The following is a 55,592-nucleotide window of genomic DNA, read 5'->3' on the forward strand; positions in this document are numbered from 1 at the left end:
TAAGATTAAATTCTTATTTTTTTATGTTTGCTTTTGAGTTTCTCAGATTATAGGTAAAAAAAATTGACATTCAATAACAACTTATAGTTTTTCAGTTTCAACTTTTATTTTTTCAGTTTCAACTAAGATCTATAAGTTTACAAACATTTTGACCCCTTTTTGACTCCAAACCTCAAATCTTGCCTATTGGGCGCCAAATTGGTTAGGGCCGGCCCTGCTGGGGCCTTTCCTGGCCTCAATAAAAGAATCAGATTTTAAATCTGACTTGTGTGGCATAGTGGCTGTGCTTCTCTTTTTTAAGCATATTGAGGGCTTTTGGTTATCTGAAAAGGACATCACCTTGTGACGTTACCTGCGTAAATCCCCTTCATGGCTGACTCACACATGAGAAATAACACGCGCGCGCACATGCATAGTGAGCGTAGCTGCGTTGTGAGCGCGTGGAGGAGGAGGAGAAAGAGGAGGAGGAGGAGGAGGAGAAAGAAGAGGAGGAGGGAGCACAGCGGGGCGCGCTGAGCGGCAGACAGCATCAGTACAGCGCAGCAGAGCGCAGCGGAAGGACACACTGATCTCCAAGGAGAGAAGACATCAGCTCTACTTGCTGAACATTGGCAAAAACCGAAGAAAAGAAAAAAAGAGAGCGAGAAAGAAAAGGTTTTTCTGTCCCAGCTGAGAAGAAGTCTGCAAAATTGAGAATTTAGCAAATTTCCTGAAGTCGTTGCGTTTGTTTGGAAACTAGTCAAACAAAGCAGCCAGTTGGAGACGCTGATGCCCAAAGATGAGACCCGGAGGGAGTTTTTTCTGGTCCTCAGGTGGAGCAGAGTCCGGTAGGTTGCGCGTCTCTCGGTCACCTTCTGAAATAATGACTTATGAGAACGTGCGCGTCCCGCCGGCGCGCGTGTGACTGACTGACCGACAGTGTTTCCGAGAGAGAAAGAGGTTTGATCTAAGCAGCAGTCAGAATCAGCAGCAGACTCCTCTCCTCTCCTCTCATCTCCTCTCCTCTCCTCTCATCTCCTCTCCTCTCCTCAGACCCATGCAGGATGCCCGGGCAGCGCCGCCGGGGAGCGCTGGTCCAGCTCAGACCGAGTTCATGACGCTCCGGGCGGCCTCGTGATGCGTTTGTTGCCCGAGCCCAGCGCCCATTCCCTTTGGCTTCTCTTCCTTTTTATCTTCGTGATGGGGGTGGCCCCCTCTCCGGCACTCACCGCCGGCTGCCCAGACGGATGCGTGTGCGACGACCAGCTGGTGGTCCAGTGCGCGGGGCAGGATCTGACTCTGTTTCCCAGCGACCTGCCCCTGGCGACCCGGCAGCTCATTCTCTCCAACAACCGCATAGGGGACCTACCGGCCCTCCAGCTCAACTACCTGTCCGACCTGGTTTATCTAGATTGTAGCAACAACTCGCTGACAGAAATCTCCGAGTCCACTTTTGGGAACTTGCGGAAACTCGCGTACTTGGACTTGTCCTTTAACACCCTCCTGCAGATCGAAGACCGGACTTTCGGGCCTCTGGTGTCTCTGGTGATGCTCCGGATGACGGACAATCCGAGTCTGGGGGAGATCCACCCGGATGCTTTTTCGGAGAACTTTGCTCTGCAGGTCCTGGATGTGAGCAGGAACAACCTGACGGTGCTGAACATCAGCAACCTGATCGCCCTGCCTGCGCTGCGCTCCCTGGGCCTCAGTGGGAACCCGTGGAGGTGTGACTGTGACACGGAGGACCTCTGCCTCTGGGTGCAGATAGAGGGATTCAAGTTTCAAGGTGAGGCCGGTAGAAAAAAGCTGTCAGATCAGGTAGTTTGCAGTCATCATTTTAATTAACACCGCAGGATGAAAGATTTCCTGCACCTTTATTTGGTAAAAATTCTTCTTTTTTAAAAACCATGACATTTGTTATACTTGTAGGTTAAACGCAAATCTGAAAGACAAATGATCTCTGTGCTTTTCACACCTATTACTATCAGTTTCACTTAAATTATAAGTTAATTTAGTTCCTAATGCCGCCAGGAATCTGGGGCCCCATGAAAGACATTGATTTTGCTTTGTTATTTATTTAACTGCTGGATTTTCTTTTAATATTTTAAATATTGGGACATATCTTTTCTTCTTTTTTGGGCTCCACCTCCACCAGGGGCCCTTAGAATCTTCCTAACCTAGATTCTGCCATATGCCAGGGGGATACGGTGCCCGGCTTTACTCTCCAAGTGACCTCCAGTTGGTTTCTAAAGAGATTTACAGAAGAATTTAAGTCATTTTCTCTTTTTTTCAGATCTCAACCACAAACTTTAATGCATTTTACATTAGAAGCTTGTTAGAGACCTTTGTTATAAAAATGACACCATTAGTTTTCCAGGCCAAGGACCCCCAAACTGATGGCGAGATGGAGCAGGGAACCCCCTAATTATATATATTGTATGAAATAATGTTCTATCAAACTGGTCCTATAGTCACTATTACAGATGGAGTAATGCAAAGAAAGTAATCCCTCCCTGGGATTATTAAAGTATTTCTGATTCCTGGTTGATGGGACAGGTGTTGTGAATGAAACGGTGCCCAGCTTGAAAGAGCTCCTGTGTGTCTCTGAATGTGTGCATTGATGACTGAAAGACATCTGCCTCCATTTGTCTGTTTACTACAGTCTGTTGAATTAATGTTAATTTTATTAAAGACATTTCAATTAGTGGAAAAAATCTAATCAACCAAAATTTTGGTGACCCCATGGAGTATCTCCGTTGACCCCCTAGGTGTCGCGGACGCCCTGTTAAGGACCTCTGGTTTATGGAATGGAGCAGGGAGGTCAGAATGAAGGAAGTAGAGTTAGGTTCTTCTTCAATATGCATGTACATCCCATGAAAAAAGAAACACAAATTGGAGGGAAAAGCACAAACCCACCAAGAAGTGAGCATCCTCATAATCTGACAATCCAGTCAAGGATGCATGCCCTGTGTGAGCTGCAGCAAGCAGACCTTTATTGATCGGCTTCAGAAACAAAGAGCTATTGTTGAATTGCAGACATAAAAAACAGCTGAAAGTTATAGAGGCATATGTGGGACACAACAAGCGTGTGAAAAAGGCAGGCTGGGAAAAAATGTTTTTTACAGAATTTAAATAAATTTTACAATGAAACTGTAAACACTTATTTTATCACCACCTTAATAGATGATTATATCAGCAGCATAATGGAACAGTTTCTTTAACAGGAAAGGTGGTCAGAGTGGTTGGAGATATTTAATGTGGGGCATGGACGTAATTAAGAGGGGTGGACATGTCCCCTGCACTGTTTCAAACGAGAGTTTGAAACGTTTTATTGTCCAAAAACAGTGTTACGCTACACAGACATTCATCGAGCACTATGACCAAGTGGGAAACAGCTCAAGTTGAAGCCTGCTTCCCTGATTTTAGACCGCCCACAAGCTTTTCTTGTGTTATTGGCTGTTAAACACGCTGAAGTTCGTTGTATTAAAAAATACCTTTGTCCCCCCCCACTTCTGAAATCAAAATTTCATCCATGAATACAGGACATTTCTGGACCAGTGTGATTCCAGCAGAGCTACAATATGGTTAACATTAAAGCAGCTTCATTTCTCTGGAATTGTGTAGTCAAAGTAAATCCCTAACCTATACACTATGTAAAAGATTATGGTTGTTTATGGTTATGGTTAAGTGGCAACATACAGAACATTTTAAAGGAAAGGTGCGCTCATATTCAGAACTCAAACTTCTGAACTTTAGATATGAAATTATTCCATACTGTTCAATAATTAATGGCTTTTTAATTCAGAGTAATTTTCATGAATGTGCTTTACTGGAGGCATCCATGTTTGTCAAAGAACACTACTGCCACCTACTGGTTTGTGTCGTCACTAGGCTTGTCCCGATCCGATCCACGTATCGGATCGGGACGCCGATATTGGCAAAAAAATGCGTATCGGCAAAGCATGTAAAATGCCGATCCAGACTGCCGATCCAGTTTTAAAAAAAAAATCTGGTCCGTATTTTCCAGTTTCGCCGATTGAAACGATCCATTCCACTATTTTGCGCCAGTGTTCCCCTGTTTTGCATTTTTATTAAAACTTACAGTAATACTTGCACCTTTAACTGTTTACGGTTTTACTGTTCACTGTGCAATTTCAGATTGCTATTCATAATTTTGTCCAGTTTGTGTTTATCTCTTAATAAACAGGTAAGTTTGTTGTTACCAATCATTGTGTTTTATTCAATCTCACCTAATTTAGCTGGCTAGATGTTATCAAGAGTACTAAAACCCTTTTCAACATGAGTCTTACAACTAAGGCTAAATACTTTAACTTAAACTTAAACTCGGATAGGCTGGTATCGGCCAGTATCGGTATCGGATCGGAAGTCCAAAAACAATATCGGTATCGGATAGGAAGTGCAAAAACCTGGATCGGGACATCTCTAGGCGTCACGGTGCGGTATCGGCTGTTGATCAAGTCCCAGTGCTGTATCTGGTGTTTGTCACAACGCGCTATTATCCAAGTCATCTTGAAAACATTCTTCTTCCAAATGTTGGCTACATATTACGGGTTTTTTCTCTGGCCAGAAGTTCGATGGCAAATCCTCCCTCTTCAAGTTGGCGATCCAACGACCAACCCGTCCGTGAATCAGAAAGGTTGAGTAACTCATTAAAACATCCAGCTGCCATGCATGTGGGCATTGTCAGTTTCACTATAGCTCTGGTGAATTTCAATGGTGAAGTCCTCTGGAAATCTTCAATAATTGTTGTTGATTGCAGATGTGTCTAGTAGTTCCCATTGATTAAGCTTGTAAAGCGGGGAGAATGGCGCTAGGCTTACCGCACCGTGACGTCACTGCTGGAAGATGGCAGGAGGGAGGGGTTACTATATTTGGGCAAAAATGGCCGCTCCCACACTCCCAGTGATCACGACAAAAATTATTATTTTTAAATTTTTTTACTGATTAACACTACATTCCTTAAATCAGAGTGAACGTATTGGCTGTAGGTATAAATAATGATCCATTGATAATTCCTGCTGACCAGACTTTTCCTTTAATGAGCGCGGATGTTGTTTTTCTTTTTTTTAAAGTTCATTAGATGCAGTTTTTTTGGAAAACACCCCAAAAACTCATTGACCTCCGAATCGGATCAGTCCAAAGATTTTCTTAAAGCGAATCCTTCAACATGCACCCCTCAAACTGTCCTTGACTTCTCCATAAGGGTTTAGTGGCTTTTTGCCAACATGTCCTTAGACTTAGAGCATTAAAATATAAAGAGGGTCTTATCAGGGTAACACCCAGAAATCAGTTAAAACATGACGTTTCCGTCCCGGTGAGGACAAGAGCTATCTCTGTAAATGTTAATAGAGCTTACCTCTACAGCAGGTGAACTGAGGCCAGCGCTTCTACAATATGTGTGTTGCTTATTATAGTTGAAGCGTTCCTCCCATGAAAGCTACCTCCCCGTTTATAGAAAGCCTGAGGGCAGTGACAGCGTTTAAGGGATGACTGTGTACCTTTAGGACCAGTTTTTTTTTTTTTTTTACTGCTAGAATCACAAAGGTTCATCTGTGTCTGTTTGTGAAAACAGAAAATGACCCAGGGGATGATAATAATGATGCTCAGAAAAGCTGGACATGCGTGCACCTGTGTGTGCACGTATCAGTCTGTGGGCTGAGGGAACCTGGGCCGAGACGAGGAGCTGCAGAGGAATCCCTCCTCCGAGTCCCTAAAGTTGTTATCCGCCTCCAGCTGAGCTAGACTCAGAAAAGTGTTGCCCGTAAACACAGAGCACACACTGTCAGGTACTTACTGCTGCAGTCTGCTGTGTGATTTCCCAGACAATCACCTAAACAGATTACTGCAACAAAAAGAACTCAATAACTTAACTGAATTGGACTGAACGCAATGGAAAAAAGAAGAAAGAAAAGTACAATGTTGCTGATGTAGTTTTCTTTCAGAGTAAATAATTTCAATTCAATTCAGTTTATTTCTATAGCGCCAATTCACAACACATGTCATCTCAAGGCACTTTACAATTCAACCAGATCATACAGTCAGATTGATTTAAAGTTTTCTACCTAAGGAAAACCAGTTGATTGCATCGACTCTTTGACTCTTCAGCAATCCCTCACACTAAGCATGCAGTGGAGAGGAAAAACTCCCTTTTAACAGACAGAAACCTCCAGCAGCACAGCTGATATTTCTCTCCAGGATGGAGTCTCAGCCAAACAGGAACAGACCAGATGAAACTACTATGATGAGAAAAAGCAGAGAGAGCAGAACGTTAGAGATTGAACTAACAGATTCTGCAGAGTGGGAGAATAGATATAGAATGAAGCAGAATGAGAAAAAAGGGGTCCCTATGTCCTCCAGCAGTCTAAGCCTATAGCAGCATAACAATAGAGATAGCTCAGGATAACCTGAGAAACTCTTAAGTATAAGCTTTATCAAAGCGTATAGTTCGAGTGGCTCAGGTAAATATAGCATCAGGGGTTTACATACATGACCATGACTTAAAAATGAGGAAAAACTGTTTGACTTTATGCAATGGACGTCACTGTGGATATTTACCCACAATAATAGCTTCTAAATTACACACATATACTGTATATATATAGGCTCCAGGACATACAAAGACTACATGTCAGCTTCGATACTTTTTGGAGCCACCAATAAGCTCCTGGTACATTTCTGGCTGAAAATATGTTCACTCTTATCATATTGGCCAGGTACAATTAAACAGTTTTTTTATGATATTAGGTTTTAATACAATTAATTGGACACATTAACATGCTTTGTTTTACTAAGAACAGTTTTTTTTTTTTACGTTTAACAACACTTTTTTAACAAAATCAAACAATATAATCATTTATCTATGTAAAACAAGTGTCAGCTAAAAATTACTTAAATAAGGAGCTTGTTATATTGTATTACTTCATGATCGGAAACAATAAAAACATTTTTTTTTCTAAAACCCAACAAATGCATATAATCCCCTATGTTCTGTGTGGCTCGCTCGGTGGAAGTGAATCTGAAGCCTTATCTGGCTTTAACGTCGCACTTCCACAGAGCCACGGCATCGAGGAGAGGTCCTTTCTGCAGTTTGTCTCTGTGAGTTGATTTGAATCACTGATTTAAAAATGTAAAAGTCGGGCCTTTGGCTTATTTCTATTGTTTGGGCAACTCCTTCTATAAATAGATAATTTGTAAAAAAAAAAAAAAAAAAATGTCCCAGTGACTAAAAACAATTTTTAAAATGCTAAAAACAGTATTTAGTCTTGTGTGTTCCACAAAAACGTGGAATACATTTTCAGAAAGATGGCAGAAAGGACACTAATTTAAAAGTGTCATGACTCAGAACAAAGGACCCAGTATTCAAGGCAAGACACACAGTGAGATAATTCAAAAAGTGTTCATCAAAACGATGGCTCGGAGTAGCAGTGGCTAGGGCCTCTATCACAGGAATCTGTAAAAGGAAAGAAAGGTTAGTGACCACAATAATCTAGGATGATAATGAACACGTGAGTCACTAACCTGGTTTAACAGTTCGCCCTGTATCCTGAGAACGAGGTAGGATCCAGCTGGTGAGATGCCAACAATGTGGGGGTGTCCAGAATGAAGGCTCAGAGGTTCAGGAGTCCAAAGATAGTTCAGGCAAGTGGTTCAGACGCGATGAGGCAGGCGCAGTGGTACAGAGGCAGGATCAGGTAATCAGAAAGATAGATACGCTTAATACCCTCTCACCAGTGAGATCAGACGGGAACAGGCAGGACCAGTGGTTGAAATGCAGAACAGTTCAGGATCAGGAAATCAGAAAGACTAAGGTACGATAATAACCCTCTCACTACTGACACGCGAGAACTAGAATAACCTCGCTTTGATGACTAGATGTAAGCACCTTGAATAGAGGCAGGAACATGTGGATCAGATGAGCAATGATTGGAAACCAGGCAGATATGAACAGGTGAATGGAGTTAGTGGATAGAGGGAATGGAGTGATTATGTCAGCCATCAGTGCCAATATCATGACAAGAACACCTTGATTGATTCCAGATAAATTGCGTTTGTGGTGATGGCACCATGTGAAATTGATTGTCTGATTGTTAAGATTAGTAGAAAATATCCAAGAATAACCAAAACCCAAGCTGATCATAAATTGGCACGAACTGAAATACTAGTCTCTCTGTCCACAATGAAACCACTTTAACGTAACATTAACTAATGTCCAGGAGGAGAGAGTTTCCAAAAGGAGCATATTCAAGTTTCCTCTGGTGGACGCCCTAAATGCCTTTTAGATAAGATGTTTTATGTCTGATGGAAAATTGGTTTTACCACAATGATTAAAAAGTCAGACATAGGGAGTCCTGTATATACCAGCTGTTCAGCATGGTAGTGGCAGCAGCATGCAGTAGAGCTGTTTTTACTCCTGCGGCCCTGAACAAAGTAGAAATTAACGACTTAATCCAACTTTTTTTATTATGTACCCTTATGTCCACAGATTGACAGTTGAAATTTGGACAATGATTTGGGTCAATGATTTTAAAATCTGATCAGAATTAGTTCTGGAATGTGTGAAATTTGCTAAAAGACAAGTTGATGGCAGAAACTCAATCGATATCCAGCTTGCCTTATTTTCAATGTATAATGGTTTTAAAAAACAATGTGGTTTATAATACAAATTGCTGTAAAACATTTTTCTGAATATTAAAGTGGTTGTGTATCTGTTTTTTAGCCTATATTTCTAAAATTTTCTCATGGTAATTTAGAGACTATTCCCTGTAAATCTAAATTCCCATGTCCTCTTGTTTTTAAATTTAGTTAAAGATGTGTTTTTCAGTTCACCCTGAAAAAAAGCTCAAACGCAACAATTTAAACGGATCACTAATGGCTGAAATGAATGTTACATCCATGATCAGTATGCATATATAAATATAGTTTTATAAGGATGAAATCATGCATTGCATTGCACACATAAGGGGTTTAAAACAAAGTGTAATATAGTGAGAAGGGTCAAATGAGCAACTCGGTGTGCGTTAGACAAGTCAGTGTTTCCCTGACCGTAAAATCCTTGTGGTCTGACTGCAGGGCTGTGAGTCTAACCTACAAAGATTCCAGCTGTCGCTTCCTCTCAGTGGGAATATGAATCAGGTGCAGCTGCAGATGTTTGTAAGTTCAGAATTCAAGTAGAGTCTATTTTTCTCTATTATTAATGGAGCTTGTTTAGTCACTTTCTGTTTTCATTTTAAGGCAGTGGTGGGAATCAGGAGGAGGTCAATGTGTCACTCTGAACACCAGCAAACCAAATTAAGGGCAGTGAATTGTGCATTTGGAGCATTAAACAAAGAATTAGCTTTAGAAGCTTTAAGAAATGTTGCTGCACACTTCCCTAATTCTACAGCTGATGCAGTATTAGTGTCTTCTTTTTATAAAAATATATGTAATGTTTATTTACAGCTCTAAGAAGACAGAGTTTACCACTTTATCTGACTGAAATCAAATGAACAGTTATTATCCGAGTTATGCAAATGCTTCATTACTCTGTAGGAATTGGTTTTAAGTCACTTTTGTATTACGGAACAAAGACGCTTTACGCGACCAATCCCGGTACCTAAGTTGTTCCGAATGAGTCATTCTGAGGTCAGAGATCCGGTGAGGCGCCGAAGGAGAATCCAAGATGAAGTCAGGTCACAGTTCCAGGAACACTATATAGCGGGGCTGACAGAATTGGGCAGGAAGACTCAGTGGTCGGGAAACGGTTCTGGTTGGTACATAAGCAGGCAGAGATCTGGCAGGAGTCAGAAGACAGGTCAGGCAAACAGATCAGACGGGAACAGGCAGGCTCAGAGGTGGAGAGGCAGAACAGGTCAGGATCAGGTAATCTGAATACAAGTACGCTATAATAATTTTTACCCACAGCTCGAATTATTTGGCACTGATGACTGGTCTGAAGGCTGGTAAAACAGAGACTAATACAGGTGGATCATATGAGAGGTAATGACAACTAAACAGGTATGTGAAATTAGTAATCAGACCAGGCATCAGTGCTGAGATCATAACAAAAAGTGATTTTAAAATGTGATTTTCTTCCTTAGAAAACGGATTAATTGCGGTCTTGAAGAGCTTTCTGTTCTGTTGCTACATATGTTTGTTATACATTTACATCATTTAAATTATTAATCAAAATCAAAAGCTATGATGTTGTTCAGTTAGTGATTTTTAAGAAGCACCAAGTAAGTGGAATATCTTGCAGTTTGCCAAAAATGCAAAACGAAAGGAGAAACACTCTGATGATTTGTCACTAAGCAGGATGAGAAGAACAACCAGTGAGATGCAGACTCTTTTTGTCAGGAAATATTAACCCTGTTGCCTGACAAACTATAAGACTGCAGCCACTTTGCTCCACTGCATGTTCTCTTTGGGAGCTTTGAATGAAGGGAAAAGCTTCCATCTACTGGGAGAGACTGCTTAGATTTAGTGAGACTTCAAATGACAACATGATTGCAATGTTTAGGATAAAACGATTGATTCAATAATTTCCCCATCAAGACTCACACCCTGAACCTAAATTGAATTCAAAGTCTCTAATCCAGGTTTGGTCTGCTTCTGTGAGGGAAGGATTATTTTAGGACAAATATTGAAATGCTATGAATCAAACAGTTAAAAAAGTCATTTTTTATGTTTATCTGTGGGAAAAGAGGAAGAATGGCAGGAAGATGAAATGGATAGCTCTGCAGTGTCTAGTATTGTATTTTACTTTTGCCTTTTTTACAATAAAACCACAAACTTTGATGTGTTGAAGCAAAAGCTTAGGAGACATCCCATCATAAAGTAAGACCTTATTGTGAAGAGTGCAAGTGCTCATAAAATCCTCTATAAACAAAAATCTAAATGTTTAGTGTGCTTATATTCAAACATTGTGTAGACTATAGGGCCATCTATAGCTGCAGCTGCAACGGTGTTGGTTTATGCATGTGGAAGATTTAAAATGAAGAGATTAAATTATATTCTGCTTTTCCTTTTCCAAATAGCCTAGGCTCAGTCGAGTTGGATTGAGAGAACATTTGTTTGTTTTTTTGTTGTTGTTTTTTTATAAAATTTTCCAGATGGATATACAAAAATTAACATAAAAGATCAAATCCCCACCCTACCCTTACCCTCACGAAACAGCACATCACAGAACACTTGCACAGTCAAGACAACAGCAGTCAACACATGGACCTTATCTTCGTTATAGAGTCTCAGTCTTTCCAGATGCAGAGTATTTGCTAGTTTTCCCAACCACAAATCCAATGTGGGCACAGAGTGTCATACTCCCAGTCCTGGGTGCAGGCTGGGGTTTTGCTTTTCCTTTTTTCTCTCTCTGCAGGGCTGGATGGGCAGGTGCTCCTCATCAGCTGATTTCCACCCTTTTTAAGGAGCTGGAACCAGGAGGAGGGCGTCAGTTCGTTAATGCTTCAGCGTTGGTACAACTGATCCTGAACCAAGCCTAGAACCTAAGCCTTGCCTGAATCTAACCCTGTCCTCTCTGCTCCCTCCTCCTAGAACCCAGGATCCCAAGCCCTGAAACCACTCAGTCAGCCTCTAGGAACCTGTGAGGCTTCTGGTCGCAGAACCTTAAGACGCCCTCCTGCCTGAGCGCACCTGCATGTCCACCCTCAGACACCACCATCCGATCTCGCCAACCGGACCTGCACCAATAGGCTGGATCACTGGACACCATCCTCCCAAACAGACGCCAAGCCTTCCTCTCTGTGAGTCTCATACATCCCTCACTCTTCCACCAGCACCGACCGGTTGCTCACCTGTAACCTAACCTCTTCCAGCCGTATCCTGACAACCCTGCCTGCCGGACTCCTCTCTGTACTACCACAAACCTTCAATAAAACCTTTAACAGATCATTGCCTCCGTGATTGCTCCTATTCAGAGTCTGAAAACCTAAACATGACAGAACGAACTGACCAAGCTGACTCTGGAGAGCAATTACGCAGTGCTATTTCCCACCAGGGTTTACTGCTAGGCCAGCATGAAGCCCTGATTCAGACCATGATACAACAGCAGACACAGGTTATGCAGACTATGAGCTCCCTAACCCGGGAACTGCAGGATGTGAAGACCTTGCTGAATGTTAACCCACCTACCTCTGTTCCTCCGCCTGCAGCCAGTGCTCCCGTTGTCCCCGCAGCGTCATCTGCGCCCGACGTGGGGATTTCCACTCCGGCCCCCGAACCTTTCACAGGAGATCTGAGTAAGTCCAGGGGATTCCTTTTACAATGCTCTCTAGTTTTCAGTTGTTCTCCTCGGTCTTTTCCTGACGACTCCCACAAGATCTCCTATTTAATTGGTCTTTTCCGAGACAGAGCCTTAAGATGGGCTGAGTCTTTTATTGATGAGGAAACAATCTATGATTACAGCTATGCCGATTTTCTGGACCGCTTCAAAAGAACGTTCGCCTCCTCCATGGGGGAGGAGGAGGCGGCTAAGAAATTATGGTCGCTCAAACAGGGAAGTCGATCGGTCGCCGACTTTACAGTCGACTTCCGCACTTTGGCAGCTCAAGCTGGCTGGGACTACCGCGCTTTAAAAGCCGTGTTCCTCAATGCTCTGTCAGAAAAATTAAAGGACGAGCTAGCAAGCCGTGACAAACCCGACAGTCTTGAGGATTTAATCGACCTCGCTATTCGGGTAGACGAGCGACTCAGGGAGAGGGTTCGTGAGAGGCGGAGTCACGATCAGTCTCCGGCACAGCGTTCTTCCCCCTCAGCTCCTCCCGTGCCTTCCCAAGCCCGGCCCATCTTTAGCCAGCCCACCGAGGAGCCCATGCAGATAGGCAGAGCCCACCTGTCAGCTGAGGAGCGGGATAAGCGCATAAGGGGCCAACTTTGCCTTTACTGCGGCGGTACCGGTCATTTCCGTTTGTCTTGTCCCCTCCGCCCAAAAGACCAGGTCCGCCAGTAACTCTGGGGATACTGGCGGGTGCGTGAATTGAAGACCCCAGTCCTAGATTTCAGTTAAAGGCCGTTATTTACCTTAAGGACTCTCGCCACCATGTTTCAGCCTTAGTGGACTCGGGCTCTGAGCAGAATTTAATAGATCCCACTTTGGTTAATCGTTTTCAGATCCCGGTTCGCACGTTACCGTCTCCCATTTCTGTTGCAGCTTTAGATGGTAGTCCTTTAGCAACTATTACCCAACAGACACTTCCTTTTCAGTTTATAACTTCTGGTAATCACCATGAATCCATTTCCTTTTTTGTTTTTCCCACCAAACACTCACCTGTAGTCCTTGGCTACCCTTGGTTGTCAGCTCACAATCCCCATATTAATTGGAGAGAATCCAGAATAGAGACCTGGAGCTCCAGTTGTCTGGCTTCATGTCTTCAGTCAGCTCTTCCTCGTTCTTCGGCCGCCCCAGTCTGTCCTGAGGTCCCTCCTGATCTGTCCCTGGTACCCTCTGAGTACCACGACCTCAATCGGGTTTTTAGTAAAGATCTGGCTCTCTGTCTTCCACCCCACCGGCCTTACGACTGCTCCATAGATCTTCTACCAGGGGCTCCGCTGCCATCGGCCCGTCTTTACAAATTATCCCAGTCTGAACAGGGGGCCATGGAGAAATACATTAATGACTCTTTAAATGCAGGCATTATTCGCCCGTCATCCTCACCCCTCGGGGCAGGGTTTTTCTTTGTTGAGAAGAAGGATAAGACCTTACGCCCCTGCATCGATTACAGGGGGTTAAATCAGATTACTATTAAAAACAAGTACTCTCTTCCCCTCCTGGCATCAGCCTTCGATACGGTTCGGGGAGCCACGTTGTTCACTAAACTGGACCTCCGCAATGCTTATCACTTGGTCCGGATTCGAGAGGGATGAGTGGAAGACGGCGTTCAAGACCCCCATCGGCCACTTTGAATATTTGTTCATGCCATTTGGTCTGACCAACGCCCCTGCAGTTTTCCAGGCTCTCATAAACGACATTCTCAGAGACTTCATTAATCAATTTGTCTTTGTGTACATTGATGATATACTTATCTTTTCTAAGGATCCACTACAACACAAGCAGCATGTCCGTTTGGTCCTACAGCGCCTCCTGGAAAATCGACTCTTCGTAAAGGCAGAGAAATGTGAGTTCCACCAAGAATCCATCAGCTTCCTCGGTTTCATTTTTGAGGGTGGACAGGTGAAGACAGATCCCAGAAAGGTCAAGGCCGTTACTGATTGGCCCACTCCCACGTCCCGAAAGCAGCTTCAGCGCTTCCTCTGGTTTGCAAACTTCTATAGAGTGTTCATCAAGGACTACAGTGTCATTGTTTCCCCTCTTACAGCTCTCACTTCGACCAAAAGGACGTTCCTGTGGTCTTCAGAAGCAGATCAGGCCTTCAGACTCCTTAAGGAGAGATTCTCTCAGGCCCCCATCCTCACCTACCCTGATCCACTGGTCCAGTTCACTCTGGAGGTTGACGCCTCAGACACAGGAGTTGGAGCGGTTCTGTCCCAGATGTCAGCCTCCGACGGGAAACTCCATCCCTGCGCCTTCTTCTCTAGACGCTTCTCTTCTGCAGAACGAAACTATGATGTAGGAGATCGAGAGCTTCTGGCCGTCAAGCTGGCCTTGGAGGAATGGTGCCACTGGCTGGAGGGGACAGAGTTACCCATCATCATTTGGACCGACCACAAGAACCTCTCCTACATCCAGTCCGCCAAACGCCTGAACTCCCGCCAGAGTCGTTGGTCTCTGTCTTTCTCCCGTTTCAACTTCACCATCACTTATCGCCCTGGCTCTAAGAACACTAAGCCTGACGCCCTGTCCCGGCTATTCTCCTCCTCTGAAGACCCAGGAGATCCAGAAACCATTATCCCTGAGTCCTGCGTTGTTGGAGTTATCTCCTGGGAGCTAGAGAGACAGTTGCAGCAAGCACTGGTGGGCGAACCAGACCCCGGAGGCGGTCCCCCACGGAGACGCTATGTGCCCTCCACAGTCCGTTCCCAAGTTATCCGCTGGGGTCATTCTTCAAGGTTCTCTGGTCATCCTGGCTCTAGTCGCACAATCGCCCTTATCCGGCGGTATTACTGGTGGCCATCACTCAATAAAGATGTCTCTGAATTTGTTTCTGCCTGTCCTGTCTGTGCCAGAAATAAAGGCTCCAGCAAACCACCTACTGGTCTTCTCCAACCCTTACCCAGACCCAGCCGCCCCTGGTCTCACATTGCCTTAGATTTTATCACTGGTCTTCCTCCTTCCAACCACAAGACAGTTATCCTCTCCATCATTGACCGGTTCTCCAAGGCCTGCCACCTGGTGGCCCTGTCAGGACTCCCGTCTGCCCATCAGACAGCCCGGCTTCTAATCAGCCACGTCTTCAGGCTTCATGGACTCCCCACTGAGATTGTTTCTGACCGGGGTCCACAGTTCATCTCCAGAGTATGGCGTGACTTTTGTCAGAGTCTGGGAGCTGGGGTCTCGCTCTCATCAGGATTTCACCCACAGTCCAATGGGCAATGCGAGCAGCTCAACCAGGAAATCGAGAACACCCTCCGCTGTCTCTGTTCCCAGAACCCCAACACCTGGAGTCAGCATCTCGCTTGGGTTGAATACGCCCATAATACCTACGTATCCGCGGCCACTGGTTTTTCCCCATTCGAAGCTTCTGTGGGTTACCAGCCATCTCTCCTCCCCACATCCTTCCCTGACTCTGTCCTCCCTTCTGTCAGATCACACCTCTCCCGTTGCCGTAGAATCTGGGACCAGACCCGAGCAGCCCTGGAACGTGCCTCCATCCGTGACAAGGCGTTTGCAGATCGCAAACGCCTACCTGCACCCGCCTATTTGCCTGGACAGGAGGTTTGGCTCTCCTCTAAGGACTTCCCACTGAAGGCTGTTTCCAGAAAGATGGCTCCCCGTTTTCTCGGTCCATTTAAGATTGACCGGGTTATCAGCCCATCAGCTGTCCGTCTCAAACTCCCTCCACATCTTCGTGTACACCCCACCTTCCATGTTTCCCAGATCAAGCCTGTTTCCTCCAGCCGACTGTGCCCTCCTGCCGAGCCCCCTCCGCCCGCCCGGGTTGTGGATGGTCATCCGGCCTTCACAGTCCGCAAGATTGTTGCCTCTAGGCGCCGTGGTCGAGGCCACCAGTTCCTGGTGGATTGGGCGGGTTATGGCCCTGAGGAACGCTCCTGGGTTCCTCGCTCTTTTATTCTTGACCCTACTCTTATTTCTGAGTTCGAGTCCTCTTCGTCCGGACGGCCGCCAGGGGGCGTCCGTTAAAGGGGGGGTGCTGTCATACTCCCAGTCCTGGGTGCAGGCTGGGGTTTTGCTTTTCCTTTTTTCTCTCTCTGCAGGGCTGGATGGGCAGGTGCTCCTCATCAGCTGATTTCCACCCTTTTTAAGGAGCTGGAACCAGGAGGAGGGCGTCAGTTCGTTAATGCTTCAGCGTTGGTACAACTGATCCTGAACCAAGCCTAGAACCTAAGCCTTGCCTGAATCTAACCCTGTCCTCTCTGCTCCCTCCTCCTAGAACCCAGGATCCCAAGCCCTGAAACCACTCAGTCAGCCTCTAGGAACCTGTGAGGCTTCTGGTCGCAGAACCTTAAGACGCCCTCCTGCCTGAGCGCACCTGCATGTCCACCCTCAGACACCACCATCCGATCTCGCCAACCGGACCTGCACCAATAGGCTGGATCACTGGACACCATCCTCCCAAACAGACGCCAAGCCTTCCTCTCTGTGAGTCTCATACATCCCTCACTCTTCCACCAGCACCGACCGGTTGCTCACCTGTAACCTAACCTCTTCCAGCCGTATCCTGACAACCCTGCCTGCCGGACTCCTCTCTGTACTACCACAAACCTTCAATAAAACCTTTAACAGATCATTGCCTCTGTGATTGCTCCTATTCAGAGTCTGAAAACCTAAACATGACACAGAGTCCTTTTTCCAAAATCTCAAAATCAATCTTTTAGCAATCACCATACCAAACAAGACAGACATTTTCTCACTTTTAGTGGCTGGTTGCAAAGCACTGGAGATCCCGATGATGGCAATAAGAGGATCTGGATCCCATCTTTTTCCAAAAGCTGCTGGAAAAAAATTAAAAATTTTCTTCCAGAATGAGTGAAGCTGAACACATGACTAGAAGGAGTGTGTCAAGTTACCAATAGCAACCCGACAGTGATTACAAATTGGAGACACACTAGTAAAGAAAGTGCTCAGTTTCTCCCTCGAATAATGGAGCCTATGTATAGTTTTGAACTGTATGAGATTGTGTCTGACATTGACTGAACAATATTGAATACTTTTCAAACCCTACTCAGATAACTGTTGCCCCAACTCATCCTCCCATGCCTTTTTAATCCTGGTCGTGTCTACACATATATTGTTAAAGATCTTATAAAAGAGAGACACTGCCCCCCGACTGACAGGATCATGTTTTGTAAAAGTTCCAAAATCCGATAAATTTTTTTTCTAACATAGTCCCGTACCTGCAGATAACGGAAAAAACTCAGAACATTTGTTTTTTTCTTCTTTTTGAGGAGCTAATATTTGTCCTGTGCACAGATTCTCCCACCTGAGCTGTTGATCCCTGGAGATCCTCCAGAGTTACCATGTGCTGTTTTTCTTATTCAGCTAGAAATGGAAGTTAACCTTAACTTGCTTTTCAATTTGGGTGAACAGCCATGAATTGGTATATTTAGGGCTGCAACTAACGATTGTTTTGCAAATCGATTTATCTGTTGATTATTATTTTGTTTAATGTTTGCTTAGTGGCGCGGTGGGAAGCACTGCTGCTTTGCAGCAAGATGGTTCTGGGTTCAATTCTCGGCCCAGGGTCTTTCTGCATGTAGATTGCATGTTCTCCCTGTGCATGCAGGGGTTCTCTCTGGGTACTCTGGCTTCCTCCCACAGTCCACAAACACGACTGTTAGGTTAACTGGCTTCTCTAAATTCTCCTTAGAGTGAGTGTGTGCATGGTTGGATGTCTTTGTTTGTGTTGCCCTCTATAGACTGGCCACCTGTCCAGTGTGAACCCCGCCTCTCACCCGTAGACAGCTGGAGATAGGCACCAGCACGTAACGGAAAATGGATGGATGGATAATTAGATAGCAAAAGGTTCCTTAGAGAAGACTTTTTGCTAAATTAAACCAGCTTGACAGATGAAAAAGATTTTTTTCTTTAATCCAAAATGTTTTTTTTTACAACTTTGGTATAACTGCTGCTCTAAATGGGTCACTCTGTGAGCTAAAGGCATATTTTAAGGTCTCTATACTCTAGTTAACCATTAATCAATTATTAAATTAGTTGATGATTATTTTAATAATCGATTAAACCTGATTAATTGTTTCAGCCCTAGAATTTTTTGCAGTAAAGTGTTTCTCTTTCAGATCGGTGATTAAACAGCCCTCTTTAGGATCTCCATGCTATAAAACTTACATTAAAGATCTTAAAACTTTCTCCCAGCCCTTTCTGCTATGTCTGTTGTAGAAGGTGTATGTTCACTAATTTTCTTTAACAAAACTCCAAGGCCTTGACAAAACAGCTGGGATTTGTTCAGAGATTAAAGGAATAGTACACCCAAAACATGATTAGCCTTCATTTTCTACTCACCCCCATGCTGAACAACACTCTGGAGTACTTTTTTGATATCTCAAATGCATCTGGAGATCTGGGAGGCTGCTTGCTGTCTGCTGACATTCAAATAATGGAGGTCTATTGTGCCCGAGACAGAAAGGTCCATAAAAGTCCACAAAAACGTGTCAATATTCCTCCATACTGCTCGTCCAATGTATTCCAAGTGTCCTGAGTGGGTAGCATCCAGAATTTACTCGAAACGAAGTCATTTAGAATGTTTTTAGAGCATAAACAGTAGTGTATAGGATTTCCTGAAAGCGCGCACATGCGCGTTCACGAGCCTACGGAAGCCGGCAGACCAAACCAGCGCATTCAGCTCGGCAAAGCACTCATGCTCTTCCTCAACACTGAAGTCCTCAGACATTTTTCTTTCGTTGTTTCTTTCTTTGCACAGATAAACAGCACATTTCTTCTTCTACGCTTGCATTATCAGCAGAGCAGACGCTGAATGCGCACTTTCATCTGGTTTGGTCTGCCGGCTTCCGTAGCGTCCTGAACGCGCTGGCGCGCGCTTTCAGGAAATACTATATACATATATACTATATATACTATATATACATATATACTATATACACTACTGTTTATACTCTAAAAACATTCTAAATGACTTCGTTTCGAGTAAATTCTGGATGCTACCCACTCAGGACACTTGGAATACATTGGACGAGCAGTATGGAGGAATATTGACACGTTTTTGTGGACTTTTATGGACCTTTCTGCCTCGGGCACCGTAGACCTCCATTATTTGAATGTCAGCAGACAGCAAGAAGCCTCCCAGATCTCCAGATGCATTTGAGATATCAAAAAAGTACTCCAGAGTGTTGTTCAGCATGGGGGTGAGTAGAAAAGGAAGGCTAATCATGTTTTGGGTGTACTATTCCTTTAAGTTACATTCAGGTACTTTATTTATTATTTATGTCCCCTGGAGACCTATAGGTGCAATACATTTTATTGTAAGGTGTTAAAATTAAAAGGGTTCAATATTTTTAATTTGCCCTTTTAATTTGAATTTTTAAAATGAGAATAAGGAAAACCATGTTTAATTTTCTACTTTCTTTATGTCTATAAGTAAAAAATCCCAGTAAAAAACACATGAGAAAATCATCTATAAACATGAATCTATTGCTTATTGATCTGTTTTGGCCGTTGCATTTAAACTATGGTTGAAGACATTTAATCAAGGCAAGTGTTATTTAAAGGCAGGAAGTGCATTTGTCCGAGCCTGTCCCTCACTCACATCCCCTGCAATCATTTCCTGGCGTTTTCTTGTAATAATGTAACGTCGTCTTACTGAATGACTCACTGAGCTTACAGTAGGCTGCTGAAGAGCCTCCTCTTAATGCACAGAACGTAGGGAGCACGTCTGGCACGGGTCTGGCAGCGCTTTCTGAGGTGACGGCTCCAGAGTGGAGGGAAAGCATTTCTGGCTGCCCCTAAGTGTCCTGGACAGCTCATAAGCGAGAGGCAAAGAGCCAAAGCTAGAGGGACACACATGGGCCAGGAGTTAAATATGCATTTTAGAAAAAGAGCTGCATTTAATGACCGGCAAAAAGAGGGAAATATGTGACGTTTACAAAATGTCGCAGATTAAAAATAATGATATGAGTTTGGGACTAAAATAGGGCAGCAAACGAAGAAAAGTGTTAAAAGTGGGCCTTCAAAGGCAGCCAAGGAAAACAAAAATGGACCAGTAAGAAGTTAGTAATCATCTGTGCCCTAGATCTGTCACTCAGACCCATTAAAACATTCATTATGACAAGCAGGCATCGATTCACTTTTAATACGGGTAGATGATCTATTATTTATCTTCTGGAACTGTTCCTCCGATCCATCTGGTGTGGAGAACCGTATCAAATTCAGCTGCTGTGCCCGACTGGTGGAGCCTGCATATATTTTTATGTGCCGATGCATTTCATGGCATGAACTTGAAACCAGGACTGATGCAATGCTTGTGTGGGCGTGCTTGTGATGCGATCACCTGAGATGCTGAGGAGTGTCAGCTTGGGAGGCTGGGATTGAATGCACTACGTGACTGCGTGTATGGGAATGTGGGTGACAAAATGAGATGGGACTGGAAATAAGAGTGGAGAGTGTGAAGAGCAGGAGGGGATGAGTTACAGTAAGGCAAGAATAAAGGCAAACCTGCTACAGATGGGAGATGAAATGGTGAAAAAAAGTCAGAATGACAGGAGAGATCGGTGTGTTTCTACTTAAGCTGCTCTTCTTCTGTCTCTGCATCTGGTCCTTTAATCAGAAAAACAAGGGATCATACAGAGGAATAAAAAAAGAGGAATATGAACGGGTCTGTGATTTTTTGACCTTCGGGATGTGACAAAGACTTAAAGGAATAGTACACCCAAAACATGATTAGCCTTCATTTTCTACTCACCCCCATGCTGAACAACACTCTGGAGTACTTTTTTGATATCTCAAATGCATCTGGAGATCTGGGAGGCTTCTTGCTGTCTGCTGACATTCAAATAATGGAGGTCTATGGCGCCCGAGACAGAAAGGTCCATAAAAGTCCACAAAAAACGTGTCAATATTCCTCCATACTGCTCGTCCAATGTATTCCAAGTGTCCTGAATGGGTAGCATCCAGAATTTACTCGAAACGAAGTCATTTAGAATGTTTTTAGAGCATAAACAGTCAGGAAATGCTTTTTCTTTCCATCACACTGCAAAAAATATAAATCTCAATAAGTTATTTTTTCTTAAAATAAGTGTGTTTTTCCTTGATTTGAGGAGGTAAGTAAGACACTTTGCCAATGGAACAAGACAATTTCCTTTTAAAATAAGAAAAAACTATTTTATCGTCTTATTTCAAGTAAATATTATCTAACTATCTTATTTTAAGAGTGAAAATACTCATTCCATTGGCAAATCATCTTATTTACCTGCTCAAATTAAGGCTAAATATACTTAATTTAAGCCATTTTTTACTTATTTCTGGATTGTTTTTGCAGTGCATAAACAAAAAAGAAGAAAAATCTAAACCTATTGCCATGTACAGTAGCCGCCATTCAAAATGGCCCTTCCCATATGGCAGCCCGCTTCCCTCCAAACACTGGAATAATCCCCTTTTTTACTCTAACTCCACCCTTTCACAAAAATTACAGGGTCTGACCAGGAGATGACGCTTCTCTTTAGATATTAATGTCCATAAATCATGACAGAAAGAATATTTTATTAGATTTTAGTGAAGGGGGACCAGCCAAGGGCCCATTAAGGAAAGTGGGGAAATTTTGAATGGCTGCTACTGTAGATGGGGTCTTGAGGTTTTTACAAAGACAGGTGACCCCAAAGATTTTGCTTTATTTCTGCAGCTTTTATCATCCAGTTCTTACCATCTTGCACACGATGAGTGGAGTTAAGATAAATATTATATTTATCCCCGTTCAGGCTCATGCCACATTTATACTGCTAGGACACAGAAATTCATCTGTAACAATTTGTAGTGGAAAATTATCAGTTTGAAGGATGACATGAAGCTGAAAAAATATATTTAAAAAAAATATTATTTAGATAAATTTTCTGTCTGTCTGACTTTTGTTATCAAATAATTGTTCTTTGATTCTGAGACAAAACCACAAAACAAACCAAATATGATTTATTCATATGTTTTATTACTGTTAAAAGTATTTACCAGCATGAGTGTATTAGTAGTTATAAAATATCCAAAGGTTACTTCAGTTTAAAATCTGGTTTTAGAGCAAATAAACGCCAGCTTAACAGATTTCATATTGTGTCTTTCTTATTTAATTTTTTTTAACTCTCCAATGTTAATGGGTCTGAACACTAAACCAGGATGCCATACAGTAGCATCTTTAAAAAGTCTAATTTCATTTACTAAGTTATTAGTAACTACTGTTATTTTATTTACTAAGAGCTTTAGAGTAAATTAAGAAAAAAATCAATGAATAAAAAAGCTTAAAGAGTGTCTGTACAAAAGGTTCTGAAAGAGTCATTTTATGTAAGGATATGTTCACACAGCAGGTAAATATGGCCCTAATATTTTTGCCCATATGTAACTAATATCCAACTTTTTCCTCCGCATTTGAATAGCCCATTTTTTTCAACCCCCAAAAAGCACAGATTTCAGACACTTCAATATGTGGTAATAAATCTGATATCTCAAAGCATCTGCTGTCTGAATAGTCATTCCATATTTTATTCCACTTTTATGTTGTTGCTCTGTCTCCCATTACATATCCATAAAGACTTCTCTGTAGCAGCAGCTGCACCACGATATAAAATAATGATGATCTGATGAGTCCAGATTTACCTTGTTCCAGAGTTATGGGTGCATCAAGAACAGAGGCAATTATTGTATGTTCCCTTAGAAAAATCCAATGACTGACCAGGTTATTCCATCAACAGATTTTCTTTTATCCTATTGGCTTCAGCATATTCCGAGATGACAATGCCAGGATCCATTGAGCTCAAATTGTGAAAGAGAGGTTCAGGGATCATGAGACATTGTTTTCATAAATGGATTGGCCGCCACAGAGTCCGGATCCTAACCACACCGACAGTCTTTGTGATATGCTGGAAAACGCTTTACGAAGCAGTCCCTTGATCCATGCAAATCTGGTGTAAAATTAATGCTAAACTGTATGGAAATACATTTTGTGACACAGCAGAAAATTACTGAAACCAAGTCACAGCAAATGTGTGATTTAAACAAAGGCAGCTCAACAAAATGTGTTACCTTTTTCGGTTGCAGATATGTTTCCGTTGGCATACACTGTATCTCCCTAAGATAAAACTCTTTGAGAGATATTTAAATGGATTAAAATCATTATCAGTTGGAGCAATATGATGGCTTTAAGAAACAACTGGTTCCAGCATTACAAAGATACCTCCAATTATATATATTTGAAATGCTTGCTAAATGGCTTGACTACACAGCTAAAGTGTAGTCAAGCCATTTATCTTGGGTTTGGAAGTCATAATAATAGTAGAATAAAGATGTGGGAAAAACTGTGATTTGAAACAAAGCTTAAACCTTTAATTTACGAGTGAAATTGTCAAATTTATCTTGAGGGAATTCTTTCTTTGTCCTCCTTTTCCACCTCCACTTTTTTAACAGTTGTCTCTATGTCAGCAGGTTATGAGAGATGGCTGTATCTGCAGCAGGGTTCCCCTCTATATGAGGCCACAGCCATAGTGATTACCATATGCAGTGGTATAATTAATCTGCTTATAAATAACTGTACTCCTAGTTCACACAACAGGCTCCATGCCCTGCAGGTTAAAACCTCACGATTCTGACCGTGTCTGTTTGCAACCTACATTTTACTTTCCTTAAAGGGTGAACTTTACCTTGTGTGTTGCACACACTGTCATCTTTTAGGCAATATTAGATTTACCTACAACACCCTTTCATTTGGAGGGAGCGTAAGATGTGAAACAATCCTGTGTAGAAGAGAGACAGATGAATTGTTTTTATCAGCATTGTTGGTCGTTCAGCAGGAAGGTGTTGAGCCAATTTCTATTGTGAGCATTAGTGCAGAGCAAGATAACCAACAGTCCTGCATTCATACCCATTTGAAATAGTTTACATCAGGGGTCTTCAACGTTTTCCAGGCCAAGGACTCCCAAACTGATGGCGAGATGGAGCAGGGACCCCCTAATTATATATATATTAAATTAAAATGTGTTCTATCAAACTGGTCCTATAGTCTCTCTATTACAGATGCAGTAATGTAATGAACGTAATTTCGTAATTACGTAATTATTAAAGTATTTCTGTCATGATATTGTCAATAGCTTTGACCCACATGCAGATAAACCATTCCAGAGAGACAAGAGGGAAAGTTTAACAGGTTTTATTGAGAAGTTTTATGGAGATTCCAGTGTTGCTCTGAACACTGCTCAACTGAAAGGTGAGGGGAAGACACTGCGGTTAGTTCAGGTTCAGTGGGAAAATTGATTCTCGAACTTAAGGAGGGGAAAAGGTTGGCTGACTCACGTTTCCAGAGATTAGGTTGACTCTTAGACTCCAGTAGGAGAGGAATGTGTTCCGGTGTTTGTCTCATATGGTGGAGGATGGACAGGGTTACCCAGAATGCGGTTGCTTGTAGATGAACGGAGAAGCTGACTGCCACTCAGTTTTCCTGCGGTACTTGAACGGACTGTGGTGCAAATAAATCCCCTGCTCAGTGTGAAGCTCAAACGATTCCTCGTGGGGAAAGTGGATCCAAACCTTCGGTTGGTATCCCCAGCTCAGTTTAAAGCTCTGTAAATCCTTCCAGGGAGAGAAGGTCCGAAAATCCAGTTTGCAGGATGACTTCCTGCCGAGAGGCAAAAACGAAAAAACAACAATGTTAAGACTCAGGTTGACAAAAACTCAGCTTGACTAGAGTACCCAAAACTGGCAAACACTCTGGCGTCGAGGTAGTGGCAGTCAGCAGCTTAAGAGCACTCCGTTAACGAGGTAACCCCTTGCAGGTGTGCGAGGAGGAGAATCTGAACCAGGCGCCGCCTGGTGGAGGAAGGAAGACAAACACACAAAAACACAGACCACACAGACTGGAGTCCTAACAATTTCTGACTCTGATTCCTGGTTGATGGGACAGGTGTTGTGAATGAAACGGTGCCCGGCTTGAAGAGCTCCTGTGTGTCTCTGAATGTGAGCATTGATGACTGAAAGACATCTGCCTCCATTTGTCTGTTTACTACAGTCTGTTGAATTAATGTTAATGTGGATTTAAAGAAATTTCAATTAGTGGAAAAAATTGCAGGTGGGAATATAAATTTACAAATTCTAATCAACCAAAACTTTCGAGACCCCCATACAGTTCCTCCGTGGACCCCCTAGGGATTGCGGATCCCCTGTTGAAGACCTAGATCAACACAAAGTTAAAAACATCCACAGTTTATTTAATTTGCCAAGAAAACTAATAAGAAGTAATTAAGAAGCTAAAACTAAGAAGTTAGTAATTGTTAAATGGATTTTCCTGCAATTTTTGCACATCTAGAGACTGAAATTTGATTTCAGAACTTCTTTCCCAGATTGCTTAAGCTTAGCTAGACTGGATGGATATAATTTATTAATAAAAAAATCTCCCCATAGATTCTAACACAGCCCTGTTTGTATGTTTAAAGTCATTATCCTGCTGAAGTGTCTCAAGTCTCTTGCAGCCATTGCAGCAGGTATCTTCCAAACATGCCCTATATTTACTTCCTTCCATCCTCCAATCTATTTTGATCAGTGTTCCTCTGCTTGCTGAAGAGAATTGTGACCACAGCATAATGCTGCCATTACCTTGTATCACTGCAGGATAAAGCACAGTATCAGTTATCTGTTGATCTAACTTGAACAGGACAACAGTCTTTCCATCTGTTTCAGTTTTCCAGTTGATAGATTGCACAGTGCGCTGATTTGATCTTGAAAACATTTAGAAAACAATGTTTAAGGTTCCCCTCACTCACATAGTAGCTACTTTGTGTTGGTTAGTTAAATATAATCCTAGTAAAATACATTAAAGCTTTGGCCGCTGGCAATACAAAATGTAAAACTCATTTAGCTCCTAATGCAATTCAATTCAAAAACATTTTATTGATTCCAAAGGGAAATGAAATCTCATAAGCCTTGTATGTTGTTGTTTTTGTTCAATTTGCTGTAGGCAGGAAGGATGTCCTGTAGCTGCTTGTCTTGCACTAAAGAACTGCTGCATTCGTAGTCACTGTATATCATGTTTTATATTTCTTATTAGAAAGTAATTATTTAATGTATATCAGCTATTTTGAAGCTTAGTCTAACCTCTGTTAGTGGTTGCTTGTTCTGTGATTTTCTTGCTGTGTCTGTAACTAAGATGTGTATTTCCCTCTTATTGCTGTTGTTTAATTCCTGCAGTACTATTTTTATCCTAACAGCCCCTGGCACTCATGGTATCAGTGAGCTACGAGGCTTTATACGCTCTTAGAGGCCGGCCTCTCCACTATTTCTGCCGTGTGGACACAATTCATGTTGCACAGTGACATCAGGACAGCAAGGGTCTTATCAAAACACAAATCTCAACCTCGGTCTGCTCCCAATCTTACTCCGCTGACATTACAGCTTCCATGTTTCTTAACAAACTAAACCATCACACTTTATCTGCTGGACCAGATCCAAAAATTGTAGAAAAAATGTAAAATTTTCTCTCCAAAGCCTGTCCTCGGAATAACATGGTGCTTCCCAACCTAGTTTGGTGCTGCAGGGTTTTCTCAGGTGCAGGTTTCTGCAGTGTAGTAAGCATGTAGAGACAGTGGTTACTGTCCTAAGAGTGCTGAAATTAACCTGCAAGTTCTAGTTATTCCACAGCAACAAAGGGGAAACAATTTTACATCTTTATCTCCTTTTAAAGGAATAGTACACCCAAAACATGATTAGCCTTCATTTTCTACTCAGCCCCATGCTGAACAACACTCTGGAGTACTTTTTTGATATCTCAAATGCATCTGGAGATCTGGGAGGCTTCTTGCTGTCTGCTGACATTCAAATAATGGAGGTCTATGGCGCCCGAGGCAGAAAGGTCCATAAAAGTCCACAAAAAACGTGTCAATATTCCTCCATACTGCTCGTCCAATGTATTCCAAGTGTCCTGAGTGGGTAGCGTCCATAATTTACTCGAAACGAAGTCATTTAGAATGTTTTTAGAGCATAAACAGTAGTGTATAGGATATTGACACGTTTTTTGTGGACTTTTATGGACCTTTCTGCCTCACAGCAAGAAGCCTCCCAGATCTCCAGATGCATTTGAGATATCAAAAAAGTACTCCAGAGTGTTGTTCAGCATGGGGGTGAGTAGAAAATAAAGGATAATCATGTTTTGGGTGTACTATTCCTTTAAATATGTCTTTCTTGCACACATCCACTGGCCTGAAAACTTCCTGTGCTTTCCTCTTGGGCTATCAGTGTCTTTTCACAGCATTAATAAGTACAGCACTTGCAGAGAATTAAGGATATTTTAATAAGGTTTGACAACGAGTGTAACTCAGTAAATAAATAAATGGAAGAGTCCATTTTTACTGCAGTTAACAAGCCCAAGCGTCGAGCCACAGAAGGGTTTCAAAATATTCACAGATTGGACACTAGTGATGCACAAAGTGTATAACATGTGAAGTTAACAGGAAACATAAACAAGTAGAAAAACTTCGTTTTCTCAGATATAGTTCTATAGATTTATAGACCCTAACTATATCTGAGTGGAGTTCAACAATTTGTCTGAGTTATGACAGAACTTAACTTCTCAGCACCATAAGATCTAAAATCAGGTGATTGTACAGCTGAAAGGCCCAGATTATCATTTTTTTGTTTGTTTCTGGATACATCTTGATATGTATCTGAGCGAGGGTTAAAAAACAATTAATCTGACTAATCGTGATTAATCGTTAATTGAAATAATCGTCAACTAATTTAGGAATCGATTAATCTTTAACTGGAGTATAGAGACTCTAAAACATTTCTTTAGCTGACAGAGGAACCCACATTAAGCAGCAATTATAATATGTAATCATTTTGCATTTAAGATAAAAAAAAAACATTTTCGCCTTTCAATATGCTCTATCCAGAACTCCTCAATTTGAAATGTTTCAGTTTTACCAGGAATAATTTGGTACAAAGTCCTCTTTAAGGAACCTTTTGGTATCCAATTATTAATCAATTAATCGAAAAAAATATTTTCTCCCGCTTTGTCCTCGTCAGGGCTGCGGTGGGCAGTCTATGGGCGAGAGGAAAGGTACACCCTGAACAGGTCGCCAGTCTGTTGCATGGCAACACAGAGACACACAAAGACACACAACCATGAACACATACTCACACCTAAGGATAATTTAGACAAGCCAATTGAACATGCAAACTCCATGCAGAATAGGGGTGTGCAAAATAATCGTCATGATGATGCATCGTGATTCTAATTTTCGTGATCTACTGCATCGATTCTTGACGCCAAGTATCGATTATTAATTTAAAAAAATGAATAAATAAAATTGCATGAATGGTTGGTGAACATCAGCCAAAAACAAGTGTAATACAACTTCCAGTCCAGTAGATGTCGCTGCGGATGTGTTGACGCACGCTGCCTTGTGTCACAAGCATTTCCGGCCGTGAGATACTGCGCCGAGTCATTCAAAAACAAAACATAGAGGAGAAAATATTGCAATGCATCCCAATAATTCAAGTATCGTGATGCATCGTGATAGAATCGCATCGTGGCCTGTGAATCGTGATTCAAATCGAATCGTGACTTCTTTGGCAATACCCACCCCTAATGCAGAATGGAGGGATTCGAACCCAGGACCTTCTTGCTGCAAGGCAACAGCTCTACCCAATGCTCCACCATGCAGCCCAGGGATTAAACAATTAATCGGATTAATGGTGGTGAGTGAATTATTTGAATAACCGTCAACTAAGTTAGTAATTGATTAATAAATGGAGTACAGAGACTATAAAACAAACCTTTAGGCAACAGAGAAACCCATTTAGAGTCGTAATTATATCAAAATTGTAAAATAATATATAAATATTTTGCATTTAAGATAAAAATACATTTTTTGTCTGTCAATATACTCCGTCCAGAACTCCTCAAGTGGAAATGTTGTAGTTTCACCTGGTTTAATTTTATAAAGTCTTCTTTAAAGAATCTTTGCCTATTGATTATCCATCCATCCATCTTCTTCCTCTTACCCGGGGTCGGGTCGCGGGGGTAGCAGCTTCAGTAGGGAGGCCCAGACATCCCTCTCCCCAGCCACTTGGGGAATCCTAAGGTGCTCCCAGGCCAGCAGAGAAACATAGTCCCTCCAGCGTGTCCTGGGTCTCCCCCTGGGTCTCCTCCAGGTGGGAGATGCCTGGAACACCAGGGAGACGTCCAGGAGGCACCCTAATCAGATGCCCGAGCCACTTCAACTGCAGCTGGCTCTTAGGCTATTGATTATTAATCAATTAAATAATCAATAATTGCAGACCTAACCATGATTGATGTAACCCTTGGTCTTTCAGCATCAAGCACTATTGGCCAGGTGACCAAACCACTTCTGATCAGACAGTGGCTTGCGTTCAGCTATCACCTGCTTTGTCCCCTTTGGTCTCCTCTACAGATGGAGAGCCATCTAAAGGCTTTCTTGGCTGCATTGGCGGTGTTCTTTATGGCCCCGCTCCTTGCTCCTCCTGCTATGCCCAGCTCACTGAGGGCTATGTGGAGGGAATACCCCACCAAACCTCCTGCATGCATCTTGTCTTCAAGCGCTGCACTCAACAGCCTCTGACCAGCATGCTCCTCATTCTTTCACAACTTCTATAAGCTGGTCCTCCAAAGGCACATCCATCTCTGCGATGATAATATTCTTGGATTTCTCCGAGACTAGGAGAGTGTCCGACCTTAAAGCTGTACTGATGAAATGTTTGGGAAATTCAGCTGCTTCCCAGATCTGTTTTCCAGCCAGTCTTTAGACGTTGCCAGGATCCTTATAGATTCCTTGCCTCCAAGTCGCTGCTGCTTTTTAAACCCTAACCCTGCAACAGAGTTTAGCACCTAACAGTGGTGTCCAAAGTTCACACATTTGTTACTTAAGTAGAAGTATAGATACTGCAGTTTAACAACACTCTGGTAAAAGTTGAAGTAGTTGAAGTTCAACTTCTTCTACTTAAGAAGTGTGTCTTTTTACTCAAGTAAAAGTGAAAAAGTATGTGCTCCAAAAACTACTTAAAGTATAAAAGTATAAAGTAAATTTTTTGACTATTTCGAAAAATTCTTAGAGATAGGGCCAAGGATGAGGGAGGTCTTGTTGGTCTCTGTCTCCCGATACGCTCTCGCCTGTGTCCGACCTTTCAGACATTTCAACATCTTTTTCTGAATCCTACATTGTAGCATGGCATAACAATTCACGTTAGCAGTTTGAAGAACACCTGCTTGTTTCTGATGATTTCCTTTAGCTAACCAATGGGTGTTTGCATTATAGGACTCATCCATACACTAGTTTTCACTAGATGTGGATGGAGCCAATGATCTGCATTGGATGGAGCACATGACATGAAATAAATATTTATAAACATTAAACCAGGGGGAACCAATTAATAAACAGCGGGGTCCGAATAAAGAAAATCATCAACCAGTAAAGATCCGGAGACATTTTTAATTATAATCTGTTACTTTAAACAGAATTTAACACTGAAATAAAATGAGGTGTTTATGTCTCTTTCCTTGTAAGTATGAAATCTCCCATGCTCCTGAATGCACCATAGCTATCTGACCCTCCTGAATGCATCACACTGGTCTGTGAACGCTGTGCTGTGTAGATGCGCGTTTGATTTTCTGCTCAAGACAAAGCTTTGCAGTTTCCAAACCCCACGTCAGCATCACTGTTTATTGTTGTGTTTGAATAACAAGGCTTGGCTGATGTCATACACAGCTTGAACCAGGAAGCTCTGCACATCATTACCTCCTGAGCTCATGTCCCTTTGAATTCTTCTTTAAAAGATTTTCAAGGCCTTGAGCCTTTTGTGTTCCCATAGAGGACGAGGTAAATGAGGCTCCTGGGCAACTCCAACCATTTCTTAAGGAGCTACTGGACTTTGTTTCCAGGGACTCTGTGGTGGAAACGAGGACATCAAACACTATTAGTCGCCAGAGCATCCTTGGTAAAATTCTTGACAGCAAGGTTAGCAATACAGCTATAGAGTCCTTGAGGCTGCTGTGCTCCCCTAGCAGCTTTTTGAAAAAGCCAAATGTGTTTTCTTTAAAAGACGTTTGTTTCTTGGATCTCACTTTCTTGTGCTTCATTGCTATTCTGCTCTTTGCAAAGTCATCAGTCTTTTCTTCAAGACAGATATAAACTCTGCCAGAGGAGATGTTGCTCCCAATCGGAGCTCGTCTGCCTGGCGGTGTGTTACCTGTACAGGTCACCTGTGGAGCTGGTTGACAGTTTCCTTTTGTATCTCTGCTTCTTTTTCTATGTCTGCTTCTGTCTCCTTGAACCTCAGCAGATGGCCGCTCACACTGAGCCTGGTTCTGCTGGAGGTTTCTTCCTCTTGAAAGGGAGTTTTTCCTCTCCACTGTCGCTACAAGTATGCCTAGTGTGACAGTTTGCCTTGGAGTCAATAAGTCAATGTAATCAACTGGTTTTCCTTAGAAAGAAAACTTTCACTCAACGTGACTGTATGGTCATGACATGTGTTGTGAAAGGGCGCTATAGAAATAAAATGAATAGAATTGGCTTTGATGAGTTGGATCATCTGGATCCTTTGAATCTTTGTTGCCCTATGGTCCATGGTGTAGGTAGCTCAAACTGGTTTCTGCTCCTCTTCTGGGCTAGGTTAGGGATTGATGGTTATCCCTGACTGTATCATTCCATGTATGGCACTCTTGGCTTTGCTTCAAGCACCTTATTGACATCCTTGTCAAACAGCTTCTATGCGGTCATTTCACATGCCTATGTCCGCTTAATTTGGACTTTTGCCACGGACAGTTATGAGGAAACGGTCAGTGGCACATGGAGGCTCTCAGCACTATGGAGTGCCTTCTGGCTCAGTGCCTCCTGTGTCCCATTAGATGCAAACCTATTTGTGCTTGTTTTACAGGTTTTCTTTCACCTACACACTGCGGTCATTGCCGTTATTCCCTTGCCAGCAGTCGTTACCTACTTGTTTCTAAGCAGTGAACGCTCCAAACAGCAACATAAGCTCCGCAACACTGCTCCGTCTAAAGGTTGTTTTTGAACAAAGAAAAAAAACAGAAGCCAAAGGAATGAAAAAAGGTTTAATAGACTTCTAGAAAGAAATAAAAAACACTTCTACTGAGTAATGTCTGCTGCTCATTCAGGTTGTCACTTTTATAAAGTAATACAGATAGATATATCAGAGCTACTTGTTTTTTTTGTTGCTTTTTTTAAGGAAGTTTTTTACCTTAAGGATGGTTTTAAATAAAGCATTATTTTCTGTTCATTTGAACTATATGAGATTTTGAAACTTTACACGTCTTTGGGGAAAGGATTAATAATTTTGAGATAAAACACAAGACCCATTATAAAACCATCACAGGGGGAGGTGTATCCCCTCTGCTGTACACTCCACCTGTACCCTTTATGACAGAATTGAGTTATGTGTAACCATCCGCCAGGGTTCCCCTTAGCCAGCGACCTGCAGTGGATCAAGGCTCAGGTGAGAGGTGGAAAACAAAAGGAAACATTTGTGTGAATATTTATACGTTATCAAAAATGTGTAACGAATCCTTTGCTCAATGTTTTTCTACAATACTGCTAAAACTCTGCTAAAGTGTTCTTTCTCTGAGAACACAAATACAATTTCTGGAAATTGGCTTAGGAGATATGAAGCCTGAAATGGTTGACAGCCAAAATAAAACGCAACAGCTGGTACTAAACTAGGGCTGAAACATCCATCCATCCATCCATTCATCCATCCATCCATCCATTATCTATCTCTGGCAATCTATGGGTTAGAGGCGGGGTACAACTAGGACAGGTGGCCATTCTATCGCAGGGCAACATAGAGACACACCACCAACTCACAACAAATTAACCTAACAGTCATGTTTGTAGACTGTGGGAGGAAGCCAGAGTACCCAGAGAGAGCCCACGCACACTCAGGGAGAACATCCAAAATCATCAAAAATGCTCACATTCTGGAGTTCCTTTTATACCCACAGTAGTTTTCCTTCTCTGCCTGCTGACTCTACAAACTGCATTTGATCTAGATTTAAGTAGCTAGCTAAGAGCTAGATTATAATCAGCTGTTTAAATGGCAGCCTGTATGAACCACAAGTTTCTTGTTTCATCTTCACTGGCATTATCTTAAAAACTAAGGGAATTGACATCATATTTGGTATATTTCACTTTAAACATCTCTGTTGGATAATGTCTCCCCCCATGCATGAAGCTGGTGCTGAACTGGAGAGCTCCTTCAGTGGCAGACTGCTGCACCCTAAATGCACCAGGGAGCGTTATCACAGATCCTTCCTCCCAGCAGCTATAAGACTGTAGGACCACCACTGTTCCCAATAACCTGAGCAAGTTGTTACATTCATGTTGATTTTGTACAGTTTCTGTCTTAGTCAGTTAAATAACATGCTGCTGTCATTTTGCACATCTCTGATGTTGCTGCTATTTTCAAATATCCATTACTGTAAAAATGTCCATAGCTGCATATTGGTTATTTATTCTATAGTTAAAATACTTTACAGTAAAGTATTTGTCTTTTTTTTAACTCTTTACTATTATGTTATTCTTATACACTTTTCTAATGTCCTCATTTGTGCGACCATTTTTTTCTGTTATCTTTTTGCTGGTGTAAACACCAGAATTTCCCCCACTGTGGGACAGTAAGGAGATTTTCTATTCAGTTCTATTCTATTCTAATCTATTTCAAATGGTATTCTGTTTAAAAATACATATATCATTTGTTTAATTCAACCAGAGTAACTGAAGTCCAGATAAAAGTCTTTTAGACTACTGAATGTTTTTACTCCTAAAATGTTGGGTTTTAAAACAAGGGCCATAGGATTTAATCCACAAAGGGCAAAGAATAATGCTTATAAGCATTTATTAATGAAGACAAGATTCAGCAGAAAAAAATGAAGGATGTGTGAAGGGACAAACTGAAATGTCAAGGGCATTGTGCCAGAATGATGTCTGAGAGGTCTCCCCGTCTGAATGATGAGATGTGTGACAAAGAAACAGACGGTGAAAAATGCAGGGCGTTAGAGTGAATCATCCTGCCTGCCACCTTTTCTTGAGTTCTCCAGTAATACGCAAGTCATTTTCTCTTATCTTTGATTATAGCAATCAGTCCTGAATTTTCCATAAAACATAGCTATGAATGTTAAGTAGAGACACAACATATGCAGGATGACTTCTTTTGTGCTGGAGTTCTCAAACACCTCGGAAACTTAAATGCATTTTTATTTTACTTCATTCATTGAGACATTTTAAAGCCTGCAGTAATGTGCTCTAAGCCCGGACATACACTGCGATTTTTTCAATCCCTGCATGCAGCTACAGATACATAATTTTCCCCAGATTTTCCTGATCGGTTGTGGTTGTGAGAGGCTGATCGCCCCTCGTTACCTCTTGTGCACTACACAACGCACGATCAAACTAAGAGTCGGCCCGATCGAAAAATTTTCGCACGACTGGAAAGTCGGCCCGATCGAAAAGGGCAAAAAATGTTATAGTGTATGCCCAGCTTTATAGAGATTACATTCACTGAGACATGTATGCTGTGAAGATTCTCAGTCATCCAGTTTATAGTCATTCCAAAAAAGTAAAAAAAAAACAATCCACTGGACTTTGTTACCAAGTTTGAAGACGTTTTGCTTCCCATCCAGAAAGCTTTTTCAATTCAAAATGTCAGAAATACCGTTGAGTTCCAGGCTTTGTAGGGTGGACTAAAAACAAAGCCTTGCTTTGGCTTGGAAAGCATGCTAATTGAACCGTACGAACGGGTTGGCCCCTTTGGTGATGGGGGTCGTTTGAACTGAGACATCTTCTTCTATCTAAATATTATCTTCTTACAATACCACCACCCATTGTAATGCTACACAACACAAATAACAATGTACAAAATTACAGAACCAAGAAGCTACCAAATGAGTTAAAGTTGTTTAATGGAGAAAAATGTCACCCTACAAAAAGGTATGTTCAAAATGAAACCATGGTGTGTTTAAAGTGATGGTGCTATGAGTGACCTGTTTTGGTTGTGCTTCAATGGTTACCAGGTAATTCTAGGGCTCTGTTTTGACTTTGAGGATTATTTGGATGGTGCGACCCAGCATGGTCAGCATTTACACAGTATTTACTTTGTAATGAAACCTAATGACATGTTACCCCATGAGATGATGCACAGGTCCTACCTGTTTGAACAAACTTTATATACTTCTTCCAATGGATTGCACTTTACATAAGTTATATATTGCTTCCATAGAAACTATGATATTACTTGATTATTATAACAAAGAAATTTATCTGATAAATTATATTTTCATGTTACACAGAGATTGAGACAACTCGTGGTTAGCAGGACAGTCTTACAGTTTAGCAAAGTTTTATTCTAACAAGCCTCTTTCTCTGAAACTCTTTTTTCTTGTATAACAACTTGTGAGCAGTCAAGAAAAAGGTTTTTGTTCCAACATCTTTGTAAATTTCTTCAATTTCTGGTGTGACATTATTTTGTAGATTTCTCTCCGCTTTCTTTCTTTGTGCTTTTTAAAAGAGGAGCATCCTGCAGAGACATGCATCAAAAATGTGAACAAAACTTAAAATGTTTGTTGATGTTCGGAAACTAGATCAAAGGATAAAGAAAAAAATAGACCCAATATCCTGAGGGATCTCTTTGCTATTGTTGGTTTCTGCACATACAGGATTGTACATCGCAGTTCCAGGTAACCACTGATACTGTTTATGTGATAATGTTTAATCCTCACACCTAAGTTGGAGGAAAGCCTGGTTTTAAGACTGACAGAATCAGCCGACAGCTATAGGAAGCCATACACAAGGAGGTTCAGACAAATGAAAGCTGGGAGTCGTGAAGGTATTTCCATGCCCACTCTGATTTTTATGCTTTTATTTTAAAGGAAATAACTTTTATTTTCCTCTTTTAGAATTAATTTCAGAATATTTATCGTAATGGTGACTCCTAGTTACACTCAAAGGTATGACCCACACAATTAGTTTGTAAACCGTTCTTGGCTGTTTTCCAAAAAGTTTGAGATTTCTTAAATTCTACACTCCCTTGTTATCATCCATAAAATTGAAATGATCCAGATTATATTTATTTTAGTGCCGTCTCATATTTACTTAAGTGAACTTTTCCAGGATTTTTATAATGTCTTTCTTTGTGTCATGATGGGTATCAGGGAGGCCCAATATGCAGAACACTGACGACACGGATGGAAAGTTTAACAGAGTTTATTGGCAAATTCACACATATTATAAAGACTGATGCAATGGTTCTGGGCTGGGACCGGTTCACTGGCGTCTGTGAGAAAGACAGTTTGGTTAGCGAAGGCTTGGTTGAGACTTGACTGATTGTGTTCAGGTTTGTACCTTGATGAACGTAGAGGAGGCTTTGGGAGCGGAACTGTTGGGTCCGGAGAAAGCTTGGGTTGGCAGAGTCCTTAAGCTGTTTCAGCGTCTTACTTCTAAAGGCTGTTTTGACCTTGGCTTGTGTTTCCAGCTCGGTATCCAGAGCTGCTAGGAAATCCAGAGAGTGAGTCTTCAGGTTTGGCTCGGAGGGCTGGCTCGGCAGGTTAAGCTCTTCCAGAGCTTCACAGGAGAAAGAACAGGAAACCTGGAAGCAGAGACAAAAGGGTTAGAATCCAGGTTGGACTCAAAGGAGACTTGGTTCACTAGGGATCTATGGCTTAAGTGCTAACCAACTAATTAAGACACTGCGGCGTCGAGGCAAGGTCTGAAGGCAGCTTAAGTAGTCCAGGTCCTCCAGATGAGATCATCAGCTGCAGGTGTGCAGAGCAGCTCAGCAGGGAGGATCCAGGGCGGACTCTGCTGGAGAAAAGGTGTATTTCTCCAGCTCCCAACACTTTGCTCTCTTTCTTTTTCATCGCCTTTTTCAAGCAAAGGGAAAAAATAAATCAGCTCCCAATCGAGAGCTAATTTTAGTCATATATTTCATAACCAACACATCTATAATTAGAGCCTCGTAAATTACACAAAATTGGTGACATCAGGAGGAAAGAACCTCATTAGGGATTTAAGCATACAGTCCTATTAGTTGCAAACTTGTTAAATGTTGTAGAGTGGCCATAAAAAAGCCTCAATCTCAGACCAATAGATTTATAGACAGGCGTGAAAAGGTCTTACAAACCTGCACTCACCTCAGCATGCTCAATGCTTGAAGTGGATGCAAACATGGTAGTTCAACGTATTTTCCGACTAATCAACAATAACAGTGTAATTGGAGGGGGGGGGGATTTGAAAACCTACATTGATATAGGTTATTCAAGTTTTTTATTTTTATTTAATTTAGCTTATTATTTTATATATCAGCAATTCACAACACGTCATTTCAAGGCACGTTACCACTTTACAATTCAATTCAGTTTATTTATATAGCGCCAAATTCACAACACATGTCATCTCAAGGCATTTACAGTTCAACCAGATCATACAGTCAAATTGATACAAAGTTTTCTATCTAAGGAAAACCAGTTGATTGCATGGACTCATTGACTCTTCAGCAATCCCTCACACTAAGCATGCTTGTAGCGACAGTGGAGAGGAAAAACTCCCTTTGAACAGGAAGAAACTTCCAGCAGAACCAGGCTCAGTGTGAGCGGCCATCTGCTGAGGCCCACTGGGGTTCAAGGAGACGGAAGCAGAGACACAAAAAGCAGCTGTAAAAGGCGGCCCCATCCAGGAAACACACAGCCAGGCAGACGAGCTCCGAGCCAGCTCCCATGTCAGAGGATGAAGAGAGGACATCCACTCAGTCATGGTCAGAGAAACAGGACTACACTGGAAAACAGGCCGATCTCCAGCGTCTATAAACAAGGGTGTTGAAGGAAGCAGCACAGCTGATGGTTCTTTCCAGGATGGAGTCACAGCCAAACAGGAACAGACCAGATGAAGCTACTATGAGAAAAAGCAGAGAGAGCAGAACGTTAGAGATTGAACTAACAGATTCTGCAGAGTGGGAGAATAGAGATAGAATGAAGCAGAATGATGAAAAAGGGGTCCCTATGTCCTCCAGCAGTCTAAGCCTATAGCAGCATAACTATAGAGATAGCTCAGGATAACCTGAGCCACTCTAACTATAAGCTTTATCAAAAAGGAAAGTTTTAAGCCTAGCCTTAAAAGTAGACAGGGTGTCTGCCTCACGGACTAAAACTGGTAGTTGGTTCCACAGGAGAGGAGCCTGATAACTAAAACATCTGCTCTGTTAGGAATATAAGGAACAATCAGAGACAGTACAGTTAGATACACAGTAAACAGTCAAACTTAAAATAATTAAACTTGAGTTTTTCAAATTTAAATGAGATAAAATCGGGTAAAGAAAAAAGAAAAAGAGTTATTTCACCTTTCTGATTCCTGATCCTCCACGCACGGGTTGGTCGTTGGATCGCCAACTTGAAGAGAGAGGATTTTCTATTGAACTTCTGGCCAGAGAAAAAACCCGTAATATGTAGCCAACATTTGGAAGAAGAATGTTTTCAAGATGACTTGGATAATAGCGCGTTGTGACAAACACCAGATACAGCACTGGGACTTGATCAACAGCCGATACCGCACCGTGACGTTACAAACCAGTAGGTGGCAGTAGTGTTCAATTTTCAATTCAATTCAGTTTATTTATATAGCGCCAAATTCACAACACATGTCATCTCAAGGCACTTTACAGTTCAACCAGATCATACAGTCAAATTGATACAAAGTTTTCTATCTAAGGAAAACCAGTTGATTGCATTGACTCATTGACTCAAATACAATCCCCCACACTAAGCATGCTTGTAGCGACAGTGGAGAGGAAAAACTCCCTTTTAACAGGAAGAAACCTCCAGCAGAACCAGGCTCAGTGTGAGCGGCCATCTGCCGAGGCCGACTGGGGTTCAAGGAGACAGAAGCAGAGATACAAAAAGCAGCTGTAAAAGGCGGCCCCGTCCAGGAAACACACAGCCAGGCAGACGAGCTCCAAGGCAGCTCCCATGCCAGAGGACGAAGAGAGCACATCCACTCAGTCACGGTCAGAGAAACAGGACCACACTGGAAAACAGGCCGATCTCCAACATCTATTAACAAGGGTGTTGATAGAAGCAGCACAGCTGATGTTTTTTTCCAGGATGACGTCACAGCCAAACAGGAACAGACGAGGCAAAGCTACTCTGAGGAAAAGCAGAGAGAGCAGAAGGTTAGAGATTGAACTAACAGATTCTGCAGAATAGGAGAACAGAGAGAGAATGAAGCAGAATGATGAAATGGGGGTCCCTATGTCCTCCAAAAGTCTAAGCCTATAGCAGCATAACTATAGAGATAGCTCAGGATAACCTGAGCCACCCTAACTATAAGCTTTATCAAAAATGAAAGTTTTAAGCCTAGCCTTAAAAGTAGACAGGGTGTCTGCCTCACGGACTAAAACTGGTAGTTGGTTCCACAGGAGAGGAGCCTGATAACTAAAAGATCTGCCTCCCATTCTACTTTTAGAAATTCTAGGAACCACTAGTAAACCTGCAGATTGAGAGCGAAGTGCTCTGTTAGGAACATAAGGAACAATCAGATCTCTGATATAAGATGGAGCTTGGCCATTTAAGGCTTTATATGTGAGAAGGAGGATTTTAAATTCTATTCTTGATTTAACAGGAAGCCAATGAAGAGAAGCCAGGATAGGAGAGATATGATCTCTCTTTTTCATTTTCATTAGAACTCTGGCTGCAGCATTTTGGATCAGCTGAAGGCTTTTAACTACAGTTTGTGGACTTCCTGATAGTAAAGAATTACAATAGTCCAGCCTTGAAGTAACAAATGCATGGACTAGTTTCTCAGCATCACCCCTGGACAGGATATTTCTAATTTTTGCAATGTTCCTCAGATGAAAGAAGGAAATTCTAGAAACCTCTTTGATATGGGATTTAAATGGCAGGTCCTGATCAAAAATAACACCAAGATTTTTTATTTTATTATCTGAAATCAGTTTAATCCCATCCAAATGAAGTGACTGGCTAATCAGTTTCTTTTTCAGAGACTCTGGTCCAAAGACTATAACTTCTGTTTTGTCTGCATTCAGAAGCAGAAAATTAAGAGTCATCCAGGTTTTTATGTCTTCAAGACATGCCTGTAATCTATGTAATGGGTTAGCTTCATCTGGATTTATAGACAGATATAGCTGGGTATCATCAGCATAACAGTGGAAATTAATCCCATGCTGTCTAATAATTCTACCAATTGGGAGCATGTATAAAGTAAAGAGAATTGGTCCTAGCACTGATCCCTGTGGTACTCCACAGGTAACCTTTGAGCGTGTTGAAGATCTATCATTAACATGAACAAACTGAATTCGATCAGATAGATAAGATTTAAACCAGTCTAGTGCTGTTCCTTTAATTCCAACAAAATATTCAAGTCTTTCTAAAAGAATATTATGGTCAACTGTATCAAATGCAGCACTAAGATCCAACAGGACGAGCACAGATACAAGTCCATTATCTGAGGCCATGAGAATATCATTAGTGACTTTCACCAGAGCTGTTTCAGTGCTATGATGAGCTCTAAAGCCAGACTGAAACTCTTCAAAAAGTTCATTATGGTGGAAGTGATCGCAAACTTGTTTGGCAACTACTTTCTCAAGAATTTTGGATAAGAAAGGAAGATTGGATATAGGTCTATAATTGACCAAGTCGTCTGGGTCAAGAGACGGTTTCTTAAGCAGAGGTTTAATTACAGCAATCTTAAAAGCTTTAGGTACATATCCCTGTAACAGAGATAGATTAATCACATCTAAAATGGAGGAGGAGATCAAAGGGAATACCTCCTTAAATAACCTGGTTGGAATTGGATCTAACATACAAGTTGAAGGCTTAGATGAAGACAATAATTTTGCTAATTCAGAGAGTTCAACTGGATCAAAGCAGTCTAAACCCGGTTCAGATTCCATGACTACCTCAGCTACAATCGCGGATAGAGGAGTGCTTATGATCTTATTTTTAATAAGATCAATCTTATTTATAAAGAATCCCATAAAATCATTGCTGCTAAGAGCAGGTGGAATGGACGGTTCAACAGAGCTATGGCTCTGGGTGAGTTTGGCAACTGTATTAAAAAGAAATCTAGGATTATTCTTATTCTCCTCTATTAATGAGGAGAAGTATGCTGCTCTTGCTTTACAAAGGGTCCTCTTATACAGCAGTAAACCATTTTTCCAGACTAGGAAGGACTCTCGCAGGCCTGTGGAGTGATATTTTCTCTCCAGTTTCCTAGCATTTTGCTTCAAAGTACGCAGCTCTGCATTAAACCAAGGAGCAAGCTTTCTATTTTTAACGGTTTTCATTTTCAAAGGAGCTGCGTTGTCTAAGGCAATACGCAGAGAACTAGCAACCCCCTAAACAAAATCATCAACCTGTGAAGGGGAATAAGCTAAGCTTTTGCACTCTGCAGCACTGCTCAGTGACACAGAGCAGAGAGAAAGTGAAGCAGATTCTTTAAAATTTATAACTGCACTATCTGATAAAGATCTACTAAAATTGAACCTTCTTTTGGGGGAGGAGAACTCTGTTAAAGTAATCCTGAAGGTTATTAGAAAGTGGTCAGAGAGGACAGGGTTGTGAGGAAATACTGTTATTTCTTCACATTCTATGCCGTATGTCAGCACAAGATCCAAAGTATGAAGATGAGAATGCGTGGGACTATTCACATTTTGAACAAAGCCAATAGTGTCTAAGATAGCATTAAAGGCTGCTCTTAAGCTATCGCCTTCAATGTCAGCATGGATGTTAAAATCTCCCACTATGATGACCCTGTCAGTATTTAATACCAAATCAGAAAGGAACTCTGAAAACTCATCTAAAAATTCAGAGTAAGGACCTGGTGGACGATACAAAGTTACAAAAAGAAGAGGTTTTCTTGCCTTGAAATTTGGATCAGGGAAATTAAGGGTTAAATGTTCAAAAGAGTTGTAGGTATTAATTGTTTTGGGAGTAATCAGTAAGTCAGACTCGAAGATTGTTGCTACTCCTCCTCCTCGCCCAGAACTTCTGGGGATGTGAAAATTTAAATAGCTTGAAGGAGTTGCCTCATTTATGCTCACATAATCCTCTTGCTGCAGCCAGGTTTCTGTAAGGCAAAACAAGTCAATGTGATTGTCACAAATCAAGTCATTAACTAGTAGACTTTTAGAGGAAAGCGATCTTATGTTAAACAGACCGCATTTAATTGTTTTAACTTTTTCCCCAATTGGAGTTATTTTGATTTTAATTAGATTATCATGATTTACTCCTTTGGGAATCTTTGCTAATTTATTAGATTTTGGTCGTGGGCAAGACACTGTCTGGATGGAGTAAAGAGTGGGTAACAGTAGAGAAGCTGCAGAGATGTGTGTTAAACTACAACTCTGCTTCCTGGTCTGCACCCTGGGTGGTCAGGGTTTTGGAGGACTAATAAATGTGGCCAGATTCCTAGAAAGAAGAGCTGCACCATCCAAAGTGGGATGGATTCCGTCTCTCCGAATCAGACCAGGCTTTCCCCAAAAGGATTGCCAATTATTAATGTAGCCCACGTTGTTTTCAGGACACCACCTAGACAACCAGCGGTTGAATGACGACATGCGGCTAAACATGTCATCACTGGTCAGATCAGGGAGGGGACCAGAGAAAATTACGGAGTCCGACATTTTTTTGGCAAACTTACACACCGAAGCAACACTAATTTTAGTGACCTCCGATCGGCGTAACCGGGTGTCATTACCACCAGCGTGAATAACAATCTTACTGTATTTAACCTTATCCTTAGCCAGTAGTTTCAGGTAGGATTTGATGTCGCCCGTTCTGGCCCCCGGCAAACATTTGACTATGGTCCCTGGTGTCTCTAATGCCACGTTTCTGACTATGGAGCTGCCAATCACCAGAGTGGGCTTCTCAGTGGGTGTGTCACTGAGTGGGGAAAACCGGTTAGAAACGTGAACGGGTTGGTGGTGACCAGTGGGCAGAGATCCACGACTACGCTTTCTGCGTACAGTTACCCAATCGCCTGGCTGCTCAGGCACTTTTGGAGGACAGCTACGTGGGGGGCCTACTTCAACAGCCTGAAGCCTGGATTCTAACTCTGACACCCTCGCCTCCAAAGCTACAAAAATACTACACTTATTACACATCCCATTATCACTAAAGGAGGCAGAGGAATAACTGAACATCTGACACAGAGAGCAGGAGAGAGGAGAGGAAGAAGGAAGAGTTGGAAAAGAGTCAAGGGAGGGAGAGAGAGAAGCCATAGCAATGCTAAGCTAGCGCTAGCCTAGGCTAGCTACTTCTTGCTATCAGAAATAAAACCGTGTGAAGCTGACAAGTGCTCAGTAGAAAAGTGCAGCAGAAGGTGCTATGTTTTAAAGTAGTCAGTTAGAGTTACTTAGATACAGAGATATCACAGAGAAAATAACTTAACTTCAGATGGAGATCCTCTGAACAGCTGCACACTCAGTTGCACACTCAGTTAATCCAAACAGGAAGTGAACAGGTCCAGGTCCTTTGACAAACATGGATGCCTCCAGTAAAGCACATTCAGATGACAATTGCTCTTAATTAAAAACTCTTATCATTTATTGAAAAGTAATAATCTCATATTTAAAGTACTTTCAGAAGTTTTTATTCTGAATATCAACAGTCTTTCCTTTAAGTTAGGATCTCTAAGCGTTCTGGGTTACATTGGTAATAATTTCTTTGAAGACTGAGATAAAGTAAAAGCAGCTGAGGGCAGAGGGATGTTTTCTTTCCCTTTGAACTGAAAAGAAGTTATGTGGAAAGCAAACTGAAATAAGATAAAAGGAAATGTGCTAGTCACTGTAAGGGAGAGAAGTAACCATGTCAGTGGAGCTACATATCTGTCAGAGTATCCTTGGCTGAACTTTTACTGCAAGGCAACCTTGTAATCATGGCACATGGCGAGTCACTAATCCCCATAATGCCTCAAATAGTTAAAATCTCTCCCAGCAGCTTAAAGCCTCCTGGATACTCTTGCTATTTTTTAACCTGTGCTGGAAACTGTTGTCAGATAAACACAAACACATTGCAGCCACTATGTTAGAAAGGAGTCCGGCCTACATGACATAAAGGCTTTATCTGGAGATGTTTCCCACATAGCTGAGACAAATCCTCTGGCGATAGAGGCGAGCCGAGGTGATGGTTACGTCCTTGTTGATCAAAAACCTTATCAAAGCTCTGCAGATGTGCTGTGGAAATTCTCCCTGGTGGGCTTAGCGATACCTTATCGGACCACCGAGCTGGCTAATTTGTTACATTTAATCCTCACATCCATCCTGAGCAGCAATCAAACCATCAGATTAATCTGTCTTGTCTCAGGTCATCTCAGAATAACAGATAGGGATTTGTAATATGCATGCATATGTTAAATTATTTTCTGCATCTGCCAAAGAAAACCTGGCAGCAAGTTTTATAGGTATAAGATCGTATCCTCCTGTTCTTTTCTGCTGCCGCCAGCTTCCTTGTTGGGACGTTTATTGGTAGATAACTGCTGTTTAATTAGGATTGTTAACACTTACTGATAGTCCATTAGCACAATGTGAGAAGGTTCCATTTTCCTCTAAATTCAAACTCTCTTTAGAAGTCGATTTAAAGGTATACGGAAGTAAATATTTTAAAGCTCCGCCAGCTGTGCCTCAGTTAGAGTATTTTTTCTGCTGTTGTGTGTCGCTACTTTCTCTGGACTTTCATCTTTAAAAGTGCTACCGCTGTCCGTCTCTATCTCTTTATAGCCTCTATCATCTCTCTCATTGTTTTGAGCTAGAAGTGAGGGAAAGAAATCTGCCCTTTCTTGAGAGCATAAAGACAATTAACGATGCAGGGAGGATGGGAGCGGAGGAACAAGGGAAGAAGCAGCGCTGGAGAAGTTAGATGGACTGATTGAAAATGGCGTTTCCTACTTTGTTGTCATTATGCATGCAGATTTCACGCTAATTGGCACACAGTGATGTGCAAAACCCTGGCAGCTTTGCAAGCCCAAAATTAGCCATTTTCACATTGTCAACTTAAGTTTTAGAGTTTGATATTTAATAATTTGCCTGTAAGGGAGTCATACTGTTATTTTAAAGTTGATTGCATCGACTGTAAAAGGCGGCCCCGTCCAGGAAACACACAGCCAGGCAGACGAGCTCCGAGCCAGCTCCCATGTCAGAGGATGAAGAGAGCACATCCAGCCAGTCACAGTCAGAGAAACAGGACTACACTGGAAAACAGGCCGAGCTCCAACATCTAAAAACAAAGGTGTTGATGGCAGCAGCACAGCTGATATTTCTCTCCAGGATGGAGTCACAGCCAAACAGTAACAGACCAGATGAAGCTACTATGAGAAAAAGCAGAGAGAGCAGAACGTTAGAGATTGAACTAACAGATTCTGCAGAGTGGGAGGATAGAGATAGAATGAAGCAGAATTAGGAAAAAGGGGTCCCTATGTCCTCCAGCAGTCTAAGCCTATAGCAGCATAACTATAGAGATAGCTCAGGATAACCTGAGCCACTCTAACTATAAGCTTTATCAAAAAGGAAAGTTATAAGTCTACCCATAAAAGTAGACAGGGTGTCTACCTTTTCTTTTTTGTTTAAAAATGTCAAATGAAACAATTGGGTTTGATGAAAATTGTAAGACATTGTTTTGGGTTTAATGTTTGCCTCTAGGGAAGTTTTTCCTTGATAGTCATTTTTGTTTTTTTATTCATTTTCAAAATAGATGCAATAAACATCATTTACAAAGTTTTGTTAGAATACTTTACCTGTTAAATTACTCTCTAATGTACGGGTCAGCCTTTGAGGCTAAATAGATATCAACATTTTAGTATTTGAAAAACAGCAGATGTTTGTATTAAAACATCTATGTTCAGCTGGGGAGAGACTGTCTGCTTTGGCTCAGCAAGAAGTGGAGGAATAAGAAGAAACTGTGATATTTTTCTACAGTTTCACAGCTTCTAGTGGGCATGCAAATTATTCTTTGTTGAAATCATCACTTTTTTCCCTCTCTACCAGTAAGATGCTTTCCATGATACACAGTATACGGCCTTAAACTCTAGATCTAAATTCTTTATCATTCCGTCAGGCTTCTTCTCACTATCTCCATGTCCTTAAATCTGGACGGTATCATTCATCCTCCACAACTTGTTTCCAAGATCTGTGCCGAGTTAAATGTTTACTAAACTCATGATGCAGGAAATGTTTTCTATCTATGACTCATCCATGAACGTCATAATTGTCTATAACACACAGCAGTTCCCTCTCTATGCAGTCTCAGCTCCTCTTAAACATCTTTTGCAGTCAAATTAGGATTTATATATTTTTTTCAAACTCTAACTGTTAACAGCTTCTTTTTTAGAAACAAAACAAACTCCTTTGGTAACTTTTGATTTGTTATTTTTATTTTTTTATGTGGAATTGTTTATTTAATTTGCAGAGAATCTGCTAAGAGGATTTAATTACAGCTGTTCTATAGTGACACAATTTTCAGATGATATTCTCCTGTCTTAGAGCTTGGTATTGGCTCTAAGAGTCCTTTTACAGTCATGTTTACTCTTTAAAGCCATTATTTGAAATGTTTATTAAAGCGGTTTACTTGTTTTAGATTTTGCAGATTCCTTCATTTTTGTTACTGTAAAACAGATGGAGGTAAAAAAAACCTCAATCCTTTGCATTTTGCATCTTTCTTTCTTCCTTTTTCTGTCTGTCCATCTTTCTTTCTTTCTTTCTTTTTGTTTAAACAGGATGCAGAAGTGTATATATTATAATATGACAAGGCACAGGCTATAAAAATATGGCAAAGTAATAACATAACAAAGATCAGAGGTAAAGGTTGATGATACTTTAACTCTCATTATATTTAAGAAGAGATTCATGATCAAAACCTGGAACTAGACAAAGTCAATTATTTTAGTGGAAAGCTTTGTAGAATATACCAAGAATGATTCCTACATTAAAACACGGTCATGGCTGCATTATACTGTGGGGATGTGTTTTCTCCACTGAGGACACGGATGTCAGCCAGATATTATTGTACGATAGTGGATGCTAAATACAGGTCAGTCATGGATAATAACTTAAAAGAAGAGTGTTGCAATGGTCTGTTAGACCCTAAACCCTAAACATTACAGCAGTGCTACCCACTGCGCCACTGAGCAGCCCACTTTCCTTTTTGATAAAGCTTCTAGTTAGAGTGGCTCAGGTTATCCTGAGCTATCTCTATAGTTATGCTGCTATAGGCTTAGGCCCCGTCCACACGAAGACGAACCCTGGCCTAAACGCACAAATTTTTCACCAAACCAGCCTCTCATCCACATGAAGCCGGCGTTTCGGGGTTCTGTAAACGATCTTTTTTTTATTCAGCCTTCAGAGTGGGAAGATTTCGAAACGCCGTTTTCGCGTTTCCATCTTTACGCTCTAACTGCATTTTTTTTTTTACACGCATGCGTCATAGCGTCGCCTCTAAACACGCATGCGCGACACATCACAACAACAATGGCGCCATTGCTGCTAATGCTACTCACCCTGCTGTCGGGCTTACAACAGAATCTTCTTCTTCTGGAATATCTCCAGGAAGAACAGAGCAATATCGACGACATAGTTCAGCACCTGAATTTGACTGAACCACGAAAATGGACCCACAGGGCAACTATGTATAAATATATGTGCGCATGCCCAACATTTCGTCGCTTATTTTTGCTTTGGCACCACAGCGCCACTTACAGGCCTGGCATACATTTTGCAGCGTTTTCATGCATTCGTGTGGACGCTCACATTTGTTTTACGTCTCCGTCTTTACAGCAAACGTTTTGGAAAATATCAGCGTTTCGTGTTCGTTTTGACTTCGTGTGGACGGGGCCTTAGACTGCTGGAGGACATAGGGACCCCTTTTCATCATTCTATCTCTATTCTCCCACTCTGCAGAATCTATTAGTTCAATCTCTAACGTTCTGCTCTCTCTGCTTTTTCTCATAGTAGCTTCATCTGGTCTGTTCCTGTTTGGCTGTGACTCCATCCTGGAGAGAAATATCAGCTGTGCTGCTGCCATCAACACCTTTGTTTCTAGATGTTGGGGATCGGCCTGTTTTTCAGTGTAGTCCTGTTTCTCTGACTGTGACTGGCTGGATGTGCTCTCTTCATCCTCTGACATGGGAGCTGCCTTGGAGCTCGTCTGCCTGGCTGTGTGTTTCCTGGACGGGGCCGCCTTTTACAGTTGCCTTTTGTATCTATGCTTCTGTCTCCTTGAACCCCAGTCGGCCTCAGCAGATGGCCGCTCACACTGAGCCTGGTTCTGCTGGAGGTTTCTTCCTGTTAAAAGGGCGTTTTTCCTCTCCACTTTCGCTACAAGAATTCTTTAGTGTGAGGTATTCAAGTTAAAGAGTTGATGCAATGAACTGGTTTTCCTCAGATAGAAAACTTTGAATCACTTTGACTGGATGATCTGGTTGAACTGTAAAGTGCCTTGAGACGACATGTGTTGTGAATTGGAGCTATAGAAGAAACTGAATTTAATTGAATTTAACATTAATTCAGTTTTTGTTTTTGTAGAATAAACAATGGCTGTAGATAATAAATGTAGAAATGTATAACATTTTTTAAAAATACATAACATCATCTGCGTAACAATATACTGAGTTTTTAGTCCTGTTAGATACTCCTGATAAGCTCTACAGTAACAGTTTTAATCCTATAAGCCTATTTGTTTAGCCTGTTTTAACCTTTATGCCCGCTCAAAATAAACTCTTAGCTGCAGGCAGATTGTTTGTTTTGGCACTAACTCTGTATCTTTGTGTGGCAGCAGTCACTTGGGCTGATTATCATATTCCTCATTATGAGGGCAGATGTTTTGTCAGAGAAAACATTTGTCTCCTTGTCTCTCTGCGGCTAAAAGACTCATTTGTTGGTGTTTATTGATGGCAGAGGGAGGAGGCTAATGTCACCTTTCCTTGCATGCATGTTAGTGTGTGTGGCATAATAATGTTTCAGTGTCCTGCAGTCCGAGGATTTTTTTATTACTCTGAGGAAATATATGGTTGCTTTAGGGGTCTTTTATCAAAATGGTTATCAAAGCATTGTTGAAGGCTGCTTCTGTGCAGACATTATTGATGGTTGCCCAGCCTTTCTTCCAAAGCAATTACCTTTTTGCCTTTTTTCCCTCTTCTGACGCTCTGCCCTTCATTCTCCTCCATATACACGTGTTATTTTCAGCCCTGACATTCTTCCATAGCGTCCTTCCTAATTAACTTCCACTCTCTATCACTTTCAGATGAGGGCCAGACAATTTGCCACAACCCTCCAGAGCTGGTGGGTCAGCGGCTGGCAGAGGTCGGCATGCAGCTGCGGACAGACTGCCACCAGGGCCTGGGCTACTGGGACTACCTCTTCTTCATCGCCATCGGCTTCGTCATCTTCTCGGCCGGCACCGTTTCGGCTTGGGTGATGGGCGTGCTCATGGTGCTGTACGAGCGCTACAGCAAGCGGAAGAGCGAGGAGCTGGACAGCGAGGACGAGGGTGAGAGGGGGCCCATTAATGGAAGCGGCGGAGGAGGGGACCAGGGGAACGGGGATCTGAGCAAACCAAGCATGGAGGTGTGACAGACTAGTGTGGAGAAGAGCCTGAAAACATTACTTGAAATGAAGATGAGAGAACAGACAGAAACGGAGGCGAAAGCAGCCTCCCCTTTGAACTGACATCTGCTCGTCTCTTCTAGTTGCAGATTTAGATTTCGCAAATGCTCTTTAACATCATGAAAAGTGTGTATTCAGCTGTGTGTTTGAGAGAGAAACAATCAGAGACAGCAATAAGGATGCCTTCAAGTCAGGAGAAGAGAGTGACCTCTGAGATTATTGAGAGCAATAACCCTGCACATTCAACCACAAGTTCCTGCATATGATGTAAAGTGCTCTTTACCAACACCTTGTGTGAGTGGCACATTCAAGCACACACTTACAGTTCATTCAGAAAATAATGGGTAGGGGTCCTAAAAAAGACAGATGCCTTAAATCTGCCACAGTGGAAATACAAAACCGTATTTATATTAATATTTCATTGCATTGAAAGAATGCCCTAAATGGTTCAAATTAGCTTTTTTATTAGTTACATAACAAAAAGAGTAGTGTAAATGTACTTAAATGACAGTAATTACAGCTCACTGAATTACATCAGAAAGTTCAGGTTATGGTTGCAAAGGGTTTCAATTTCAGAATTTTATCAAAACACGTCATATGCAATTCTTTTTGCAAAAGGCAAATTGACAAAAATGGCATTTGAATATTTTTTGCAGGTAAAAAATAAAAAATTCTGATTAAGCTAAATGCCTTTTAAAATCTTTGGAAAGTTTCCAAACTTAAAAAAATGACTGAAATTTGAAACCCTAATTTTTTCCTTCAAAGGGACATTGTATTTTTTATTTATTTTTTTTTTTACTAGCATTATTGAATATTATTGATGTTTTTTGTCTGGCAGCCGATTAGAGACAAAACTGACAGTTTTTTAAACACGAAGGACTCGTGTATTTTAGCTGAATTATTTGTGGGACATTTTTGAATGTAGAAAGATCTTAGATCCTACAAAGCTTTGCAGGTTTCTAACAAAAGCAGCTTGTCACCGCTTGAACACCTTGTTGAGCTGATCCTCCTGTGTGCTTGAACTTCTTAGAGTGAAATTTCAGTGCTCTTCACAGTGAGGCACGATTACAGGCTCCCAGTAGTGGCAGACCTTTTGGAACGTCCATTCCAGAAACTGCAGGAAATTCACACACTGCAAAAATAGATGAGACTTGAACATGTTGCTTTGTCTGTGTTGGACTTTCTAAAATCTTTCTAGAACTACTGGAATAGTCTCAGCCCAGCTCTAAAGCCATTTCCAATTCCAAGTTCCCAGGCAAATTGAACAGAGCATTTTAGTTACCTTCTGTGAAATAGTTGCAATTCGATAAATGCTTAATTATGCTAGAAATTAACAGAGATTAACCGTTTTTTCTCACTTCTGCTGAAGAATTCAATTCAGTTCAATTTAGTTTAATTCTATAGCTCCAATTCATTACATGTCATCTCAAGGCTCTTTACAGTTTACCAGATCATAAAAGTCAAATTTATTCAGTTTTCTATCTAAGGGAAACCAGTTGATTGCATCGACTTGAAGGCAATCCCTCACACTTAGCATGCTTGTAGTGACAGTGGAGAGGAAAAACTCCCTTTTAACAGGAAGAAACCTTCAGCAGAACCAGGCTCAGTGTGAGCGGCCATCTGCTGAGGCCGACTGGGGTTCAAGGAGACAGAAGCAGAGATGTAAAAAGCAGCTGCAAAAGGCGGCCCCGTCACGCAGCCAGGCAAACGAGCTCAGAGCCAGCTCCCATGTCCGAGGATGAAGAGAGCACACCCAGCTCCGCGTTCCAAGAATGTCATGCAGCTAGTTGCAGCTAAGATAATAATTCTTATTTTGCAGCTTAACCAGCTGTCAATGCACAGATAAATCATGTAGTTTGGAGGTCTTCAACAGGGGTCCGCGACCCCTAGGGGGTCCACGGAGGTACTGCATTGGGGTCGCGAAAGTTTTAGTTGATTAGACTTTTTTTTTTTTATTAACCCCTGCAATTTTTGTCCGCTAATTGGAAAGTCTTTAGATAGACATTAACATGAATTCAACAGACTGTAGTAAACAGATAAATGGAGGCAGAAGATGTCTTTCAGTCATCAATGCACACATTCAGCGACACACAGGAGCTCTTTCAAGCTGGGCACCGTTTCATTCACAACACCTGTCCCATCAACCAGGAATCAGAATCCGTTTCCAGACCAGCTTTCTTGTTTGGTGTCAAGTTCCTGTAAAAGGTCATTCACCTGTAAAGGCCAACAAAGCCTTCCTTTTGGCATTACCAAGTGAGCCTGTAGCGTGCGAGTTGTGCACAAGTGTTTTTTTTCTAGTTTTTTGTGTCTACAGTGTGAGTCGCAGCACACTGCTGTAACCAGGTCTAACATGCTGGAGTTCTAGAAGTGGGCCAGATTCATGGTGGCTGCACATGAAGAAAGTATGAAGAGCGTTTTTGTCAGTCAAGCACTTAATGATGACTTTATATGATGTGACTGCTTTTCTCTCTTGGCTGTCTTCATGTTAAAGTGAACATATAATGCAGAGAAAGGGTATTTAACCCCTTTAACATTGCTTATATTTCTGCCCTTTTTTGCCACACTTCAAGGTTTCAGTGCATTTATTTTAATATCAACGAAAGTGATTTTGTTTTCAGAAAGAAATTTAGGGCTGGCAATAAATGTAAATAAGTCTTTTAAATCACTGTGAGGAGAATTTGACCCACTCTTCCTTGTACGATTGTTTTAATTTTGGCTCATTTTCTAACTGGCTCTTTTGAGGGGATATGGGGTTGGAAAACCTACATTTAAATCTCTTAAGATTTTTTAGCCATTCAAAATGTGGACTTGATGGTGAGCTTCGGATCATTTTTCTGTAGAAAAACGCCAAAATGCTGGAAAATGATAGCTCCATGAGGAACTTCTGGGTTATGTTGGAGTTAGCTCACGTCGTCTAGGTCCTGAAACAGCAGAACAGCCCAGACCATCACACTTCCACCATCGATTATGGCTGTTTGTCTGATGTTCTTTTTATAAAAAGCTGTGTTAGCTTTTATGGGGACACACACCTTCCAAAAAGTTAAACTTTTGCTTCATCTGCCCACAGAATATTTTGCTGAAATTCTTGGTCAGGGGTGGGCAATTCCAGTTCCTATGGGTCGGTATCCTGCAACTTTAAGATGTGCCTTTGGTTCAACACACCTGAATCAAGTAATTAGATTATTGAGAGGACTCTGCAGGAACGAACGGCTCACTGAGGAGGTTATTCAGCCATTTAATTCAGGTGTGTTGGACCAAGGAGGAATCCAGAGTTTCAGGATACCTGCCCTCAGGAACTGGAATTGCCCACCCCTGCTCTTGGTTATCATTAAGATATTTCTTGGACATTTTAATATGGAGTAATTGGCTCATCGCTCTTCCATTTTTTTTTGTTTTACATTTGTGGACAGTGCTGGAATTCTGAGGAATCTATGTTTTGTCTTTTTGGTTGCTCTCTTCCTGAGGGGTCTCCAGGGTAATTTATTCTGACTTGCTCAGAGACTTTGCAAGGTTTTTAATGCCAGGTGCCCTTCCTGATGTAACCAGGATTTAAACCTGGGTTCAAGACATTCAACCAATAAAACATCTGGATTCCTAATTCCCGGGAGTCCCTTAACTTGAGAAACTGCTTCGTAATCCTTTCCAGACTAATAATACCATAAATATCTACAGCTTTCTCTCTGCTGTTCTTTTATTAAATAAGATCGAGACATGATTATTTGTTTTAGGAGCTATTTCACCTGCTTCATGTTGTCACACTGGTTTTATAAATCCTAATGAATCTATCTGAATCTATCTAATTGCCGGCTTCAAATCCGACCTGTGGTCCTGTACCGCATTTCTCTCCCCCTCTCTCATTCCCCCTTTCCTGTCAGCCTACTGTCAAAAAAACGAGCCACTAGTGATGGGGGAAAAAACAGCTAAAATGAGTAATTTAGCAGGTAGTAAACACTTTTTTCCTGCACTGTTCAAGGCCAACCCATCCCTCACTGTGGAGCACTGAAAGCATAATGTTTGAGTGTTTGATCAGAGTCAAGCAATCAGAAAGCACCTCTGTGAGCAGAATGGCTAAATCATATATAAGTAGAAGATGATCAGAGGCCCCTCTCACCTGTCCATCACGGGGAGCACGTCAGAGATGATAAATGACAAACCCACTAATGGAGATGGGGAAGGAAAAAGGTGCGGACAATGTCACAAGTGTGAATTCTTCCTGAACGACGCACTTAGCTGCTTGAGTGATTGATAACGTCGTCCGCTGAGAGCCTAAACGCTGAAGCTCGACTGCGTGTGTCATCGAGTGTGTGAGAAAACACACAGGTGTATTTATGGCTCCTGGTGGCATACCTTAAAGTTGATGCACATGAGTGGCTTCAGCTTTATTCACAATGCTAGGTTAACTAGTCACCACAATAACGCACCTTATCTGACACAAAGTCAAGCACAGGAAGCGGCTCACTCTCTGCCTTTCACACATAGACGCACACAAACCCACGCACACACATCCAACACATGCCCAATGAATCTCAAGGGCACAGCTAAAGTCAGAGCCGCAGGCCTGAGAACATTAACACTCCTGTTTTGGTCTCTCTTGCCATGCATCACTACATCCTCTTATCCTCCCCTCCATCTTCAAGCTGACGCCATCATCAGCTTTCTCACACACAAACAATGAAACACCCACACTCATAATTTACCTCAGCTAAATCTTTATGCTGTCATTATTGGATCGTTTTTGTCAAAGGGAAGCTTAAAGCGCCATCCTTCCTTCTTTTATTACATCACAATCATTTGGCGCAGAAGGGCATGACCTCCCAGCAGCAACAGGCCTGTAGTTATCAGGACAACAATACTTCCTGTCTGGGGAGCGTAACACTTTTAATGGCAGTGATGACTGCGCAGCAGACAGATAACGGCTGTCGTTGGTGCGTTGTAGGTCAGAGAGCACGGCAGTGGGGCAGCACAGACGTTTTTTAACCGGTGCTAACATGTAATAAGGCGGAGCAAAGGACAGAGTAAAAATACCATGGATGTTGAAGGACGAGGGGCTTTTGTTTGTGCTGAAAGTGTTCAATGACGAGATGAGAAATACATCTTGGTCGACAGTCTGGCAAATATTGGGAAACTTATGGATCAAAGGGAAAATTATTTTTTGTTGACTTTAGGTTCCTAATAAATGGAGTTTTTCCACCAAAGCAGCTCTATTTCTAAGCCAATGCTGGTACCAGTTCAGGAGTTTAGAAGAACCACATCTGAACTGGTTCAATTAAACATTGCCGCTTTATTTTTTTCTTACATCCAAAAAGCCAGTTTCTCATCACATCATTTTAATTCTGGGATTTTGTGAAGGGTAGCAGTGCACAGAGAAAATCTAACTACCTAAATCTAATTTTCAGTCTGAAAACAGATGCCCTGATCTAATTATCTAATAAAAAGTTTTTTTCCATCCTAACGGGTGATTTGGTAAACCACAGTGAAACGCAGTAGGATGATGAACACAAACAGTTTTTAGGAACTGAGTTGGAAATAGTCTATATCACTGAGCAAAAATTGGTTGGGAAGACGACATGATTTAGGTCCAAATAACATCTACATTTGGTTGAAAAGTGAAAGGTAAAAAGCAGTAATTTTCAGATCGTTGAAAAATATTAGAAGACTTGGGACAAAATAAGACCAAACACAG

General features: G+C 41.7%; 1 protein-coding gene across 1 annotated transcript; it reads left to right on the forward strand.

Moving 5' to 3' along the window:
- Positions 1 to 597: 597 nt before the first annotated feature.
- Positions 598 to 50,696, forward strand: LOC119799255 (leucine-rich repeat-containing protein 52-like). Its single transcript, XM_038309065.1, has 3 exons — positions 598 to 983; positions 1,014 to 1,765; positions 49,548 to 50,696. Exons 2-3 carry the CDS (start codon positions 1,117 to 1,119, stop codon positions 49,874 to 49,876), a joined length of 978 nt encoding a protein of 325 aa, XP_038164993.1. The 5' UTR covers positions 598 to 983; positions 1,014 to 1,116; the 3' UTR covers positions 49,877 to 50,696.
- The last annotated feature ends 4,896 nt before the right edge of the window (positions 50,697 to 55,592 follow it).

Source organism: Cyprinodon tularosa, unplaced genomic scaffold (assembly GCF_016077235.1).
Source record: "Cyprinodon tularosa strain WSP-4 unplaced genomic scaffold, ASM1607723v1 ctg656, whole genome shotgun sequence".
Taxonomy (NCBI): domain Eukaryota; kingdom Metazoa; phylum Chordata; class Actinopteri; order Cyprinodontiformes; family Cyprinodontidae; genus Cyprinodon; species Cyprinodon tularosa.

Coding starts and splice junctions, on each gene's coding strand:
- LOC119799255 (XM_038309065.1), top strand. CDS start 1,117: ATGCGTTTGTTGCCCGAGCCCAGCGCCCATTCCCTTTGGCTTCTCTTC. Junction 1,766..49,547: donor AGAGGGATTCAAGTTTCAAG/GTGAGGCCGGTA, acceptor TATCACTTTCAG/ATGAGGGCCAGACAATTTGC.